The sequence below is a fragment of the Mirounga leonina genome, unplaced genomic scaffold (genome assembly GCF_011800145.1).
Source record: "Mirounga leonina isolate KUSES-001 unplaced genomic scaffold, KU_Mleo_1.0 Mir_151, whole genome shotgun sequence".
Classification (NCBI taxonomy): domain Eukaryota; kingdom Metazoa; phylum Chordata; class Mammalia; order Carnivora; family Phocidae; genus Mirounga; species Mirounga leonina.
This window is the reverse complement of record NW_023270377.1, coordinates 99,647,258-99,718,612: the sequence shown is the minus strand read 5'-3', so window position 1 is coordinate 99,718,612 and position 71,355 is coordinate 99,647,258. Positions and strand designations below refer to the sequence as shown.

General features: G+C 49.3%; 1 protein-coding gene across 3 annotated transcripts; it reads left to right on the top strand.

Moving 5' to 3' along the window:
* Positions 1-44,252: 44,252 nt before the first annotated feature.
* Positions 44,253-45,801, top strand: C1QL2 (complement C1q like 2). Of its 3 annotated transcripts, none has more exons than XM_035006658.1 (3): positions 44,253-44,608; positions 44,651-44,936; positions 45,578-45,801. In XM_035006658.1, the coding sequence occupies exons 1-3, from the start codon at positions 44,253-44,255 to the stop codon at positions 45,755-45,757; spliced, it is 822 nt and encodes a 273-aa protein (XP_034862549.1). In that variant the 3' UTR covers positions 45,758-45,801. The 3 variants fall into 3 exon arrangements, with proteins under 3 accessions (XP_034862549.1, XP_034862550.1, XP_034862548.1); XM_035006659.1 differs by having other exon boundaries at positions 44,253-44,634; positions 44,683-44,936; XM_035006657.1 differs by having other exon boundaries at positions 44,253-44,936.
* Positions 45,802-71,355: the final 25,554 nt, after the last annotated feature.

Here is a 71,355-nt window from a genome sequence, read left to right as displayed (position 1 = left end):
TAAAAAATAATACTTTTTCCTAAATTAATCTGTAAATTTAATATAATCCTAATGAGATTGCCAACAAAATTTTTAATGCAACCTGGCAAATTGATTTAAAATTAAGCCAGAAAGCTAAAAGGGCAAGAACTATTAAGATAATTCTGAAAAAGAATAACAGTAAGGAAAAATAACTCTCATGTAAGAGGACATGCTTTAAAGTTATGGTATTTCCCACAGGGAAGTACTGAACAGGTTTAGGTAGATAGAGAGATGGAAAGCCTATGTCTACATGGGTACTTGTTAGATGTTGGAACTTGGTGTCATAAATCAATGAGGTAAAGAGAGACTATTTAATAGATAGTATTGGGATAATTGGCTAGCTATCTGGAAAAATTAAATTAGATCTTTACTTCATATTGTAAACAAACAAAAATTCCAAGTAGATTAAAAACTTAATTGTGAAATAATAATACTAAAAAGTGTTAGAAGATAATAAGGGGAAATATTTTTGTGATTTGGGAGTAGGAAAGATTTTTAAACAAAACACATGAAGAAAAAATATACAGGAATAAATTGATAAATCTGACATCAAAAGAAACAACTTGGACATGACAAAAGAAAATGCAAAGTTAAAAGACATGTAATAGAATGAAAGAGCATGTTGGCCTTAAATATAACAGAGGTTTAATATACAGAGTATATGAAGGGCTCCCACAAATCAAAAAGAACGAGGCACGATCCAGCAGAAAAAATGGACATAGGATATGAACAAGCAATTCATAAAATAGAAGGTACAAATGGCCAGTAATCCTGTAAAAAGATGACCAGCCTCACTAGTAATCAGGGAAATCCAAAGACAAATAGTGGTCAGAGAATTCCACTGCGACTCTCACATTGGTTAAAATCAAAGTTGGCCAATATATAAAGTGTGTTGAGACAGGGTTTGAATAAATAAGTACTTTGTATCCTGTTACAGGAAATGTAAATTGTATAGGCAAATACAGAGCACAGTTTTACAACTAAAAATGCTTGTTCCTGCTGACCTAGCATTCCATTTCCAGTAATCGACCTTAGGAAGCGCCTGCACCCATGTACAAGGAGGAGCTCCAGGGATATTTATGCAGCATTCTTTGTGACAGAAGAAAATGAAATAGTCCAAATGTTCACCAAGAAAACAGATAAAATCAATAGGGCACATATACCGATAGAATGAATTTCATTGGACTTAGAAGTCAAAAGAATGAAACAGATCAGTGACTCTCAAACTTTTTGGTCTCAGGGCCTCTTTGCCATCTTAAAAATTATGGAGGACCTCAAAAACCGTTTTTAAAAAAATATGGGTTATATCTACTGATACTTACAGCATTAGAAATTACAAAGCTGAAGAATTTTAAAAGTATTTATTAATTCATTACAAAAAACCCCAACAGTGTAGGAGTTAAGGGCACTGGCCCCCTGCATATTTGAAAATCCCCAAATAGCTTGTGACTCCCGGAAACTTAACTACAAATAGTCTGCTGTTGATGGAAAACTTTATGGCTAAAATAAACAGCCAGTTAACACATATTTTGTATGCCATATATATTATATACTGTATTCCTACAGTAAAGTAAGCTAGAAAAGAAAAACATTATTAAGAAAATCATAAAGTGGGGCACATGGGTGGCTCAGTCGGTTAAGCATCTGACTCTTGATTTCAGTTCAGGTCATAATCTCGTGAGATCGAGCCCTTGATGGGGCTGGGTGCTGGGCATGGAGCCTGCTTAAGATTCTCTCTCTCTCATTCCCTCTGTCCCTCCCCACTGCTTGTGCGTGCACACACTCGCTCTCTCTCACTAAAAAAAGAAGAAAAAGAAAAAGAAAATCATAAAGAAGAGAAAATACATTTATAATACCCTATGGTATTTATTGGAAAAAAGTCTGCATGTAAGTGGATCTATGCAGTTCAACCCATGTTGTTCAAAGGTCAACTTTATTACCTATTAACATAATATTTAATATTAATACAAATAATATTTTAATGAAAAAATACCTCTATTTGCCAAAACAAAAATATTTTAGTGAAGAGAAAAGTATTTTGCATCTTTTTGCAAATCTCTTTAACTTCCGGCTTGCTAGAAGAGAGTTGGATTCTCACATCTGCCTCTGCATTCAGACTATTGCACTCCCACATAGAATGGAGTTTCTTGAAAACTCCACTGTAGACTCGTGAGAGAGTAGAGTGAAAAAGACAAATAACTTCACTGTGATTATGGAAATGGTTTGACCCCAGAAACAGTCTCAGGCACTAAGTCCCCAGATCACATTTTTAAGAAACACTTAAATAGATCAATATAGATTTTAACAATATTTTTTATTTAGTGTTTGATCTTGTGTTCCACCAAAGGCCTGAGACAAGGGACTGCATTTAGATAATGTGTTTTGGGAAGTGATTTCTGGGATCAGGCATTGGAGGACTGAGAAAAATAAAATGGGGAGGCAGGGATCGACAGATGAATGGATAAAGAAGATGTGGTATATATATACAATGGAATATTATGCAGCCATCAAAAGGAATGAGATCTTGCCATTTGCAACAACGTGGATGGAACTGGAGGGTATTATGTTGAGTGAAATAAGTCAAACAGAGAAAGACATGTATCATATGATCTCACTGATATGAGGAATTCTTAATCGCAGGAAACAAACTGAGTGTTGTTGGAGTGGGGGGTGGGGTGGGAGGGATGGGGTGACTGGGTGATGGACACTGGGGAGGGTGTGTGCTCTGGTAAGTGCTGTGAATTGTGCAAGACTCTTGAATCTCAGATCTGTGCCTCTGAAACAAATAATGCAATATATGTTAAGAAAAAAAAAAAGAAGAAGAAGAAGAAGAAGGTAGCGGGAGGGGAAGAATGAGGCGGGGGAAATCAGAGGGGTAGACGAACCATGAGAGACGATAGACTCTGAAAAACAAACTGAGGGTTCTAGAGGGGAGGGGGGTGGGAGGATGGGTTGGCCTGGTGATGGGTATTGAGGAGGGCACATTCTGCATGGAGCACTGGGTGTTGTGCACAAACAATGAATCATGGAACTCTTCATCTAAAACTAATGATGTAATGTATGGGGATTAACATAAGAATAAAATTTAAAAAAAGTTAAAAAAAACCAATAGGAATAAAAAAAAAAAATGGGGAGGCAGGGAAAGCCAGTTGGGGTGTGTGTTAGTAAGGCGATAACTGCTGTGGGCAACTGGGACTCAGTTTAATCGGGGACCCCCGAGAAACCATGTAGGATACGCTGTAGGATTGTGTGCCTGAGACCTGGAAGTGTGGAATATATTGATTCACCGGTTCCCATCTCCCATTGGTCAAGGATGGCCCCAAGGAGGGTGAACTCTTTGGCACTTCTGGGTTTGCCAATGACCAGAATGCCTAGGGTGGGAAGGAAGACAGGAGGTGCAGCTGAGGTGAGGCTGTCAGTGTCCACCTGGGACACTGTTGTGTTGGTTGCCACAGCAACTGTGCGCAAAAGACAGGCCAGGAGAATGTGAAATGGGGTCTAAAAGATGTCCAATGCATGATGCTGGGGGGCGACCAAGTTGCAGAATAATACATACAACAAGATGTCATCTATATAAGTAACAAAACCACCCAGGTAATAGTATATATATATATTTTTTAAGATTTTATTTATTTTTATTGGAGAGAGAGTGTGAAGAGAGCGCGTGCGCACAGAAGCGCAGGGGGAGGAGAGAAGCAGAGGGAGAGGGACAAGAAGGCTCCATGCTGAGCGTGGAGCCTGATGTCGGGCTCCATCCTAGGACTCTGAGATCATGACATGAGCCAAAATCAAGAGTCAGATGCTTAACCGACTGAGCCACCCAGGCACCCCTATATTTTCTAAGCACACACACATAAATCTATTAAAAGTGTTGGATTTATACACACCATTTTGCAAGGGAAGAAATCTGGGGTATGAGTGGGGGTCGTCGAAGGAAATGTTAGGTTTTTCTCTGATTCCCTAACTTTCCTTTCTTCCCCAAGCTTTAAAAACAAAGGATTAGAAACTCAAAAAGAGATTCACTGAAGTTAATTTATAGAGTTATAGAATCATGGAGTTTGTCTATTTGCTCCCTTTCTTCATGCAGGACAAAATTGCCCAAACCAAGAAAAGAGGATCCAAGAAAAAATCTCGCGGACAGTGGGGTTCCTACAAGAGGGAGAGAACGACATTTCTCCCTTAGCTGCGTGCTTGCCCCGCCCGGGGTGCCTGAGTGGCCAGCTGGTGAGGAAATTTTGGGTACTGCATGGCAAGGGTCCATGACAGTTTGGGACTGAAGATGAGCAGAGAAGGGCTTTTGCTTCCTCTCTGGAGAACTCTCAAGGTGGGAGACAGACCTGGAGCTGTGATGTCAGGTAAGGAGGGAGAGTCAGTTGCTGGGAAGATGTGCTTCCCCTCTTGGGCAAGGCAAAGATGCACACGTTTTCTAGGAACCAAAGGGATGCCCGCCCCCACCAGAAGTTGGGCTTAGGTTATCTTGAAAGTCTACTCAAGAGAACTGCCTGCTTGTGGGGGAGAAAGTCCCTGGGGAAAGGGCTGTGAAGGGTGAACCACTGGGAGCCGGAGAGGGTGTGTCACAAAAGATCAGCGCATCACTCACATGGAGGAACTTCTTGGGGAGGGAGGTAGAGAGGGCTCAAGGGAACAGGTCCACCCCTCCTTCTGTGCCAGGGTAGGTGGCAGCAGGAGGAAGGAAGCAGCTTATGGCAGACGGACTCTCCCTCAATGGAGACAAGACTAGGCTGGCTTTCATCGCTTGAAAATACCCCAAAGGTTAGGATAGCTCAAAGTGACTGAAAAACTACAGGACTGCCTGAGCTGTCATCTGGGACTAGGAGAGGAACACTGACAGAGTCAAACCAAAGAATAGCAAGACGATTAAAAACAGAGCCACTTCTCATTTATTCCCAATGAGTTCTGTCCATTCAATCAATGAGATATGCTTATTTGTATTTTAAAATATGTATACTGTAGGAAACTCTTGATGCAAATATGTCCAAACGTTACCTGTGATTAGCAGACTGCTGATTCTGTACTTAATCTCAGTTGCCTTGCATGTTTCCTATAAACACGCAGTTTTTTTCAGGTACCCCGCTCTGTGAAGTCACGTGGGTCAGGAGCACTGGTTGATCTAAGCCCACGGTTCTCAGAGGGGCTGGTGCCGTTCCCTAAGTGTGTTCTGGAAAGGTGGAGGCTTTGCGGGGAGGGCCCCTGCTACATGCACCAAATGAGAGGGGTCCAGGAATGCTAAATTTCCAGCAGTGTGGGACAGTCCTTCTTGAGAAAATGGTCCCATGTCCCATGAAACCTTTTTGATGTCCCATGATACCTTCATACAGGTTAAAACAAATAAACAAAAAACCAAATACCATTTCTAAGCCTAGGACTTCATTGTATTTGACATTAAACTCCAAGTATCTTTTTGCATGTTTTTGGTACACTCTGACTTCCCTAGGAACGTAACTGCCAAATAAATCAAGGGAAGATTGCACAGTGTTTCACTTGAAACTTTCTCAAGAGTTCTTCACCATTCTGGAAAATTGTGCTGTTCTGTGGCAATGGCCTTGTGCTGGTTGAATCTCCTGCATCCGTCTGCATCTGTGGCTGTCACAGCCTTGGCATTTCCATGTGTAGCTGCAAGCATCTCATGTCTCCATCCCATCCCCAGACTATGCTGCCTGGGCATTTGCTTATTCAAAAGTATATTCATTTATTATAAGTTACTTTTCATTTCTATTTTACGTTACAGTTAAGGCATACTTTGATGCTTTTTTGAAATGTGTATTTATAGGTCAATTATGTCATCTATGAATTTTGTTTCTGGACTGAAGGGGGGTTGTTTTAAGAATAACTGTTTCCAAGAGGGCTGGTTGGGTCTGATGGGTTGAGGCGCCCTGCTTGCTTTAAGGTGGTCAGACTGGTCCCTTCCCCTGCTAGTGCCTGGCTCAGGCATGGACATGTCACGTAATTCTGGCCAGGGGAGATATATGAGCTACATCTGTAGAAGGGCTTGGGGGAAAGGTTTCTTTACTCCTAAAAATAGACCCAAGGAAGAAATGGCCTCTTTTCCACCTCTGGGCACTGTCCTATTTTATCAGCTGCCTGACTCTTGTTGCCTGGAGGTTAGAAAGCTTGAGGACCAAGTCCAGACACTGAGACGACAGAGCAGAGGGATGGAGGGACCTGGTCCTTGGTCATATTGTTGAGCTGCTCAATAACCAGCCCTAGGGCTACCCCCCATTTACATTTAATCTGCGTGTAAATCAGTTGATATGAGGTGGCACTGTGACTGAATGTCATTGTCATTTTTTTAATGGATAGAATTTCTTTCCTCAGACAAAAAAAAAAAAAACAAACCAAAACCACTCTCCCTTCCAGAGGAAGAAAGTAATAATGCACATGATAGAAAACGAAAACACAACAAAAGTATTTATTTATCATGAAACGTCAGCCTCCTTCTGCCTCCACCAGCCTGCTTAGTTCTTTCCCGGGGGCAACACATTACCACTTCTTGCATATCCTTCCAGAAATATTCTGTGCATACACAAGCACACTTCATTTTCAAATGTATCATCCTATATTGTAGGTTCTTCCCTTCTTCTTCTTTTTCTTGTCAAATGATTATAGAATTAAGAAAGCAAGTATCTGGTATTTCCCTACAAGGAGGCTAATTAGGGAAGTGTTCTTCTTGGCATGGGAAAGTGGAAAACTCTGTGTAAATAATTCCTTGAACCCATTTTGACTTGTATGTATTTTCTTATGCTGTCATCTTACTTCCAAAATTTAAGTATGCAATGCCCTTTATAAAAATATAATTCAGGGCTTTTGAGAATATAAAGGTAAGCTTCTTGGCAGAGGGGGAAGGGGGTAATGCTGTGGTTGGGAGCACCAGGCAGCCTGGAACCAACGTCCTCCTATGGAGGCCTCTACCCTAACCTGAGGCACCCAGATTCTGCAGGGGGCGGGTGGTTGTGGGGAGAGCCCTGGGCAAGGAGCTGCTTCACCCTTCAGAGCCTCAACGTTACCCTCTGTGGATCTCTATAGCCTCCTCCCTCTCACTCTCTACCCTCCCATTTTAAATAAAATCAAGCAACACATTGTGCTTGGCTTACTGCCATTGCTCTCTGTCCTTCCTTAGCCCACCAAGTCTCCTGAAATATCTATCTCCGTTTTCTCTCTTGCCAACCATTTCAACCAGTTAGGAGCCTGCCCTGGCCTCCTCTCTGGGGCTCTGGGCAGATGGGGCCAGCCACATGGGCAGTGGTGGTGGGGGCGGGCTACAGCCTGGCTGCTCTATAGACCTGCTTAGAACCCAGGCAGCATTAGCCTGGGAGGGCCCGGGGCCCAGCTGGTGATGGGACAGCGACCCTGGTCTGAGCCAGCCCCCTCCCGTTCAAGTCCAGGGACTGGAGAAACTGGCAGAGTAGCAACCCATGGGGTGCAGTGACCGCCAGTGGCAGGATCCCAGGGAAAGGGTGAGGTCCCCAGAGAATTCATGGGGTGTTATGGTGCCAGAGAGTGTTCAGCTTTTGTGGTTGTGGTCATTGTTGTGGTGACACACATACACGTAACATAAAATTTACCATCTTAACTATTTTTTTGTTTTGTTTTGTAGTTGGTATTTCTTTTTTTAAATTTTTTTTAGCACACTGTTTTTTTTTATTATGTTCTGTTAATCGCCATACATTACATCATTAGTTTTAGATGTAGTGTTCCATGATTCATTGTTTGTGCATAACACCCAGTGCTCCATGCAGAACGTGCCCTCTTTAATACCCATCACCAGGCTAACCCATCCTCCCACCCCCCTCCCCTCTAGAACCCTCAGTTTGTTTCTCACAGCCCATAGTCTCTCATGGTTCCTCTCCCCCTCCGAAATCCCCCCCCTTCATTTTTCCCTTCCTGTTATCTTCTTCTTCTTCTTCTTTTTTAACATATAATGCATTATTTGTTTCAGAGGTACAGGTCTGTGATTCAACAGTCTTACACAATTCACAGCACTCACCATAGCACATACTCTCCCCAATGTCTATCACCCAGCCACCCCATCCCTCCCACCCCCCACCACTCCAACAACCCTCAGTTTGTTTCCTGAGATTAAGATTTCCTCATATCAGTGAGATCATATGATACACGTCTTTCTCTGATTGACTTATTTCACTCAGCATAATACCCTCCAGTTCCATCCACGTCATTGCAAAATGGCAAGATTTCATTCCTTTTGATGGCTGCATAATATTCCATTGTATATATATATACCACCTCTTCTTTATCCATTCATCTGTCGATGGACATCTTGGCTCTTTCCATAATTTGGCTATTGTGGACATTGCTGCTATAAACATTGGGGTGCACGTACCCCTTCGGATCCCTACATTTGTATCTTTGGGGTAAATACCCAGTAGTGCAATTGCTGGGCCATCTTGACTATTTTTAAGTGTACAATTCAGTGGTGTTAAGTACATTCACCTTGTTACGCAACAGATCTCCAGAATTCTTCATCTTGCAACAGTGAAACTCGGGACCCATTAACTAATAACTCACCATCCCGGACCCCCCAGCCGCTGGCAACAACCCTTCTATTTTCTGTTTCTAGGATTTTGACCACTCAAGGTGCCATAAGTAAGTGGAATCATATAGTATTTCTCTTCTTGTGTCTAGCTCATTTCGCTTAGCACAAATGTCTTCCCCCTTCCTCCATGTTGTCACAAATGGCGATCTCTTTCTTTTTTTCTTAAGGCAGAATAATATTCTTTTTAAAAAAAATTTTATTGTTATGTTAATCACCACACATTACATCATTAGTTTTTGATGTAGTGTTCCATGATTCATTGTTTGTGCATACCACCCAGTGCTCCATGCAGAACGTGCCCTCTTTAATACCCATCACCAGGCTAACCCATCCTCCCACCCCCTCTCCTCTAGAACCCTCAGTTTGTTTTTCAGAGTCCATCATCTGTCATGGTTCATCTCCCCCTCCGATTTCTCCCCCTTCATTCTTCCCCTCAAGGCAGAATAATATTCTATTATCTATCTATCTATCTATCTATCTATCTATCTATCTATCATCTATCTATCTATCTCACATTTTCTTTATCCATTTATTCATTGACAGACAGGTTGTTCCTAGATCTTGGCTATTGTAAATAATGCTGCAGTGAGCATGGGAGTGCAGATATCTCTTCAAGGGACTGATTTCATTTCCTTTAAATATATACACAGACAAGGCATTGCTGGATCACGTGGTAGTGTTATTTTTTCATTCTTTGAGGAAACTCCATACTGTTTTCCAGAGTGGCTGCACCAGTTTGCATTCCTACCAACAGTGCACAAGAGTTCCCTTTTCTCTACATCCTTGCCAATCCTTGTTATCTCTTGTCTTTTTGATAGTAGACATCCTAACAGGTGTGAGGTGATATCTCGTGGTTTGGATTTGCATGTCCCTGACGATTAATGACGTTGAGCATCTTTTCATGTACCTGTTGGCCACCTGTCTGTCTCCTTTGGAAAAATGCCTTTTCAGTCTTTGCCAATTTCTTAATCAGATTGTTTATATTTTTTATATTTAATTGTATGTGTCCTTTATATATTTTGGATATTAACACCTTATCAGATACATGCTTTACAAATATTTTCCCCTAAACTGTAGGTTATCTTTTCATTTTGTTGATTGTTTCTTTTGCTGTGCAGAAGCTTTTTTTTTAATTCTTTTTTTTTTAAGATTTTATTTATTTATTTGAGAAAGAGAGTGTGGGAGAGAGCACAAGCAGGGGGAGCTGCAGAAGAAGAGGGAGAAGCAGGCAAGGAGCCCAACTGAGCAAGGAGCCCAACTCGGGGCTCAATCCCAGGACCCCGGGATCATGACCTTAGCCGAAGGCAGATGCTTAACCGACTGAGCCACCCCGGCATCCCTGTGCAGAAACTTTTAAGTTTGATGCAGTTCTGCTTGTCTATTTTTGTTTTTGTTTGCCTCTGCTTTATTTATTTATTTTTTTAAGATTTTTATTTATTTGAAAGAGAAAGACACAGTGAGAGAGGGAACACAAGCAGGGGGAGTGGGAGAGGGAGAAGCAGGCTTCCCGCAGAGCAGGGAGCCCGATGTGGGGCTCGATCCCAGGACCCTGGGATCATGATCTGAGCTGAAGGCAGACGCTTAATGACTGAGCCACCCAGGCACCCCTATTTTTTTTTTAAATAGACTCCATGCCCAGTGTGGAACCCAATGTGGGGCTTGAACTCATGACCCTGAGATCAAAACCTGAGCTGAGATCAAGAGTCGGGCGCTTAACCGACTGAGCCACCCAGGTGCTCCTTTGCCTCTGCTTTTTGTGTCATAGCCAAGAAATCACTGCCAAACCCAGTCTCCTGGAACTTTTCTTCTGTGTTTTCTCCTACGAGTTTTATAGTTTTTGGTGTAATATTTAGGTCTTTAATCCAGTTTGAGTTAATTTTTGTATAGGTATGGGTAAAGGTCCAACTTCATTCTTTTGCCTGTGGATATCCAGTTTCCCCAGCACCTTTTGTTAAAGAGACTGTCCTTCATTGTCTGGTCTTGGCACCCTTGTTGAAGATGATCTGACCATATAGGGCAAGGGCTTATTTCTGGGCTTTCTATTCTGTTCCATCGGTACATACGTCTGTCTTGATGCCAGTACCACGTCACCTTGATTACTGTTGCTTTGCGGTAGGAAGTGTGAGGTCTCCAGGGCTGTTTTCACTATTTGGTGTCTCTTTAGATTCCATATGAATTCTAGGATTTTTAAAAATTTCTATAAAAAATGCCATTGGAATTTTGGTAGGGATCACACCGAATCTGTAGATCACTTTGGTTGTTTGAGCCTTTTATAATATTAATATTATAATCTAACATTAATATTCATGCTAATATTAATGCTAACACTAAGTAATATTAAGTCTTCTAATCCAGGAGAGGGTGTTCAGCTTTTCAATCTCGTCTCTCAAGGGTGGTGCGATGGGTGGTATTGTGGGTTGCTGCCCACCCTGCATGGGTGCCCGTGGTGCTGTGTCTTTGCTCTCAAGCAGTCTTGGAGGGAGTGGGCAACCCAGCTGGTGGGACCAGGGGGGTATCACTGTGCTGCCTGTGACCTCCAAATGGACCAAAAATGGGGCAGAGACTGGGTGTGGGATTCTATTTTAATTTAGATCTGTGGAGTACCAGTGAACTGCCCCAACAAAGGATGCCTATCTCCCTACAATAGTCTTACCTGTCCTGCTTCGAGGTGCTCCTATGATCCGGGAACTGGTGGGGAGTAAGAATAGGACCATCTGTATGGGTGCCCCCTCTCCACTGCCCAGCAGTGTCCCCAGCACAGAGCAGAGTGCCTGCTGCATGGGAGGAGCTCAGAATGTTTTTGCTGACTGGCTGGGGATGGGAGCCTACTGCGGGGAGTAGGAAGTTGGATGGTGTGCTGACCCACAGACCCCTCCTCACCCCCTGCCAAAGTGGGGAAGTCAGACGTTGGTCCCATCCTGGCAGGCAGAGCCACCTGATCCAACTTTTCTCAGGCCTGGAGAATGCTCATAAATCATGCGAGCAGGTTACCTGCTGCCTCAGCCCTCCTATCCTCCAGCACTTGCCCTGGCAGCCTCGAGGCGAGGAATGGCCTTGTTCAGTTTCCTCCCCAGAACAGTGGCTCAGCCTTTTCTGGGTGCATTCCTGCCCCAGCAGAGAGCTGGGCAGGCCAGTGGGTCCCTTGCAGAGGAGCAGAAAAAGAGAAAGAAAGATGAAAGTCAGGTGTGGTCAGGGTCTAAAGAGATCTATCTGGGTGATGGTGGCCGGAGACCGGACTTAAGGGGTGTCAAAGGCCAAGGTCAGAGATCATACCACTGAGCAAGCATAGTTCCTGGAGAGACAAGAGCTGGACCCAATAAATTAAGGGGTGATGAGACGGAGGGCCCAGAGGTTAGCAGACAGGGAGACCCCAGTGGGGGCAGCCACAGAGAGAGCAGAGTCCCCAAAGCAGGATCAAACGTGAGGGTCACTGCTGAGCAGCCCTCTCACTGGATGGGCCAGAAGGAATATCAGCAGCTTAGGGGACAGTGGAGCTGGCATTTGTGTGAAGGGTGGATGGGGGCTGATGGTGCCACAAAGAGATGAGGAGATGGGCAGCCCCATAGTGGCGGCAGGAATTTGGAAGAGGGAAGGGTGGAGATCCTGCCACTTGGCGTGTGGGGCCCAATAATCCAGTGGGCTTAGGAAATCTCTGTTCTAGGTGGGGCAGATGGAGGCATACTGTGGGTGTGCAGGTGGGGGCTGGGAGGCACGGAAGGGCGGTCTCTGCATCTGAGAAAGTCTGAGCAGTCCAGATCCCGATGCATGACTCTCCCTTATGCTCTGCTATGAGGTGAACAATCTCGATGCACCAGGTATTTAGATGTCCAGAGAGATAGGTGGGCGCCATCACTCATCTTTGTGTGTAGGGGTTACAAGAGACGGCTGGGGGCCTGGAACATCTTGTCATATCACAAAACAAGGACATTTTCAAACACTACTGGACCCTGTCCCAAGGGCTCAGGAGCCAGCTCTATCTTGGAGCTCCCCTGGCCAGAGATGGGATTAATTTGAACATAATCCTAATAACTACAATAAATTGAAAACCACCAGATATAGTTAAATCCACATCTTCAAGATGACACTTCACAGGTGCCTGGGTGAATCAGGCATTTGAGCCTCTACCTTCGGTTCAGGTCAAGACCCCAGGGTCCTGGGATCGAGTCTTATGTTGGGTTCCCTGCTCCGCGGGGAGTCTGCTTCTCCCTTTGCGCCTTCTCCCACTCGTTCTCTCAATCTCTCTCTCTCTCCCTGTCAAATAAATAAATAAAATCTTTAAAAAAAAAGAAATGAAAAAAACCAAAAACCAAACCAAAACAAAAAAAAAATGATATTTCACCAAACTCCCAAGAAACCCAGATCTATTTGATCACTGCAGAGGATGCTAGTAAATGAATACATTGTATTGGAAACTGGTAAATAAGGGGAGAAAATGAACCATCCTGCCTCTCCCACATAAATCATAGCCCCTGGTGACCAAATACTGGACTTGAGAAAGGGAGGAAGAAATGGCAGAATTGGAATATCACCATATTGCAACCTCTGGTGAATTAGGGATCTAAGCACTAAGCATCAACCACGGCTATCACCATAGTTAGGAACAATGTGCCTTCTTGCGGGAGAATACCACGCCACCTTTGAAGGAGTCTTGCCAAGGATTCCAACCCTAACCTGATTAAGATTCAACTGCCAATTTACAGAAATACAGAAGACAGAGGCATGAGTAATCTTCAGCAGGGGGTTGCCATCAACAAAAATCCAGACTGTGGGAAATTTAAGAGGAAAATCAATTCAGTTTTTTCAGCAGATAAATCACAGCACTGAGAAAGGGAGAGAGACAGAGAGACAGAATTGAGAGTTGGGGGAACCCATAGACTAAAAGAAGCTTAAAAAAATAGAGATCCAGCAGCCATGCATGGATCTAATTTCTCTTTTGATTCAAACACACTGAGATGATAATATGGCATTTGTGAGACAATTGGGAATTTGAACAGTGACTAAATATTTGATGACATTTAGTAATTATGGTTAATTTTTTAAGGCAAGATAATGGTATCCTGGCTATATATATATATTTTTAAAGAGTTCTTATCTTTTAGAAAATGCTCTTGAAGTATTCATGAATGAAATAATACAAAGTCTGTGATTTACTTCAAAATAATACAGGAGGAGTAAAGTGGGTGCCCGCGTATGTGAAACAAAATTGGCCATGAGCTGATCATCGTTGAAGCTGAGTGACAGGTACAGGAGGTTTTATTATATTGTTCCATTTTTATATATATTTGAATTTTTTCCTTTAGGAAAGTTAAGAAATTTAAAAAGGGTGAGCGTGGGAACCAAACTCATGCCCTGGTTCATCTCCTGCTTCTGCCATACTAATCATGTGACTTTGGGCAAGTTTCTTAACCCTTTCTGAACTTGCGTTTTCTCATCTATAAGATGGGGATGTGTTATTGGTGAAAATTCAGTAAGTTAATATTTAGAAAGCATGTGGACGTGCGTGGAACATAGCCGGCACTTGACCAATGTTAGCCGTATTGTTGTTATTTTGTTTCTCTGGGAGCTTTCAGTGGAGACTTATTTGAACACTCAATGCCCCAGCCTTACTTAATTGTGTCATGGGGTACGGGAAGATGACGGCATCCCGGCTTGGGTCACTGTGTCAGAGGAAAGCACCCCCTCCTTTCACCACGTGGTCTTGTCCGGAGGAATCATGGTGGGGGGCGGGGAAAGAAGAGTCAACTACAGCTTGGGGTGACCAGGCCCAGCTGCCCCTTCTCAGTGGGAGCCTCCCCTCTACCAATCAGCGGAATCCATTCCTCTTTCTTGCACCACAGTGAGCCTGTGTATGCTCTGTGTTTGCATCATCCCACTGTGTGTCTCCAACTGACCAGGAGCTCCTTGAGGCAGGCGCCAAATGTTCTCTGTGGTCCCGCACCTACTGCCGTGTGAAGAGTGCTTCCCTGCAGCTGTGCTCAAGTCTTCAGGGGAGCAGAGGAGGTGACCCTAGTGACTGATGGTTGCAAGGGGGGGGCAGCGTGGGGAAGACACCGAGGAGCGCTCTGCTCAGAAGGAACAGCGTGAGCCGGGCGGCTCCTGTGGCTGGAGGGCAGTGGGTGAGGAAGTGTCTCGCACAGAGGGGAGGAGAGGGGGAGCACGCTCTGGGAGATGGCACCGTGCTCTGAGCCACGGGCCCAGGCAAACCACAGTGCAGGGCGGGCAGCAGGCTCAAACTCACAGGCAGTTGGGCGGCCAGGACTGGGGGGCTCTCTGAACGCCCTGGGGAGATGCTTGCTCCACGAACTCCATGCAGCTGTACTCACAACAGGGCTGTGCTCCTGGAAGGGGACCCCAACCCCGTGGCTCCCCCTCTTTGTAGGGCGATTTGTATCGAGACCCAGGAGGTCAGTTGGAACCACACGCTGGGGTGGGGGCCCCTGAAGTCCTTGCTGGGTGACCCAAAGAGCCTTTAGGGTCATCGGTGGCTAACCCTGTCCTCTGCCCTCACATGGAGGCCCCTGAAGTCCATCCCTAGCAGTTGGCACTTAACCTGAGAGGCGCCATTTTAAGCACAAGTGTGGCAGGGTCGGATTCCCTTTTTGTAAAGTCATTCTGGCAGATGGGAGAGGAGAGTCAGTGAGTGAGGGTGTGGACAGAAGAGTTGACCCCTGCGTGTGGAGAGGGAAGAGTGCAAAGGCCCTGGGGACAGTGAAATCAAGTGGTCACAGGGCGAGAGCTTCCTCCCACTGATCCTTCATACCAGGACCTGGGGATAGGCAGACAGCATTAGGCAGAGGGACTTGCCCCATCACCCCAGAAGTGGGACTCCTGTAAATAGAAGCTGAGGACAGAGGGCTACCGAGTGCTCTGCTCTACTCTTCACAGAGCAGAAAACCATGGGGAAACCAGGGGCGCCTGGGTGGCTCAGTCAGTTAAGCATCCGACTCTTGATTTCAGCTCAGGTCATGATCTCAGGGTCATGACATCGAGCCCCGCATTGGGCTCTGCGCTTAGCAGCCTCTGCTTCTTTCCTTCACCCTCTGCCCTTCCCTGTGCTCTCTCTCTTAAATAAATAAATCTTAAAACAAAAACAAAACAAAACAATGGGGGAACCACAACCAGCCCAGGGTTTATTAACAAGGTGACAAACTAGTCCAACAGACTCTCCCAGAGTCTGCAAGCAGAGCTAGAGCTAGAGACAGGACAGGGGGTGAGTGGCTGGCCTGGGGACAAAGTATGGCAGCTGTCCCTGCTCTCCTCCTTCCACAGGGAAGTGGGTCCTGGCCTCTCTGAAGCCAAGGAGGGACCCAGGAGAAGGCCTCTCAGCCAGTGGGGTGCCTGCAAGCAGGGCAAGTTGGCACCTCATTCCTGGTGGGAGACAGGCTGGTGGAAAGGAGCTGGCTGAGGGGTAGCCTGACCAGGGTGCTGTGGAAAGGAGTAGGCTGGGGCCATGGAAGGGATCACCCATGTTAGAGGATGCTGCAGCCCTGCAGCTCTGAGAAAACCCGTCAAAGGATCTGCTCATGCCCCAGAGAGTGGCATTAGGGCATCAGCCACACAGATGGGCTCGCCCTATGGGCTGTACCTGGCCAGGAGGTGACAGTCATTCCTCTGCCTACCCCCTCCTCCCAGCCCACCCCCCTGAAGGAGAAAGGAACTTAGCAGAGGGGAGGTCAGGGAAGGGCAGGCAGATTCAATGTCCCCACCTTGCTGCAGGGCCCAGAGGCCCGGCCTGGCCAACAGTAGAGGAAACAAGTGATTGATTGGAGATGAGAGTAAAGTTACGAAGAGGACTGGGCTGGACACTGACCTCGAATGACCTTCAGGGACAGCGCCCAGGTGACAAGAGACAGGGAGGAGAAAATAGGGCCAGTTTATGCTTTAGTGCAGTGTAGTCTGTTCAATAAACTAGCTCCGGGTATCATCTCCTTCATTTTGTAGACAAGGCAACAGAGCAGAGAGCCACACAGACACCTCCCTGAGCTCACACAGCCAGTGAGTGCTGCTGTAGGCTCCAAGAGGGTCCCACTGACTCTCACCTCCCGTTCTCACTTATGCCTGGTCTCTTCCCAGAGCTGGCCTGTGTGGCTGACAGAGTATGGCAGAAATGACAGTGTGTGACCTCCCAGGCTAGGTCAGGACAGGTCTTGCTGCTTCCATCTTGTCCTCTTGCATCACCTTCTCTGGGGGAAGCCATCACCATGCCCTAAGTTCTCTCAAACAGCCCGTGGTGAGGAAACAAGACCCTTCCCCAAGACAACAGCCAGCACCCGCTTGCCAGCCATATCGTATAGATGTGCAATGTTTTTGACTTGAGTATAGTTGGCACACAATGTTACATTAGTTTCAGGTGCATAACATAGTGATTCAGCCTCTCTATACATTATCCTGTGCTCACCACGAGCGTAGCTACCATCTGTCACCATACAAGGCTATTATAATACCATTGATTATATTCCCTATGCTGGCCTTTTATTCCCATGACTTATTCATTTCATAACCAGACACAAAAGTAAACCCAAAATGGATTAAAGACCTAAATATGAGACCTGAAACCATAAAAATTCTAGAAGAGAGCATAGGCGGTAATTTCTCCGACATCGGCCAGAGCAACATTTTTCTAGATGTGTCTCCTGAGGCAAGGGAAACAAAAGCAAAAATAAACTATTGGGGCTACATCAAAATAAAAAGCTTTTGCACAGGGAAAGGAACCATCCACAAAACAAAAAGGTAACCTATGGAATGGGAGAAGATGTTTGCAAATGACATATCTGATAAAGGGTTGGTATCCAAAATACATACAACTCAACACCAAAAAACCCCAAACAATCTGATTAAAAAATGGGCAGAAGAACTGAATAGACATTTTCCCAAAGAAGATGTTCAGATGGCCAACAGGCACATGAAAAGATGCTCAACATCACTAATCATCAGAGTAATATAAATCAAAACCACAATGAGATATCATCTCACACCTGTCAGAATGGCTAAAATCAACAACCCAAGAAACATCAGGTGTTGGCGAGGGTGTGGAGAAAGGGGGATCTTCGTGCACTGTTGGTGGGAATGCAAACTGGTGCAGCCACTGTGGAAAGCAGTGTGGAGGATCCTCAAACAATTAAAAATAGAATTGCCATATGATCCAACAATTCCACTACTGGGTATTGACCCAAAGAAAACAAAAACACTAATTCAAAAAGATATACACACCCCTATGTTTATTGTGGTATTATTTACAATAGCCAAGATTTGGAAGCAGCCTGAGTGTCTATAGATAGATGAGTAGATAAGGAAGATGTGGTATTGTATACACAATGGAATATTATGCAGCCATAAAAAGGACGAGATCTTGCCATTTGAGACAACATAGATGGACCTAGAGGGTATTATGCTAAATGAAATAAGTCTATATGTTTTTTAACTGAAATAAGAAAAACCTTTCTAGCTTATTGGAATGCATGCAGTTTCACATGCTCAGGTGGGTCCATTCACCAAATAAACCTCCCAATGTAAGCACAAACTTAGAAAGATATCTGCAGAGTCACCAAGGATTGGCCAAGGTACTGATCAGGAAAGTGCACTTGAACAAAAAGAAGGTGGCAGAGCTGAGTACGATAATAGTACTTGTACTGAGTACTATTAATGAGTAAAATGAAAACATTTTCTTGAAAAGATTTATCAACATATCTTCCTCTTTAATGTATAATTTTGCATGTGCTTTATAATGTATCTATGTGTTTATTAATGATCTAGTTCCTATATAGGAAAATACTTAAGTATGCATATCTTGGGGGTGACTGGAAACGTGCATAATCATGAAAGGCGGGGGCTCATGACATCACTCTGCCTCCCTGGAAAAAGGCGGAAGCACAAGGCCACCACCATCCCAAAGAGAAGCACTTCAAGGGTGGAGGTGGGTACCTGGAATCCTGCAGAGCAGAGCTTCCCACCCGGTGCCCCAGTGGTGCTGATAGACCCTGAAGGGTGGGATGTCGGTCCCCCGTGACCTTGGAGGAGGAGCTGGGGCAGGTCACCTCCAGGAAAGAGCAGCCTCGTCATTTGATCCTGGTGTGCCATGACGAAGGACAGGTGAGTGTGCCGTCCGGAGAACTTGAGAGTTTGGATGTGTGCACTGGGCTTGCTTTACCAGCAAGTCTGATGACCTTGGTGGAAGCCACTGCCATGTGTCACTTGGTGGGCTGAGGCCAGAGCAGGAGGTGAAGAGGAGACCAGCTGCGACCCTCTGTGAGTCTGAGGTGAGCGTCAGGTTGGGGAGGCAGCAGGTAAGGGCTGGCCTGGGGTGGCAGAAGGCAGCCCACCAGGAGCCTCACAGAGGGCCCTTGTCCCCAGTCTAACAGGAGTAAAACATCAGTCACAGATTTAGATGTCCAACTTCCCCGAGATGGCTGGACACTTAGCGGGGTCAATTTCTCATAATTATGTACAAGGTTGCAAAGAACTGCTTTAACAAATGTGGCTTTAAAATGTTTTAACCTTTTTAAATATAATTATTTGCTGGCCTTCTTACTATGCAATCCTTTGCCCTCCCCTTTTTTTCTTTGCCTCTTTTCTTGAACCTTCCTCCCCTTCTCCCCTCTCTTCCGGGTGGGATTTGCCACGCCCTAGTTGTGTAGCTCTTAGGTGAGTCAATTGATCTTCCCAGATCTTGCTTTATTTCTATCTTTAAAAATAATAAAAATATAATCAGAGCTTGGAGGATTTTTTAGGGCAATGAAAATATTTTGTATGATACTATAACAATGGATACAGGTCATTAAACATCTGTGCAAACCCATAGAATGTATGACACCAACAGTAAACCCTAATCTAAACTCTAGACTTTGGGTGACAATGAAATGTGTCAATGCAGGTTCATCGACTGTAACAAATGTACCACTCTGGTGGGGGGCTGTTGATAACCGGGGAGGCTGTGCATGTGTGGAGACAGGGAACATATGAGAAATCTCTGTACCTTCCTCTCAATTTTGCTGTGAACTTAAAACTGCTCTATCAAATGAAGTCTTTAAAAATAAGCAAGAAAAATAATATCAGCCCTAAGTATCTCCACAGCTTTATTTACCAAAGTTGAATTTTAGAAGTAAGCCCCAAATCTATCAATAGAAGGTTACATAAATTAAGTGGTAAATATAAATAAAACAAGTATAAACCAATTTATATGCTGGAGTACTGTGCATCTGGCTAAAACAGTAAGGGCGGAAAGATGCGTACGTGATGGTGTGCATAACCGAGAGTGAGCACATAAGTTGCCAAACCACATGCACAGTACCATCCCCCTTTTAAAAATAATCATTGCCCTGAATATTAATGCACTGAAAAAGGATACACAATATGGGACTCTTGGGTGGCACAGTCAATTAAGCCTCTGACTCTTGGCTTCAGCTCAGGCTCAGGTGGTGAGCTCAGGGTCGTGAGATCGAGCCCTGCGCCAGGCTCTGTACTCAGTGGGGAGTCTGCTGGAGATTCTCTCTCCCTCTGCCCCTCCCCCTGCTGACACACACACGCCCTCTCTCTTTCTCTCAAATAAATAAATAAATCTTAAAAAAACAAAAGAATACACAATAAAAGGATAAATTATTAATGATATAATCCCCTGGGAACTGAGGGGGAGAAATATTTGTGGTTTTTTTTGTTTTTTGTTTTTACTCCATATTCTTACTTAAATGTTTTTAAACCAACCTGTGATATAAATAATTTTTGGAAGGAAAAAAACCCCTGTTTGTCCTTTTCCCAAAGTGCTGAAAATCTGGTGATAGGCTATACGTGAAAGCTCTTGGCATAGTATATACCATTTATATTATACATAAATATGGTAGAATAGTTTCCGTTTTCTCGTTTTCATTTTTCATAGTTTTTAGTTCTACCCCCTACCATTATTTCTGTCTGCCTCTGAGCCCCCTGTGACTTCTTGTCTCCTTCCCCTCCAGTTCCCATTACCCTTTCCAGCCTGTCTCTTCTTGTAAATAAGATGTGACAGAGACGACAGTTTGGAGGAGGACGAGTCTTAGACCCACTGCAGTTCTCGGCTCCCCGTCCCCCCACCTTCACTTCTGCCCAGAGGATGCAGCTGGAAGACACAGACTCAGATTCCTGGTGGATGCCCTGCGCACCCCTCGCCGCCCCCGGGGCCACATCGGCAGGTCTCTGGATGCTGCCAGCCTGTGGTGCACATACTCCAGAGCCTTCTGCTGGCCCGGACACCCAGGACCAGAGGCCCCTGGCTCCCTGCAGCTGCCACAGCGAGCCCGCTTTCCCAGAGCAGGGCAGGAGCGGTGCCTGGCATGGCCAATGTGGCCGAAGCCCTCCGGATTTGCTATGTGATGTTGCGCTCAGAGCTGACAGATGGAGTCATATGGGCAAACTAATTATATTTTTCAGTTTTTTTTTCCTGGGCATTTGTGAGTCTGCAGGAGCTTAATTTATGTATTAATTACACCTCAGAGCTAAATGAGGGGGCTGGAGTGCCTCCGACAGCCTTTGCATTCATTAGGAAACATTGCACACACGTTTGGCTTGGTTTGGAAACAGCTGCTACAGCTTCCTTCTGGGGGAGCTTGGGGGCTCTTGGGGGAGCAGAACTCTCTGGGCAGCGCAGGTAGGTGGCCCAGGTGGAGAAGTTTTAGGCCGAGCTTCCATTCAGCTTTGTGGAACCATCTGATTAACGTTGCTCGCCTCCCCACTGCACCTTCTCCACTGATGGGAGACAGCTCCTCGCTGTGCCCCGTGGCCCAGCTCCCTTGGCTGCTGCGTGGGTTCCTCTGATTGAGTTTGGGGTTCTTGTGTCACACTGAGACACTGTCTCTCTGTCGTAGCCCAGTAGTGAGGCTATCGACCTGTTGATAGAAGCTGGGGCTTCTGGAAGGGAGCTGTTCCCCATAGAGTTCCCCGCCAGTGAGCCATATATGTAAGGATGGGTCTCAGGTAGTGAGAGGAGAAGGGGCTGGCTTTCTCTTCTGGAGTCTGCACTTGGTGGTATCTGGTAGACTTGGTGTGGGGGCTCAGTCAGTGCTCAGGGGTGGTGCTGGGTGAGGGTCTTTGCAGTGGCCAAGAAGGTGGTAGGAAGCAAGCCACATTTTTGCAGCTGGATTATAAGGGCTCAGAGTTCCTTAACCCCCCTTTCTAGGCCCCCAGTTCTTTCTCAGATCTTGCTGCAAGCTCCCTGGGTTGCTGTCTCATGTTATGGGGGTGGAGATTTGGGGAAAATGTCCTGAACCCACTCTTTGGCCAGTTTCCATGGAGAAAGCAGCACTGAAGTCCTCATGGGGCAGGGTTGGGATTTGCTGATATCAAGGTAACCAACCAAGGAAAGGATGGAAGGCCTTGGGATGGGGGCACCCCCCACCTCTGAGCCGCTCACAGGGCCAACCTTGGAGGGTCTACATCTGGAGGAAGCATTTCTTTTTTTTTTAAGAAAAAATTTTTTTATTAACATACAATGTATTATTTTTTCAGAGGTACAGGCCTGTGATTCATCAGTCTTAACACAATTCACAGCGCTCACCATAGCACATACCCAATGTCCATCACCCAGCCACCCCATCCCTCCCACTCCCTCCACTCCAGCAACCCTCAGTTTGTTTCCTGAGATTAAGAGTCTCTTATGGTTTGTCTCCCTCTCTGGTTTCGTCTTGTTTCATTTTTCCCTCTCTTCCCCTATGATCCTCTGTCTTGTTTCTCAAATTCGTCATATCAGTGAGATCATCTGATACTTGTCTTTCTCTGATTGACTTATTTCACTTAGCATAATACCCTCTAATTCTATCCACATTGTTGCAAATGGTAAGATTTCATATTTTTGATGGCTGCATAATATTCCATTGTGTGTGTGTGTGTGTGTGTGTGTGTGTGTGTGTGTACCACATCTTCTTTATCCATTCAGATATTGATGGGCATCTTGGCTCTTTCCATAGTTTAGCTATTGTGGACATTGCTGCTATAAACATCGGGGTGCACATACCCCTTTGGATCCCTACATTTGTATCTTTGGGGTAAATACCCAGTAGTGCAATTGCTGGATCATATGGTAGCTCTACTTTCAACTTTTTGAGGAACCTCCATACTGTTTTCCAGAGTGGCTGCACCAGCTTGCATTCCCACCAACAGTGTAGGACGGTTCCCCTTTCTCCGAATCCTCGCCAACATCTGTCGTTTTGGAGGAAGCATTTCTTAAAAGAGCTCAAGAAAGGCCCCAAGCCTCTCTAGTGCCGACAGGCTCACGGGCCCTGAACACGCAGCTACGGGGTCTAACTGGAGTGTCCTGCCCCTGGCCTGAGGGTGGGCCTGCCATCTGCACCCACCTCCGGTCCCTTTCACACTGCCTGGCTCTTTCACGAGTCAGTACGGGGCCAGCCTGCTTTACGCAACATTCGTGCGCTTGCGGGAGAGGAAGACTTCTGATATTCGTGAGTGCCTTAAGAAGAGGAAGGCGAATGTTTATGACACATCCACTCCGACGTGACCTCTCTGAGGACAGGAACTTTTGTCTGCCTTGTTCGGTGTATTCCAAGAACCTAGAAAAACACCAGGCACAGGGCCGGTGGTCATTACATGAGCACCTAGGATGTGCTGTTAGGAAAGTTGGTGACAGCTGCTTCCCCATCATCTTTTGGGCAAAACAGACCAAATAGGAGGCAGAAGAGTCTTAGAGAGGCTCCAGCACCTGCCCAAAGTCACACAGCCAGTTAGGGGCAGGCCAGGAATCATGGCCAGGAATGATTCTAATGATAGCCTAATTTTCCTGCTCTAACCTGTTGTCCTAGCTCAGGCTAGAATAACAAAACAACACAAACTGGGTGTTGCTTATAAGCAACAAAATGTATTTCTCACAGCTTTAGAGATGGCAAGGTCAAGGTGCTGAGAGATCTGGTGTCTGGCAAGAGCTCTTCTGGGTTGTAAATGGCCAATTTCTCCTTGGATCCTCACGTGGCAGAGAGTGTGGAAGAAGCAAGCTCTCCTGGGACTCTTCTAAGGGTTTGCTCATCCCATTCCTGGGGATCCACCCTCATGACCTCACCCAATCCTAGTCACCTCCCAAAGGCCCCACCTCCTAATCCCATCACGCTGGGGTAGCGGACCGACACATGAATCTGGGGGGACACATTCAGTTCACAACACCTGCCCATGTTATTTAGACCCTGACGCCGTCATGTTCCTGGTGGCAGCCTCCAATGAGCTAAACTAATTGACAAGCAATCTGCTTTGCCCAATGCTGTGGGGTGATGCTCAGATTTTCTGTGCCCTTAAGATGACCCAACACATGGAAATTCCTGTTAGTGGGACTCCACCACCTCAGCGAAGGTTTTGGTTCTTGCATTTATCAGGAGAAGGCCATGGAAGGTTCGGGATAAGGGGGTAGCCATCCATGGGGCCACTGACAGGCCGAAGGCTCATGAGGGGCTCAGCCTTGTGGAATTGCCCCCTGCAAGCTTACCCTGAGGAGGGGCTCAGAGGCTTGTGAACTTCCTTCCTGCTTACCCCATCCAGCATGCTTGTTCCCCCTGCCACGCTGGTCTGGGCAAGAAGCATGTGGGGGCTCTGAGAGGGGGTGGGGAAGGTAGGAGTCTCCTCAGGAAGCGAGCTAGAGCCCTCTCACAGCGAGGCCTGTCGTGTTCACCCTGTCATCAATCCCCCCTTCATCCACCCAGTCAGAGGCAACATGTCGGGTGGGGCAAAAGCCCAGGAGAGGCTAGTGCTCTATAACCATATCCAGGAATCAGGCACCCATCAGCGTCCACCTGAGGCAGAGAGAAGAAGGTGCTGGCTTTTGGCCTCTCCACTGGGGTCTAGACACAGCCATCCTGACGCCTTGCCCGCAAGGATCCTCGGCTTGGACGCACCGGCTTCCTCCTGTCTCCTCCCTGGAACCTCAGGCCCTGACATCAGCCTTCTCAAGAGAGGATGGATGGGAGTCTGCCTGATCGTTCTGGGATGTGTGCTGCCTGCCAGAGAGGTGGCCATTGTGTTTGACAGATAGCACTCTGGATCCAGGCTGTCCAGATGCATTTGTCTCATCCCCCTGAATCCAGCCAGCCCGGGAGACAAGCCTAACCCTTCCTGACAGAATCAGTTCAGCCTTGTCCTCTGAACAGGGCCCAGGCTGGGCAGGGGGCTGGCTGGGGCTGGCTGGACTCTCTGACCCCTGGGGCCTGCGGGCCAAAGGAGGACACAGGGGAGCCCAGTGGGGCCAGCAGAACGGGATCCAGCCCGGGGGACAGAGCTAGAACTGGTAGAAGGAGGGAGGGGTCCCTTCCTCTGTGGCTTCTCCCAACCCCAAGGCAAAATCAGGGGGTGGTTAGGGAGAGGGGCCTGCTTTGTTTTCTTCCACCCTCATCCCTAGCCCTATTCCAGGGAAGAGCTCATGGTTTTTGGACTCAGACTAGCCTGAGTTTGAATCCGGGGAGTAATAGTCTGGAGGAGGGGGGTTGTCTGGAATTTGAGAGCATTCATGTGGACTCTCACTGCAAGTCCGACCTGCCCACCAATAGGCCTGCCTTCGGGCAGAATACTGTCCCTTCGGCATCTAAATGACACTCTGTGGTGTCCTGTTGCCCATGCTGGAAAGCCCACCTTTTGTGGCTCGCCCCCTTCGCTTAAGCCTTGCTGTCTCTCCGGCCTCGTTAAGAAATTGCAAATTCTCAATATTTGTGAAAGCTCATCTTTTCTGGGCAGGAAACACAGACTGTGGATGTCACTTGGGGGGTGGGGTGGGGTGAACGGGGGTCTGGGCTGAGGGTAGGGGCGGAGTCCTGCAGCTGCAGGCGAGGCTGTTGGGAAGGGAAGGCAGGCTTGTGCCCAGCATTGGGCCAGCCCATCTCGTTTCTAGACGGCTGAAAGGGGGACGAAGGGCCATGGAAGAACCACATGTCAGACTGCAGGGCCCGGCAGCTGAGATGTGAACAGAATCCCTGTCAGGAGCCAGGGCCAGCTATTTCTCCTGCCCCCAGCCTCACAGGGACCAGTGACAGACCGGATTGCTGGGCGAGGGCTGGGGTTCTGTCTGTCATTCAGCGGAGGGACGGACGCTCTGCTGGGGGTGCCCCAGAGCCTGAGACACTTCTGAGGGCTTCAAGAGAGGCAGGAAGAAGCCAGGGGCCTGCCATGTTCTTGGGGGTCAGAAGACAGAGGAGATATAGACTCTTGATCTTATATTCAATGTTCCCTTCACGCAGCAAGCAGCAGGCCGCGAGCGCGCATGCGCGATCTCGTGTTGCGCTCCTACCTGCAAGGGAGCAGAGCCTGAGACCAGAGCTCAAGTGCCGGGTTCAGTTGGGAGGTGAGGCCAGGAGACACCCGGGAGGGGGGAGTGGAGAAGCAGGTGGGGCTGAGCTGGGAGAGGTGGGTCACATGCGTCTCGGAGTTGTCCCTCTAGAAGGAGTGCTTATACACCAGCTCCCCCCGTCTGCTGGCTACGGGCTGCTGCGATTCCAGGCTTCTTCTCTCCTCCCAGGAAAAGGAGCAGAGCGGGTTTGGCAGTCACTCAGCAATTTCTGCACCCTGGGCACGGAGATGCAAGCGCTGGAAGTTGGAAGGGTGGTCCGCGTGCACAGAGGTGGCATACTCTTAGTCCCATGGTCCAGATGATGAAACTGAGGCTCACAGAGGTCTCTTGTCCCGGGTGTCCCGGCTGGTGACAGCTGTGCTGGGATCTGACTCTTTCTGAGGCCCCAGTCTTACCATGTGTCAAATGGAGCTCGTGATACCTAGGATCAGAGCCCTGAGGGCAGTGCTGTCCACCTGCCAGGGGGCTTGTGAGAGTGGACCGTGATGGCCTTTGCAAACCTGCTTCTAATGTTCAAAGCTTTGTGGAAGGCAGCAAAAAGGATGTGAAGGCTACACGTAGAACTGGCTTCAAATACCACTTGTGCTACCTAATTGCAGGGTGACTTTAGGGAAGTTGCTTAACCTCTCTGAGCTTCAGCTTCCTCATCTGTAAAATGGGGCTAATGACATTTCTGGAGGAGTTGGTATGAGGATTACATGAGAAAACAGGTGATCAGGGGCTGTATGCATGCCTTGCACCCTGCTCCCCTTCTCACCTTCAAATTTTGTCATAATTTTGTAGAAAGGTGTGGCATTTAAACTCTGGTTCTTCTCTAAGTGGTAAAGCTAGTGGGGAGGAGGCCTCCTCATCGCTGGGACTGGGCCTGTGCTTGATGTGGGTGGTGGTTCCTTGCCAGGTTCCCTTCTAGTCCCAGGAGCCCTCCTGTTACTGGTGAGCTGTTTGTTTCTGCCGGAAGGCCACTTTATGAGTCACATAAAAAGGGACTTGACAGGGGTTCTTTAGAACAAAAATTTCCACTATCTTTAGAGGATCTGACTCTCCAGTTTCCAAATTAATGAGGGTCCAGATTGACCCAGGATCTGGCAAAGGTTGGTTCCCGCTTTCAGGCTTGCCGACAGGCTCTCTCATGCCTCTCCTCTTTCCTGCTTTTTTTCTACCGACTGGAAGTAACCCCCTCCTCTCTTGACCTGCCCAAATTTTACCAGGCTGTGGGGTTCAAGATCCCCTCTTGTTAATGCCCCCTGTGTTTATATGTGGCCCCGAAAGCCCTTATTTTCTTATCCTCTGCTTTCTAAATCCCATATCAGCTGCCCCCTTTCTCTGAGAACCCTTCCCTGTCCTCCCCAGACAGAACAAACCCATCCTTCCTGCTTCAGCAGCCTAACCTAGATGAACCTGAGCTGGGGACTGGATGGTAATAACTACCCATTGCCACCAGGGGGCGCCCACACAGAAAGAGCCAAGGGGCTGAACACCTCTGGGTCTCTTTCCAGTTTGGACCCCCAGCAGGAAGTGACCCTTGCTTCAGTGTGCATAGGACACCAGACCACAGGGACAAGGATGTCTAGAGGCACCGTCCTCAGAAACAGGGACCTTGGCCCCACCTGCATCTGCCGCAGTTCAAGGAATAACTGATAAAAGACTCAGGGCTCCTCACTGCCCTTCCCTGAAGGAAGGTTGAGGCAGAAACGTGCCCAGTCAGGAGCTCATCTTCATCTACAATTCTCAGCAGAGAGGTTGGATCAGTGAGGCTTAAAATACATTTTGCTTCTTTATAAAGCCCCTGGCTATGGGGCCGAGAGTCAAGTCTCCCTGGCAGTTAGAATCAAGATTCCAGGCCAGAGTGGGTCACACCAGCCCAGGAGACCCCTTTCCCAGATTCCACCCTGAGGAGGTTCTTATCTCTTTGGGTGAAGGCTGCACGTGATGTGTACTTCTGAGGGGCTCTTGTCCCCTACCTGTCTGTTATCCCCTCCCAGCAGGGGCCCTCAAAACCATGTCTGGTCTATGCTGGTGTCTGGGGTGAGGCCTGGCCCAAGTTTGCATCCTGTAAATGCTTTGTGGGACCTCTCAGGGCCCCCCACATTTTCTGTGGGCACGCTGGAGGGTCCTGGATGTCCCCCACAAAAAAGGCGAGGGGAGCAGCGTCCAGATGAAAAGCCTCATGGAGCCCTGGTGAGTTAATGGAGTGGGTCCACCCTTACCCCCCACCCCCCGCCAAGTCCCCTTCCTCCACGTGAACCTCTCCAGGACCTCCCTGTCTTCTCCTTGGGTGGTGTGATGGTCAGTCTCGTGTGTCAACTTGGGGAGGCTAACGTTCCCAGTTCATCAGACACTAATCTAGGGTTGCTGTGAAAGTATTGGGTAATGTGATTAGTGTCTCTAATCAGTTGACTTGAAATAGAGATTACCTCCATAATCTGGGTGGGCCTGATTCAATCAGTTGAAAAGACTGCAAGAGCAGAGCTAAGGCTTCCCTGAGAAGAAATCCCACTGTGGGGGCACCTGGGTGGCTCAGTCGGTTAAGCGTCTGCCTTCGGCTCACGGTCCTGGGATTGAGTCCGTCATCGGGCTCCTTGTTCTTCGGGGAGCCAGCTCCTCCCTCTCCCTGCCGCTCCCCCTGCTTGTGCTTGCTCTCTCTCTCTGACAAATAAATAAGTAAAAATCTTAAAAAAAAGAAAGAAAGAAGTTCCACTGTGGACAGATAGCAGCTTCAGCCCCCATGCCAGAAAGTTCCAGCCTGCTCTTCCTGGTGGCCTACTCTATAAATTTTGGATTTGCCTAGCTGCCTCCACAGTCACTTAAGCCAATTCTTTGCAATAAATCCCTTAATATATATGTCCTGTTGGTTCTGTTTCCCTGGTGGAATCCTACCTGTTGCAGATGGACTGGGCAGGCTCCCTGTGCCCGGGAAGGAATGATGAATCAGGGTGATAGACTCTGTTGATATCAGGGCACCTCACTGTATAGCAGGTAGTATGCCAAGACTTTTTTTTTTAATTTTTTATTGTTATGTTAATCCCCATACATTACATCATTAGTTTTAGATGTAGTGTTCCATGATGCATTGTTTGTGCACAACACCCAGTGCTCCATGCAGAACGTGCCCTCTTTAATACCCATCACCAGGCTAACCCATCCTCCCACCCCCCTCCCCTCTAGAACCCTCAGTTTGTTTCTCACAGTCCATTGTCTCTCATGGTTCCTCTCCCCCTCCGAAATCCCCCCCTTCATTTTTCCCTTCCTGTTATCTTCTTCTTCTTCTTCCTTTTTTTAACATATAATGCATTATTTGTTTCAGAGGTACAGGTCTGTGATTCAACAGTCTCACACAATTCACAGTCCTCACCATAGCACATACCTTCCCCAGTGTCTATCACCCAGTCACCCCATCCCTCCCACCTCACCCCCCACTCCAGCAACCCTCAGTTTGTTTCCTGAGATTAAGAATTCCTCATATCAATCGGAGGGGTAGACGAAGCATGAGAGACGATGGACTCTGAAAAACAAACACGGTTCTAGAGGGGAGGGGGGTGGGAGGATAGGTTAGCCTGGTGATGGGTATTAAAGAGGGCACGTTCTGCATGGAGCACTGGGTGTTATGCACAAACAATGAATCATGGAACACTACATCAAAAACTAATGATGTAATGTATGGGGATTAACATAAGAATTAAAAAAATTAAAAAAATAAATTAATTAATTAAAAGAATTCCTCATATCAGTGAGGTCATATGATACATGTCTTTCTCTGTTTGCCTTATTTCGCTCAGCATAACACCCTCCAGTTCCATCCACGTCGTTGCAAATGGCAAGATCTCATTCCTTTTGATGGCTGCATAATAGTCCATTGTATATATACACCACCTCTTCTTTACCCATTCGTCTGTCGATGGACAGCTTGAGGTAGTAGCCAAGACTTTGATCACACTGAGCCCTCCAAGCACGATATGTCACCAGTACTAGTATTATCCCCATTTTATAGATAGGCACCTGGGGCACAGAGGAGTTAAGTTATGGGCTCAAGTGCACATAGCCCGGTGCAGGCCAACATCAGAAATTCCTGGCTCCTGAGGACAGGTTCCTATCCTTTTTTGTACTAACGACCCCTCTTGCAGCCTGGTGAGGCCATGGAGCCCTCTTCTGAAAGATTCTTTCCTGTGCATAAAACAAAATGCACAAGTTAAAAAGGAGATAATTTTTTTAAAATGATCAAACTATGTTAAAGCACAAATTTATGATGTGATGCTGGGTGTGCTTTTCTTTTTTTTTTTTTTTTAAGATTTTATTTATTTATTTGAGAGAGAGAGCATGAGAGGGGGGGAGGGTCAGAGGGAGAAGCAGACTCCCTGCCGAGCAGGGAGCCCGGTGCGGGACTCGATCCCGGGACTCCAGGATCATGACCTGAGCCGAAGGCAGTCGCTTAACCAACTGAGCCACCCAGGCGCCTGTGGGTGTGCTTTTCTATTAATGCATCCCATTAACTAGACTGGGGATGGTCTATGTGTCCTGCGAGCCCATGTCATCATATAGGTAATTTCTATTCCATGCCATGAGAATGTCTGTGATTCTTCTCGGTGACAAAGTCACAAGGCTGGGACGCCTGGGTGGCTCAGTTGGTTAAGCGACTGCCTTCGGCCCAGGTCATGATCCTGGAGTCCCTGGATCGAGTCCCGCATCAGGCTCCCTGCTCGGCAGGGGGTCTGCTTCTCCCTCTGACCCTCCCTGCTCATGCTCTCTATCATTCTCTCTCTCAAATAAATTAAAAAAAAAAAAGTCACAAGGCTGCTAACTCTACCTGTGGTTCCTTGTTTACCTTCCGAATGGAAGAAAACGCTACATTTCTAGTAGAGTGATAATAAGGATGTGTTCCTTCCCCGTCAAAATTCCCAGATCCCCTTAACAGTCTCAGATCGGAAGGCAGCCTTTACCACCCCCTGGGTGCCTGTTTGGCATGGATTTTAATGGAATAAGTTCATGGACACAAATGAAGCCCAGGCAGACAGCGGGCACACAGCAGAGACACCTTCCCCTTTCTCCACGCTGGGACTCAGAAAGGCATGAGGAGCGAGGGTCCCATCGGAGAACACAGTCAGCTGGAACTACTCTTGTGCTAAGCTCAGCCCCCGTAAGCCCTGAGGGCCGGCTCTCCCTTGCTCTGGTGCTGGTGGCCCCAGGCCTGGGCCTGCTTGCATTCCCCACACGTCTGTGGTGTCATGGGGACGCCTGGCCCTGAAGCTCGCTCACTGTTCCTCTTAGAGACAGAAGCCGTGGCCACCCATGTTTCCCGCAGACCCTTCCCGTGTTTGTGTCAACGTGGGCCACACTCAGCCAGCTGGCTTAGCCTCTTGCATGCAGAGTAACTTGGCCGACCGGTGGCTGAGAAGGGCCAGGCCGAGCGTTTCTAGCAAGGGACCAAGGGTGAGAGGTAGGTTAGCCCATCTTCCCTCCCCCTGCTGGAGAGGGAGTCTCATGGGCAGCAGGCACCCCACATCTACCTCCCTCCCGCCGAAACCACCAGGCCAGTGGGGATGAAAAAGAAATCTCCCAGCATGACGGCACATGGCCTCAGCCTGGCTCCCACCTCTACCCGGTCCCGAGCTTCGTGTCACTTCTCTCACTGGGAGAAGGGCAGGGGAAAGCGCACTAAATGCCCTGGTGCTCATTACGTGCCAGGCACTGTGAATACATGATTTCATCTGCTCCTCTTCACACCTGTGAAGTGCTGCTGTGACACAGAATTGACAGGGGAGGAAGTTCTGCTCTGAGAGGGCGTCACCCCGTGGTAAGAGGCCAGAATCTAAACCCAGCACTGGTGCCAGGATCCGTTCTCTTCCACCTCACATGCTGCTCTCCTCTGGCCCGCCTTTACCCATCCCTGATACCCAGCTCTCAGGCTGCATAGGTGTTTCCTCATTCAGGAATTCTCTATCATACTAATTCAGACTAAAGTGTGAGTGACACAATAGGTTACTCTCCTCTAGGGTATCAGCATTTTCAGGAAGCTATGCTCACTCTCAGAGAATGACTCTGTTGTATGGCCCAGAGGCTGAACAGGATTATTTGGGGTCTTGGAGGACAAGAAAGGTGTGAGGCCTGGGTTGGGGTGGGTTGGAGCTGAGAGCTTGGAGACCAGTGTTGGCAGCTGGGGTGGGGGAGACCACCATGCCCAACTCCACTTGAAACATTGTTTTCACTGAGCTGTCCTCACCAGTCCCCTCCTTCTGGCCACAGGGCCTTGTGAGTGAACTTCACTAGCCTCTGGGGGAACCCCCTTCTTCTGGGAGGGGCCAGTGAATGCCAGCCTAGAGCTATGATTCCATTTTTGCTCTCACCAAAGGAAGAGGAGGGAAGAGCAGGGGAGGCATCTCTACTCCGTGACTTGGGGACTGGCTGAGTGACTGGGGGACAGGAGCTATGGCCCAGAGAGAATGTCCCTGCTCCTGGTGTGCCTCCCAGGGCCTGTCCAGGGAGATACTAACTCCACTAGTCAGCTTCTCCCATCTCTGAGTTAAACAGGGCTTGAGTGATTGCACCATCTGACAGAGGGGGAATCTGATGCCAGGAGAGAGAGTGACTGTAGACTCTTAGTAGGAGGGAGGACAGTGGTAGGGAGTGGAGCTTCCTCTGGTGACATTAATTCCTTGCCCTCACCTTTTTTTAATTGAAGTATAATTGCCATACAATGTTATATTAGTTTTAGGTGCCCAGCATATTGATTTGACAGTTCTATACATTAGGCAGTGCTCGCCATGATAAGTGTAGTCACCATCTGTCACCACACAACATTATTACAGTATTATTGACTATATTCCCTATGCTGTACTTTTCATCCCTGTGACTTATTTGTTTTATAACTGGAAATTTGTATCTCTTAATCTTTTTCACCTATTTTGCCCATCCCCACCCCCCCACTGGCAACTACTAGTTAGTTCTCAGTATTTAAGAGTCTGTTCCTCATTTTGTTTGTTCGTTCGTTTTTGTTTTTTAGATTCCACACATAAGTGAAATCAGATGAAATTTGTCTTTGTCTGAAAGATTTCACTTAGCATAAGTGAAGGTCCAGCCCATGGCATTGTGAATTCTTGCCCTCATTTTTGTGAGGCACAAGCTTTTAGAAGGTTCCCTCCTCTCAATGCATGCTCCAGAATCTTGCATGAAGTCAGCAGACCAGTCAGGTTAGGTTTGCTTAGGGGGCAGCTATCAAGGCACTTGAAGTTGGACTGTTACCGTATCCTCCCCTCCCTACATCTCCTCATGCATATCCCTTGATCCTGCTTTCCTTTTCCTCTCTTTTCTTCACCCAGTAAAGCCCAACATATGTGTGCATATGTGTGTGTGGAGGAGAGGAGGGTGGACAAGGTTGACATTTACCTCTAATCCTCCCTCAAAACCCAAGAGGTAAGGAGCTTTGCTAACATTTTAAGATGAGGAATAGGTTCAGCAAAGAGAAGGGACTTGCTCCAGGTCACACAGCTGGTATGTGGAGGGAGGAGGCATGAGCCATTCATGCTTTGCATCTCATCATGTGAATGGTAGAGGACTTCATGAGTCACTCTTCCTGGCAACATGCTAGCATGCACAATGAATTAGTTCATTAATTATGCCCTTGATGAGCGCCATGGGTGTCCCAGGTGTTATGCTATGCACTGGGGTGCTAGGGATAAATAGACTCTGTTTTTGGGGGGTTTTTTTGGTTTTTTTTTACTCTAGTTCTTGCTCTCAAAGAGCTCATAGTATATTGGGGGAGAGAGGCATATATAAAGTAATGATTACAATTGACTGTGGCAAATTCCCTAATCAAAGATGACAATAAGCCAAGATGTTGCCCCAAGATTTTATTTTATTTTATTTTATTTATTTTTAAAGATTTTATTTATTTGACAGAGAGAGACACAGAGAGAGAGGGAACACAAGCAAGGGGAGTGGAAGGGGGAGAAGCAAGCTTCCCATCAAGCAGGGAGCCCGATGCAGGGCTTGATCCCAGGACCCTGGGATCATGACCTGAGCTGAAGGCAGACGCTTAACAACTGAGCCACCCAGGTGCCCCTGCCCCAAGATTTTAGAGCGACTACCTTCTGCTTCAGAGATTCACAGAAGTCTACTCCTAGGAGGAGACTGTTGAATTGGGTTTTGAAGGCTAAAAGGAATTCATCAGGAGTTTGAAGTAGTAAGAGGAACGTTCCACGTGGAGAAACTGAAACAGCTTGTGCAAAGGCTGCGTGGCATTTCTGTGGGAGCGTTCCGGAGACAATGCCATAATCCAGCATTTCCCAGATTGGGTTTCACAAACATTAGTGCCCCTGTGAATAATAATGTCAAGCAACAGTAGGGCCTACTCCATGCCAGGCACTATTCTAAGAGCTCTCAGTGTGTTAACTCATTGAATTTTCACAGCGACCCTCTGAGGTAGGCATTCCTATTATCCCCATTTCACAGAGGAGGAGACAGTAACACAGAGAGGCTAAGGACCTTGCTCAAGGCAAGACAGCTAGTCAACAGCAGAGCCAAATTGGAACTCAAGCAAAAATGTTCTAGAATCCATGCTCCAGTTAATACATAAAATCTGGCCAAATATTTCAGTGAAAAATAGAACAATGACTATTGGCCTCGTAAAGGTTCTGGAAAGTATATCAGCAAAACAAACACACACATGCAAATTTTTTTGGCCAAAAGTTCAGACCAATTTTATTTAGCAATACTTTTTTTTTTCTTTCCAGAATAAGCATGTGGAAAAACCTTTGGGAATTGCAGTCTTGTCCCTGAGAGTGACTCTGAGAGAGGCTGGACCCTTTGTTTGGGGGCTGGAGGACTTCTCTAGTTCCTGATGATCTCCAATCAGGCCTGCAGGGTGTCATCTTCTCCCAGAGCTGCAGCCCTCCCTAACAGAATCTCCCACGACCATGCGCTCCTTTGCACGCTTTATGATGCAGGGAAACAAAAAGCACTGGAGTCTGAAGGAAGCCCTTTTGGTGTCACAGCGGCACTTTTAGACTTGTGCTTGATTTCTCTCTCTCCTGACTGGGAGGAGGAGTGGCTGTTGGAGAGGGTTAGTGGTTGCCTCATTATAGCTCAGTATCATGGTGTGTGTGTGTGTGTGTGTGTGTGTGTGTGTGTGTGTGTGTGAGGGTGGGTACAACACAGAGTAAGAAGCCAAGAGGGAGGAAAGGTGAGAGGCAGAGAGGGAAGAAGTGTTCTTCTGAGCTATCCAACCTCTGGCCCAGCCAGCAGGGGAAATCTCTTGTGCAGGGGTGAGGCTGGGAGACGGAGGGCATATGTAGAGTGTCCAATGTTTCCACAAAGAGCTGTGGCCTCACATTAAAGCCTGAGAACATGAGTTAGTTCTTGGATTTCTGAAACCCGACTCCTTCCTGCCAAAGGAAGTCTGGCAGCCACAGCCATTAGTACCACGGACAGCGGCCCGCCTGCCAGGTGAGCCCTGGGAAGGCCTGGACTTTGTGCTCAAGAAGACAGACACTGGTAGGACTGGGTTTTGAGAGAATCACAGGATATTTTTGCACTGCCCAGGTGGGATCTTAGCTGGACTCACTGTATTCTTTTTTTTTTTTTTAATTTTATTTATTTATTTGACAGAGAGAGACACAGCGAGAGAGGGAACACAAGCAGGGGGAGTGGGAGCGGGGGAAGCAGGCTTCCTGGGATCATGACCTGAGCCGAACGCAGACGCTTAACGACTGAGCCGCCCAGGCGCCCCTGGACTCACTGTCTTCTATACCCCGCTGTGCTCATATCTCATCAAATGGACACAGGATCCCAAAGGGGAAAAAAATGCTGGCTAGGGATCCAGAAGACGGTACCAAAGGGAGCGTGATGCGACCAGAAGATATATTCAGGTGCTCCAAGGGTGCACAGAGATGGCTGAGGTCCCAGGAGCACCATGGTACTGTACTGGATTCCCTGCCTTGTCTGTATCTTCAGGGCCTAGCCTGGAGTAGCTGCCCATTAATGGTGCAGTGGTAATGGGCCCTGCTCCAGGGCTAAGTTCTACATCTGCCTGAAAAAGGGCTGAGTCTCCCTTTAGGGGAAATCCTTATGGTCTCAAAAGCCTGCTTCCCTCCGCAATCAATAGGTGTGTTTTCAGGACGTGGAAACTTTATTAACAGCACAAGAGAAGCACAAGCCTGCAAGGAAAAAACAAATAAGAAGCCCCTGGTGGCCTCTGGAGCGCCTAGCAGCTTGCTGTGCTGCCCAGGGGGAAAAAAACCACCCAGCGCTGGGCTCCCCTGTCTCATTCTGCTCCATCTCATAAATGCGTGTTGAGTGTTCTGTCCCAGGGCTAGCCCTGTGGCGATGAGGAGACCAAATGGCAGGGTCTTTGCTTGAAGAACATACAGCCCCCTAAAGGGGAAAAGTCACTCAGAGAAAGCAGGATAATGCAAGGGCCATCTGAGATTGTCACTTGTCACATGTGTCACCCCAGCCCTGGAGCATAAGTGGCTTGGGTGAGGCAGGTCCATGTTGGTGGATGTCATCAGGGAAGCAAAAGAGGAGGATGGAAAGGTAATCTGTAGAGGCTTACTCAACCAGCAAGGAGCAGAATGCTTCTGCTTTTGGCTGGATTTCCCCCTTATCTTGCGCACAGTAGGCACTCAATAAATACTTGCTTCACGGATGAATAATTCACCGGCACCACCTTGCGTGCTAGAAGACTGGTAGGAAGGAGGCTGGCTCAGTGGGGGAGCCCCAGCTTGACTCACGATCACCTGGCGTTTCTGGTTGAGAGAGCTGTCTTTGGCAGCTGGGGACCTTACGGGGTACGTGGGCTCTGGAGAAAGCAGACCAGGCACAGCTACAGATCCACAGCTCTGTAAAGACCCAGCCGGGGCGAGCTCCTCAGAGGAAAGGTAATTAAGGCCCCAGCCACAGTCTCTGAGAGGGCCGGGCCAGGGCTTTCGGGGGCTGGCTGACCCTCTTGACTCAAACGTGTTGCTGCTGCTTCTGGGCTAATGGGCCTGGCGGGCGCTTCCTCATTGGTCACTGAGTAGGACCGTCTGGATATCTTCAGACACTGAAGCTGGAAGGTTCTTCCCCCACCACTTCAGCTGTGAGCATCTCAGGAGCTAGAGCTGGAAATGAGAAGGCGCCCTCGGGTCACGGTGGCCCAGCCTCCAGAACAGCGGAAGCTTGTGTACTCAGCCTCACCCGCCCCCGGGCCCACGACTGCAGGGCACTTGTTCTTGCTTAAAAGGACTGGGATCCTTTCCCCACACCCCAAAGAATGCCTGCTCTAGTGCCCAGCATCTTCCTTTCAAAGTGATCACTCAGTAAACACACTGGAAGACTGAGGAGCTGGGGGCTGCATATACAGGGCAAGGCCTACTATAATATCTCCAGAAAGTCCAAAAGCGGTGCATAAAGAAAATGGAGGGGCGCCTGGGTGGCTCAGTTGATTAAGCATCTGACTTTAGCTCAGGTCATGATCTTGGGGTCCTGGGATCAAGCCCCACATTGGCTCCACACTGAGCAGGGAGCCTGCTTCTCCCTCTCCCTCTGCCCCTACCCTCCGCGCCCCCCACTCGTGTGCACTCTGTCTCTCTCTTAAATGAATGAATAAATAAATAAATAAAATCTTTTTAAAAAATGAAACTGAAGGGCATAGTGATCAATATTTGCGGGGACTGAAGCTTTCAAAGGAAAGGTGGTACATGCAGCTTACTGTCTACACCAGCCCTACACAGATCTCTTTGATCTATAGACCAGTCTCTTCACTGTGCCCCAGTCACCCCTGGGAGGGTTCCACCTCCATTCTCCACCCAGATCTCTTATCAGTTCAAATCTTACCTGTCCTTTAAGGTTATGCTTTGTCTCTTTATCTTTGGACAGGCTTCCTAAATGCTGTGGCCATGGTGACTTGATTTTGGCAGCCTCTTCTTGTCTATACTCCTTGTCTATACCACCTAAATAGATATCTTACATGGCTGCTTGGGTTCTTTCTATTTTTTAGTCTTGTCCCTCCAACTGGACTATAAGCTCTTTAGCAAGGTCATTCTTCTTTTTTTTTTTTTTAAGATTTTATTTACTTGTTTGAGAAATAGAGCGAGAGACAGAGAGATCACGAGCAGGGGGGAGGGTTAGAGGGAGAAGCAGACTCCCTCTGAACAAGGAGCCCGATGCAGGACTCGATCCCAGGACCCTGGGATCATGACCTGAGCTGAAGGCAGATGCTTAACCGACTGAGCCACCCAGGTGACCAGCAAGGTCATCATTCTTGAATCCTCACTCTCCTGTTGCTACCCACCTCACCCCATCCCACCCCTGCATAGCAGTGTTCTGTAGATGGTAGGTGCTCAATAAAATTCTTACTGAGAGAATGAATGAGCAAATAAATGAATGCATAAGGAAGGAAAGAACAATGAGAAGGGAGGGGAGAGGAGGGAGGGAGAGAACAAAAACCATTCTGGTTTTTGCAAAAAACCAGGCAGGAACTTGCATGGCTGGTAAATTTAGTGCCCCCTCCTTGCTCTCCTTTCTTACTCTCCCACCATAAAAAGTGTCTTTTTGAGCAAACCATGACATGAGATAAGGGAAATTTTCAAGCAATATACAATAGTCAAGAACTATAAATATTTATTAAACACCATATTCTTATTTTTTTTAAAGATTCATTTATTTATTTGAGAGAGACAGAGAACCCACGGGAGTGGGGAGAGGCAGAGGGAGAGACAGAATCCTTAAGGAGACTCCCCCCTGAGTTTAGAGCCCAACGTGGGGCTCAATCCCAGGACCCTGAGACCCTGAGACCATGACCTGAGCCTAAACCAAGAGTCTGACACTTAGCCAACTGAGCCACCCAAGAGCCCCTTACCATGTTCTTATGATAGTTCCTGCCCTTATGAGGCTTACATTTAGCTGGGAGATAAAAATATCACACACGAAAACTTCAGGCAGAATGGCCTAGTGGCTGGGATCCCAATGGGATATGGAGCAACTACTGGGAAGATTATATACAAAAATGATATTTGTAAATATATAGATTTATCTCCATTTCTTCATCTGTAAAGCAGGGCACACATCCCACAGAACAATAAAAGAATGAATGTATCTAAAACTCTTGGTGTAGTCCCCGGTGGTAGTCAGTGCTCAGTAAACATTACCTATTGTTATTATTACTAAAGATATCAAACTTCTATTGCATTTCTGTTCTGAGTTGGTTACAAAGAACTTCAGGCACTGAGTTATCCTGGCTCCCTCTTGATTGTTGATTTCCCCCTTCATATTATATCGTTTTCGCTAACAAATAAACATGCCCATCTTTCTCCCATCATTAACCTCACATCCCAGATCCCACAGCAGCATTTGGCTACCACCCCAGTTCTCTGTCCCCTTCCTTCTCAAGCTTCTCAAGAGTTGTCTGTGCACAGTTTCCCTTTTCTCATCTAACACGCATCTTCAGTTCACTGCAATCCAGTGTTTTCCCCTGCCTCCCGACTGGGAAGGATCTTATTAAAGTCCTGTATTAGTCAGGCAAGCCTGACTGCTGTAACAGATAACCCCCGAATTTTAGTAACCTAACACAATCCAGATTTATTTCTCACTCAGTTCATGGTTTGGTGTGGGTTGGCTGGGCAAGAGGGGAAAGGGGGCTCTGCTCCATGCACTCAGGTCATGATCTTGGGCTCAAGAGATTCAGGCTCCATTCATCAAGTGGCTCTGCACCCCCTGGGACCTCAGAAGCCTCTGGGTCTAGCTGCCAAATAAAGGAAAAAAGAGCTTGGAAGATTGCATAGGAAAATATAGCGGCCAGGCCTGAAAATGGCTTATATCACTTCTGCTCACATTCTCTTGGCCAGAGTTCAAGCATATGTCCTCACCCGTCTTCAGGGGAAGCTGGGAAATGCAGTTTGCCTGTGCCCAAGAGGAAAAGGAAATGTTTTTGTGAGCACATGCCATTATCCTTCCCACAGTCCCCAATAACTTCAGTGCTGCCACATCAACTGGATACTTTTTGTCTTCATCTTACTCTGTCTTTTAGCAGCTTTCCAAATAACTGATCATATCTTCCCTCTTGAAATGCTTTTCCCTGTAAACCATCCTCTTAGTTTTCTTCCCTGCTCTGGCCACTTCTTCTCAATCTCTGTTGAAGATTTCCCCTTCTCCTCTATCCAGCTTCAGAATGACTGGGGTGGAGAGCTTGTTCATCATGAGACTGGGCTCTCCCTCTCCCTCTCTCCATCCCCCATTCTCCATTCCTCACTCTCAAGGCTACAAATAATCTGTATCCTGAGGACTTTCTGGTGTATATCTCCATTTTTTACCTTACCTCTGAGTACTAGACTCATCTGCACTGCCCAGGTGATATCTTCATCAAATATTTCACTGATGTCTCAAACTTAACATTACCAAACTGAGCTCACAATTCCATCCATCTCTCACCTCCCATCTCCCACAATGGATTATCCTTCCCCAAATATCCCCCTTCTCATGTCCATTCACCCAGCTGCTGAAGCCATTTCTTAGGAGGTGACCTTGATTTCTCATCCTCTTCCTTCTCCTCTCTTAACTTCCATCTTGAATCCATCAGCAAGACCCATGAATTCCACGCTTAACTGACTGAGCCACTCAGAGGCCCCTATTCAAGGTGCTTTAAGGGTTCATGGGCAGGAATTGTCAACTCTGCTTGGAGAAGGTCAGGAAGACTTCGGACAGGGAAGTGACACTTAGACAGAACTTGAAGGATACTTAGGGATGAGTCCAGAGAGATGAGCAGGGACTGGCATCCCACATTGAAGACACTGGAGTACCGATGAAAGAAAAGTAGGGCTCATTCCTGGTGGGGTTCATTAGAGTATCAGATAAGACAGTGTGTGACCAACTGTCCAAATATATATCACAGACCACAAGGCCTTATTAAGAAGGTGGAGATGTTGGTGCAAGAAATGCAGGCTGGCTTACTAGGGCAATTTGAGGCAGATTTGAGTCACTACTGGGCCTTAAAATGTAAAACCATGGTCTAAATGGAAGGCAATATGCCAAGAAAGGTTGTAACTAATATTAATGAGAAGACGGTCACCGATAACGAGAATCACTCAGGGAGAGCAGAAGCCAGGCTGATGGGGAGGGGTGTCAAATGCTCCAGCAGGCCACTCCGTCTGGCTCTGCCATGGTGAGAGGGAGGGAGGGGGGCAGGGGAAGGATCTGATGACTCACGTGGCCTGGGGCAGGAGACCACCTGCTCTCCACCTGTTCTAGCTGCCTTGGGGAGAAGCCCTCCTCCCTTCAAGGCCATTGGTGCTCCCGGGAATGCTGATCCCTGGGAAAGGTTGCTTTGCCTGAGTCTGCGAGGGTGAAAGCCTGGGTCTCAAACATTTGCCCCTCCTTGCTTCTTCCCTGCCCAGATCCTGCAGGGGTGAAAACACGGGGATTTGGGGATGGTGGTCTACAGGGCTGGGGGTTTCAAATTGAGTGATGGTCTGCCTGGAAAACATTTTTCCTGGTGGAACTGGGGACCAGAAACACTCTGGAGAGTTTTGGTGGAGGGCAGGTAGTCAGAGCAGGGTGGCCTGAGGAGGGAGGGTGGTCCCGTCCCCCTTCTCTCCTTTGGGGAAGGATAGAGCATGTGGGTGGTCTTGGGCCTCTCTCCTTTTTAATTCACAAATCTACCCCCCACCCTGCTTACTACCTACATGTCTCATCTTAGTGGTCTTGATCATAGTGGTGGGGGTCTAAGGTATCAATAGGTAATAATAATAAAGCTAACCTTTACTGAGCCAGCTATTGTTCTTTTTTTTTTTTTTTTTAAAGATTTTATTTATTTAGTTTAGAGACAGAGCACAAGAGGGAGAAGCAGACTCCCTGCTGAGCAGGGAGCCCGATGCGGGACTCGATCCTGGGATTCCAGGATCATGACCTGAGCCGAAGGCAGTTGCTTACCCAACTGAGCCACCCAGGCGCCCCAAGCCAGCTATTGTTCTAAGGCCTTTATATTAATTAACTCATTTAGTCTCTTAACAACTCTGAGACAGGTACTTTTGGCATTCCCATTCTTCACACATGGAGACTGAGGCTCAGAGAGGTGAAGCAATTGCCCAAAGTCACACAGATACAAAGCTGCAGACCTGGGATTGGGACCAGACAGTGTGGCTCCTGGAATCACTGTGGCTCACGAGTTTTAGGGGTGGCCCTAGGGAAGGGAATGGAGCGCTCCCGAACCAATGAAGAATGTGCCCAGGAGCTAGCTGGCAACAGAGTTCACCGCCACGTTCTCAGAGCCCCTGGTCAGGGAATGAGGAGTTGAGCTCTGTCATGTGGATGGGGGATACTGGGCAGCACACTTACAAAACCTCTGTTTTCTCATCTGTATAATGGAAGAGTAATTGCTAATCCATAGGGATGTTGGGAGGAGAAAGTGAAGAGCAGGTGCAAAGCACCTGATACATCAAAGTGGGTGCCCAATAAATGAGTTTCTTCTCCCCCTTCTCCCTTGGGTAAAGTTTGCTTCAGGCTAGGTTCAGTCATCTTTTCCACAGATATGTACTGAGGGCCTATACATACTAGGTGACAGATCTTACGCTATGCCCTGGGAAATACACCCATGAATAAAAAGAGGCTGGAGCACTGTGGGGTGGGATGGGGAAATGACCCAGAGTGACCAGAGAAACAAAATGGATTTTTAAGTAATGCACAAGAACACAACACCTGATAAATGTATGTTCTTCTCAAAGCAATAGCCTCAGGAGGGTGCACGATTGTTCCAGAGATGCTGATGCATTGCCAAGCACTGATATCAGCACTTGGACTTTCTTCCCAGGCCCCCCCCCCCCCCGGGAGGGGGCATTCCTATGTCAGGGTGGGGGGCGTCTGGAGCTTTAGGAAGATAGTCTCAGAGAAGGGAATGTGAAGCCCAGGGCTTTTGATTTCTGGTCTTCGCAGTACACAGGAGCGTTTCCCATCCTTCCTTTATCCTCTCATGCTGCTTTGGAGTTGGATAATTCTCTAAATCTGGTGTCACAGCTTATTCAAAACTTTGGCTCCGAATGGTTTTGGACTACTTTTTAAAAAAATATATAACTAAACCGACCTCACTAGGAGGGAGAGCCGGTTATGTTCAAAGGAACCTGTCTGTGGATCTGCCTGGTAGTGGTGGGTGGGGAGTGGGAGCTGGGTGTCCCAAGGTTACCACCAAGTGCTGGGTGTCAAGGATTTGCATTCAAATGCTCTTTATACAGAGGGTAAAGGCCAATGATTTTCTCGGTGGAAGAAAGGGGCCGAGGCTAATAAACTCTTGTATCGGGGGCTTTGAGGTTTTCAAAGAGTTGATGGGGTGGTCTTCTGGATCCTATTTAACAGCTTGCCGTTCTCGGGCTAGGTGTGCGAAAGAGCTTCCAGACGCAAGATTTATTTCGTTCTGAAGAAGTAAGTCAGGAGGGCTTTCAGAGAGTCCTTCGTTCCAGGGCCTCGAGGGACTGAGCTCTCTTGACTTGGGTTGAAGTCTGGTCCCGCTTGCAGGCAGGGGGCATGGATTAGGTGACGCCCCCGAAGGACCTTGCTGGCACCGGGATTCCGGGAACCTTGGGGGCCGGGCGGCGGTGGCCTTCCGCCCGTGAGTGCGCGCGCGGGCGTGTGTGTGCGGTGGGTGGGAGGCGCGCGAGGGTGGCCGCCGGTGGGTGTGTCAGAGGCGCGGGGGCCGGGGCTGCGCCCGCTGCGCCCACTTGTGGCTCCCGGGCGCCGCAGGAGGAGCCGCGCCTTTGCCGCCTCGGCCGAGGACGCCGCGGGATAGGAGGACCGAAGGCTGATGACATGAGGGCGCCGTCTCCCGAGTGATGGCAGCGCGCGCTGCCTCGCCGCCTCCGCCGCTCAGCCCCGGACTCCTTACGTCAGGGTAGCTGGGTCCCCCCTCCGCGCGGGAGCCAGCGAGCAGCGGGAGAGCAGAGCAGAGCGCGCCGCGGAGCCGGGGCGCCCTCACTGCGCGCCGAGCCCCGCCGAGCCCCGCCGAGCCGGGCAGGAGGCAGCGCCGCCGAGCCCGCGCGGGACGCCGCAGCCGCACCCGGCGCTCCCGGCCGCCGCCGCCCGGACCCGTGGGGCGCCGGCCTCAGCCTGGGCTCCCCCGGCCATGCGCGCCGGACTCCGCGGCTTCCCCGAGCAGCCCCAGCGCGCTGGGCGCCGGCACCTGGGCCGAGGCGCCTCTCGCTAGAAGTGGTCGGGCGCCCGGAGCAGGGGGTCGCCACGTCGGGGGCGCGGCCGGGATCCGCGGAGTCGGCCCCCGAGCGCGCGGAGCGGGGCCGCCCGCGCCGCCCCACCATTACCTCGGCGGGCGGCAAGGAGGAGCTGGTGGCGGTCGCCTCCCGGCTGTGGCAGCGGCGGCGGCGGGCCTGCCTGGCGGCCGTCGGCGTGCTCCTGGCCATGGCGCTGGGGCTGCTCATCGCCGTGCCGTTGCTGCTGCAGGCGGCGCCCCCCGGCGCGGCGCACTACGAGATGATGGGCACCTGCCGCATGATCTGCGACCCGTACAGCGCCGCACCCGGCGGGGGGCCCGCGGGCGCCAAGGCGCCGCCGCCCGGACCCAGCACTGCCGCCCTGGAAGTCATGCAGGACCTGAGCGCCAACCCTCCGCCCCCCTTCATCCAGGGACCCAAGGGCGACCCGGGGCGACCCGGCAAGCCGGGGCCGCGGGGGCCCCCTGGAGAGCCGGGCCCGCCTGGACCCAGGGGTCCCCCGGGGGAGAAGGGCGACTCGGGGCGGCCGGGGCTGCCCGGCCTGCAGCTGACGGCGGGCGCGACAGGCGGTGTCGGGGTGGTAAGTGGCGGAACCGGGGGCGGCGGCGACTCCGAAGGCGAAGTGACCGGCGCGCTGAGCGCCGCCTTCAGCGGTCCCAAGATCGCCTTCTACGTGGGTCTTAAGAGCCCCCACGAAGGCTACGAGGTGCTCAAGTTCGACGACGTGGTCACCAATCTCGGCAATCACTACGACCCCACGACCGGCAAGTTCAGCTGCCAGGTGCGCGGCATCTACTTCTTCACCTACCACATCCTCATGCGCGGCGGCGACGGCACCAGCATGTGGGCGGACCTCTGCAAGAACGGGCAGGTCAGTCACCCTTCACCGCCGCCGGCCCCCGCAAATCCCCGCAGACTCTCCTCCCCACCCCGCGCCCCAAACCGCCTGGGAAGCCAGACTCCTTTCTCCCCACTCGCCAGCGCCCGGGCGAGCCCCGGGAGGGAGCGCGCCGCAGCATCCAGCTTCCCGGTGCGCCCTGGTCGCGTTTGTCCCAGTGTAGCGCGGCAGGCTGTGCCCCGAGCGCCCAGAGACCCCGCCACCCGCACTTGCCAGCTACTAGCGTACCCGCCAGCAGCCCCGCGGGCTCCTCGGAAACCTCATTCTTCTTTAGTTCTCCCTTTGCGCCCCCGTCTCCCTTTTGCCCCCCAGTCTTCTTTCTTCTCGGCCCTGCTTCCCTGGTTCTCCCCGTTCCCCGCTGGGTCAGAGTTTATGAAGCCCCCTCTCTCCTTCCTTCCGGGACTCGACTTGCCGGCTGCCGAGAGGAGGGGACCGGAAAGGAGCTGGCCAAGTTGGAGAGAGAGAGGAGACAGAGAGAGGAGCCTGGGTGGGAGTGTGGTCCCTGGAGCTGCGGGCAGAAGGCCGGCGGGGTTTCGGGGGGGAGTGCCATCTGGGGGTGGGGAAGGCGCAGGCAGGGGTGCCCTGGCCCACCTGCTCTGGCGGCTCGCCCCCAGGTCCGGGCCAGTGCCATCGCTCAGGACGCCGACCAGAACTACGACTACGCTAGTAACAGCGTGGTGCTGCACCTCGATTCAGGGGACGAGGTGTACGTGAAGCTGGACGGCGGGAAGGCGCACGGAGGCAACAACAACAAATACAGCACATTCTCGGGCTTTCTTCTGTACCCGGATTAGGAGCACAGGGAGCGCGGGGCGGAGTGGCCTCAGGCCACCCTGTGCCCCTGGCGGAGAGCTGTTCCCCGGCTGGAGAGGACCACTCTCGCTTCATGACACTTCCTGACATCTACGGAAAAGACACATCCCTGCCGTCCTCCCTGCCCCGCTCCGACCTCAGTGTGTCTGCGACTCCCACCACGCTCCACTCTGCGCTGTCCTCCTGGTCCCTGTCCCCTACCTGGGGAGGGAGAAGGGGATGCCTGAGTGGCAAGGTGAGCGTGAACCCAAACCCCGGAGGCGGAGGCAGCTCAGTTCAGACTTTGCAAACCTGATTGGACTGGACAGGCCTGGCGGGATGCCTGCCCTTCCAGTCCCCCTCCTTCTCCGAGTGCCCTGAGACAGAGGGCTTCCAGTCCTGGCCAGCGAGGTAGGCCAAAGTGAGCAGGAGCTCTCTGGGGCATCCTTCTTTGTGACCCAAAATACCTGTGCAAATTTCCCTGTCCGTCAGCCAGAAACCACCTGCAGCAGAATCCCAGCAAATGGAAAATTCATCTCGCCACTGCACTCCCGAGTCAGACCCACCTTGATGCATTAAATTATGTTTTTAGACCATGGGCTCCGACTCTCTCTCAGCGTGGCCCCAGGACCGGGGGGCCTTCAGACGTCCACCTTGGCGTAAAGACCTTAACTGGGCCCTGAGTAACCTCATATATACCCTGCTTGCTGACCACTGCCTCTGCCTTGCCACCTGGGGTGGGTGCAGAGATGTGGGGAGGAGGGGCAGCCTCCCTCCCTTTGGGGATGTGCTCCCCTGGGCTGCAGCCCCGAACAGGAAGAGCCCAGAGGAGGGTGGGGGGAAGTTAGAAGACCCTGGAGAGGATAGCCTTATGGGAGGAGGTCAAAGGGCAAGAGTTTCTGGAGAAGGGAGGGGGGAGGAGGCTAGCTGGGCTGCAAATGGGAAGCATGAATGAGGCACTCTGCAGCAGGTGATCTCTGAGATGTTTGCCCCTGAAAGGAAGTGCAGAAGTCCTCCGCAGAAATACACCCACTCTTACACATAGTATACTCAGCACAGGTCCATTTATTCATACACCAGCTAGATCCACATCTCTCAAAAGAGCTGGTAAACAGAGACAATTCTGTGGACCATCAGTTCCCCGAATTCACCCAGAACCGTGTGGTAAGATAGACACTATTGGGGGGGCATCCTTTTTCTGGGGTCTTGCCTTCCATTTGCACGGTGATGTGGGGCACTTGCTCTGAACCCCAATGTGCTCGTTTGGTGTCCCCTCTTTACTTCCCTTCATAATTCCACATTCACGAGTTAGGAAAACACCCCACATGGCTTTGATTTTTTTCTTTTTACTTTTCTGTTTCGTTTTTAAATCACTGAGTTCCAATAAACAGTAAGTTACCTACAAAATAACCAGCTAGCAACCTGTTAGTGCCTACTGAGCTCGTTTTGACCAGTTAGTTGTTTGAAAAGAAATGGGAGTGTGTGCGCAGAGGCGACCCTGGAGTGCATGTACCCGGGTAAAGCTGGAAATACGCGTGCGCACATGCACCCCTCATATAGATATATGTTATGGCTGTCATCACTAATCCAAGGGACACACGTGCACAAACACACACATTCGTAGGTCCATGTCCATGCGGTGTGTGACAGTGTTCAAGGCTGGATGTCTGCCCCCAAATCGCATTGTGCTGGACTTTAATTCTTGGAGGATGCTGAAAGCCGTGAGTCCGATCTGAGAGACAATTACACCCCATGCCTTGAGTCTTGTCACTGTCGCTATTCCTCTTTATGCTCTTATTTTATTTGAATAAGGTTTCATTGTCATTCACTTGAATATTAGCGATGATTGCATCTGCTTTGAGTCCAGGGATAAAGTGCTCAAAGAGAGCCGGGGGAAAACATACACACACACACACACACACACACAAACCACCATCTCTCCAGTTCCAGACCCAAACGGAAGCGCAGTTCCCCACCCCACCCCAGCCCACCCCCCTGATTGTGGAGCCCAAACCCAGCTGAGCCTGGGAATTGGGGAGGGCAGAGTCGGGCCCCATCTACAGTTGCATACGTATCAATTTCTGATGCCTTGTCGATTGTATCATCCAGAAATACGATTAAAACCAAATGTCTGAGACCCAAATGAAGTCTAATTGCTATGGATCTGCAATCCCCCATGGGCCCCTAATCCTTTTTGACTTATTCCTCCCCTTCCTCCGATGAGATGGAGCTTAGACACAAAGCCCTCGGTTTAAATTTCAAAAATTAAAATTGACATGCAGTGGTGGCTTCCCTGGGAGCGGGAGGAATTTCTAAGGAGGTGCCCGAGCCCAGCTTTATCCTCTGCATTAAGAAGCAATTTGTACTTCTAACAAAACCCCCGCCACTCCCCTTCGGTGGCAGGGCAGTAGAGATGCCTTGCCCCGGTCTGGCTGGTCACAATACTTAGACACATTTGAATCTGAGATTCCTCCATCTGTATTCCCTGACGCAACTGGGCTTCTTGCAATTCTAATGCCCAGGCAGCCGAGAGGAGCTTCAAGAGGTGTCACCTGCTAAGAGGATGATAGATTGATGAGATGGCAGGCTGGAGGCAGGAGCACACCCGCCCAGGACAACCTCTGCGTCTGCACACTCTCCATATCCCAGGCAGGCCCCTCCGGACTCAGTGAAGTCCACGATCCCATGATCTCTGGAGGATGCCCTGAGATGGAGGCAGGGAGGGATGGGGACACCAGGCCTCCCCCTGCTGCCAACTTGGTGGGCTATCCGTCTTGGGGTTCTTGTGGAATGCAAGAAACCATTTGCTCCAGACCCTCACCCTTCTCATCTCTAGCTGAGTAGAGAATTATTACCAATCATACTTAGAAAGTATTGTCTTAATTTCCTAATTGCTTTTGGGTCCATTTTCTGTGTTGTTAGGATGGGATTACTATACTGACATCTCTAGGAAGTCAAAAGTTCTTGTTCTGTTCATTGGGGAGGCAGGGAAATTAGGGCTCTAAGAGGTCCAGCGACATGCCCAGGTTCACAAAGCTAAAAGGCTGAACCAGGACTTGACCTCCAGGCCGAGCCTCTGCCCAGCTGCACAGACCAAGCACGTCCACCTCCCAGAGTTCACAGGCCTTTGAGAAGAGATCAAATGGGTGGGACACACTTCCTACTCTTTCTTACATCCTCTGATGTAGGGAGTCTCAGCACCCTCCAAAGGGTCAGGCAAGAAGAGACAGCCCTGCTTCTTGGGCCCAGGCTGCCGGCAGAGAGGACCCCAGACGGAAGCTCCCACTCCTTAGGATTGGTTGAAGGTCCTGGCCTTGGGGTCCTCGTTGATGGCCCAGTAGGATCTTAGGTCCCCAACTCCAAATGCTCCATTTGGACCTATCTGTCTCCATCAGCAACCTCCCATGCCCCTTCTCCTTAGGGTCTCTTGACCACCTTCTCTTATAATAGCTCTCCCTTCTCCCTTTTGGTGGTGGGGAGGGGGACACCTTGCAGATGCAGTGGGCATGACTGTCCCTAATTGGTGAGAGGCCCCTTTCTTTATTCCCAGAGTTTACGTCTCTGTGACTAATTATTTTCAGGACTGCCTGAGTGCATGAGATACACGCCTGGCCCTGGAAATTCGGATAGAAGTTATGCCTTCCACTACATTTTCCTCCTATCTGTGTGAGCAGATGACTCTGCTCGGCAGATGACAAAGCATCCAGGTCCCCCTCTGCATGGAGCGCTGATGACACGGTAGAGGGGCCATATTTTGGAGACCAGTTCCTCCAGACTTCACTGATCATGCAGTCCCATTGGACAAACATTTTTTGAGTGCTCACACCCAGTCTGTGTTTGACTTGTGAATAATTTACATAGATTACTCTCAATCCATACTTTAAAAAAATTTTTCTATCTTTTTGTATTCATATTCATCAACGAATCTCCATAGTCAAGTCAGTAACTTTCTTCCAGCTGGCTAACCAAGTTTGGGGAAAGTTCTCCTCTCACTGGAATCAAAAGAAATAAGGGTTAATCCATGTGTTTCCCTTCGAGTTGCCATTTTTCCAGACTCTTAGGCAAGAAAACATGTTCTTTTATGTGTAACAAGTAAGGCTGCACACTTTACTTCTTTGCGAGCATAGCTTCAATCCGTATTTTAGCATTAGGAATGCTTGATTTTTCTCTCTTTTTAAATTTTTTAAATTTATTTTATTTTATTTTTTTAAAGATTTTATTTATTTATCTGAGAGAGAGAGAATGAGAGAGAGAACACGAGAGGAGAGAGGGTCAGAGGGAGAAGCAGACTCCCCGTTGAGGGGGGAGCCTGATGCGGGACTCGATCCTGGGACTCCAGGATCATGACCTGAGCTGAAGGCAGTCGCTTAACCAACTGAGCCACCGAGGCGCCCCTCTCTCTTTTTTTAGATGAAAAATAAATAAACCTTGAATTTCAGTATTTCCATTTTACACCTGATTTTGAAGCTTTGATGTTGGCATTGGAAACAAGCCATGGGATCAGGATGGGCCAGGGGGTGCAGGCTCTCTCTCAAGCCCCTCTGAATACTGGGGAGAATGAACTTGGCAGGTGAAAGTGAAGAATTTTGGAGGGAGGTTCTGGTCTCTTGTAATTGTCATACTCTGATTCCCTTTAATGAACAGGAACACTCCCCAGAGGAGCATGGATCAGAGCAGTACTCGCAGAAATAATATGAGACATAGTTTTTAAACATATATTTTACCATAATAATTTCAAAAATACTCAGAAGAAAACAGAATAGTCCATTGAGCTCTCATGTGCCTATCATTGAGCTTTGATACTCACCAAGTCATGGTCAATCCAGGCAGAACGACAGTTTTCCTTTATGAACACCTTATGATGTGCCAGGGATTGGTGCTAGGGCTCAGTTTGCTTCCTCACAACACCCCTGTGAAGTAAGTATTGCTATTAGCCCGATGTTACAGATGGGGAAACTGAGGCTCACAAAGTTTTTGTTTGTTTGTTTGTTTGTTTGTTTGTTTGTTTGTTTGTTTGAGATTTGCCCAAAGTGAAGCCCAGGACTGTCACTAAGTTCTGTTTGACCCCAGAGCCCAAACTCTTTGGGGAATATGGGCAGGGCAGGGAGGTGAGATCTTACAAACCACACTCCGGGCGCATTGCTACAAACAAGCCTCCCCATCAAACACTCTGAGGGGGATGCTGCATCAGAGCATTTCTGGGGAGGCTCCCGACATATCCACTCTCCCCTGATATTGCCATCAGCTTATTTTCAGAACTTCTCATTCTCTCCCTTCTCACTGTTTCGTGCACCACTCATGCTGTTCCCCCTGGGCTGGCTTCCATCCTTCCTTCAGGGTTCAGTCGGCAGGTCACGTCCACTAGCCCCCAGCCTCACCCTGTGCCCTAGGGCTTCTCTACTCCCCTTCCCTGAAGGTCCACGGAGCCGTGACCTTCCCCACCATGGTGCTGGCCACACTGCTGTAATCACATTATAGTTTGGTTGTCTGTCTTCTCCATGGACTATAGGCTTTGCAAAGGTAAAGCGTCATCTGTGTGGATCACCAGTGAGCCTTCCCCCCTCTCCCCAGTTCTTAGAATGGTGCTCGGTACACAGCAGATACTCAATAAAATTTTGCACGATGGATGGGTGGATGGATGGATGGATGGATGGATGGGGGAATCCTGGGGGATCCTGAGAGGGTAGATTTTGGAAAGACTTCTACTGGGGTGTCTGACTTTATAGTGGGATCGAGGGGATTTTTCCAGCCAGCTGAATACTGCTCTTGACCAACTGGTCCCCATCTGCCTCCACTCACTGGGCTCTGGGTTTGTAGGGTTTGGATGAATGGGAAAGACTGTGCAAAGGAACACTGACTGCAATGTTCAAGGCTACGGTTACACCTCTGGAAATGAGCAGAACCTTCCAGTTGACATGAATTTATGACCACTGCCACACTGTGGCTTCTGGGCTGATTTAAGTTCCTTCCCCAGAGCCTCCAGGATGTCTGTTAGCCTTCTGGGGCTGCTTGGGAAGCAGCCTCACTTCCAGTGGGGTGCCTCGGTGGGTGCTTTTCTGTCTGGATTCTTCTATTTTCTCCCAATGAAAAACACCATTTGAAAAACTGTTTACGTAAGACGTGCTTGCAAAGAATGTAAACAGTATAGAGAAAAGGAGACAGAAAGTAAAAACTCCCCCTCTCCTGAGGCAATCTCTTTCCCCAGTGGTAATTTCTGCTAACAGCTTGGTTTGTATTCTTCCCGACTTAGCAAATGCACATTTGTGTGGTTTTGTTCACGAAGAATATAAAACTCTGAACACTGTTCTGCACCTGCTCTTTCCCTTAATGATCACTCTGGAGCAGCTCTCGGGGGGCAGTTGGTGCGCTTTGTCTCTTTTGACCAAGGTGCGCGCCATTGTTCCACGGACAAGGAACTCAGGTTGCTAAAACAGATCAGCCTCCGCTAGACCTGTCAGCCGTTTCTGGCATTCCTACTCCTGCAGAGGAACAGCATCTGCTAACCGGATTGCTCTTCCACTTCGAGACAGGTTCTACCCTCAAGTGGGAAAATCCCGCCTCACGTCTGAAGCAATATAAATGATATCTTTACCCAGTTTGTAGATTATTCAAGTGCTGCCCCTCCTGTTCTTGCTGGTTACCTCCTGGCCTATGATCTCCATCCAGAGGCCCTCCCCTGGGACTGGGTGAATGGAGGAAAGAGATGAACTCCAGCCAGCCCTGGTTGGCCCCTGCTGGCCCTGGAGGAGGTGTGTGTGTGAGCAGGGGCGGGGGGGTGGGGGGATGCCCAGCTCTGGGCATCCTGGTCTCCGGTTAAGATGGTCCTTGGCTGCCACCTGTGTTGCTTCCAACTTTGGAACCTTGCTGGAGATGTGATGTAGGGGAGGGAGGTAGAAGGTTCGTGGAGGCAAGGTTGTTGGAGTCCGGGGCCCGGATGGTGCTGGAGGATTTCTTAGAGAGAATACCGCTTTTGATTTTGACTCTTGGGCAGCTGATTGGCAGAGCGGTAATTTTTTTTTAAGATTTTATTTATTTATTTATTTATTTGTCAGAGAGAGAGAGCACAAGCAGGGGGAGCAGAGGGAGAGGGAGAAGCAGACTCCTCACTGAGCAGGGAGCCTGACTTGGGGCTCAATCCCAGGACCCTGGGATCATGACCTGAGCCGAAGGCAGACAGATGCTTAACCGACTGAGCCCCAGAGCTGTGATTTTTTAATGGCGTGTGTCTGCTTGCCCACATGGGCCTTTGGGGGAATTAGTAAATGACATCTCTTATTCCAGGTAGACGCAGCTTTTTTGCAGTTTCTGAGTGAGGTTTTGTGAGTGAGAAGCAGGCAGGTACTCGGCACCCATTTGGCTGCTCAGCTTTGTACCCAGGTCCCCAGGTCCAAGAGGTTTGGAGAATGGCCCCCTTCTCTTTTCCCTTCCTCCCTTGCAGTTCCTGTGCCCAGGGCTGGGTGCTGGTGCCTCTCCCCTGGTCCCTGCATCTTGGGGTGGCAGAAGGAGGCAGGGCAGGTGGGGCATTGTCCTCTGATGCATGGTGACTCCAGGCCAGCCGAAGAGACTGACCCTGACAGAAGGATGCCAGGCCACACTGGGCATCTGACGTGTGCTCTGGAACCAGACTGAGCAGTGGGCAGCAACTGTGAGCACTAAAATAGCTCAACCCTTTAAAAGCAACCAGGTCATGGACACAGAGTCTATGGAAAGAAAAAAAAAAGTGGTTTTAACTTTTTTTTTTTTTATTGAGCTAAGCGCTTTATCTGTGTAATCTTGCTTAATCTAGACAAGGAAGAAGGTGAAATAGCTCAAAAGTTCTCACAGCAACTCTGGGAGAGGGCCGAAACCAAGGCATGGAGAGGGCTGATGATTTGCTCAAGATCACACAGCAAGACGGTGCCTCAAATTTTAAGCTCAGGTCTGTCTGATTCAAAGGCTCTACAATTTATAATCCAATGCCCTGTCTCTCATACTGGCCCATTGGTAATCTGAGGTTTGCGTATAACCTCTCTGAGCTACTGTTCCCTCTTCCATAAAATGCCACTGATTTCATAAGGCTGATGGGGGAATGAATGAGCTAATGGATATCAACTATGTTAATGGGAAATGCTCCATAAAAGTTAGTTATTATCTGCATTCAAACATTTGTTTTGAAAAAAGTCACTTTCTACCTGTACCACTGGCCACTTTTCTAAGCTACTGATATTCAGTGGAACCCAGAATAGTCTTTGAACTTGGATTCAAATTCACCTTTACCATAAAGTGGCTCTGTTACACTTTGACAGATATTTAACTGGCTAAGCCTCACTTTCCCCATCTGTAAAATGGATGGTTGGGAGGAATTAACGAGATGTTATAACAGAGTATGAGGTACAGAGTAAGTGCTTGTGACCTAGGAATGGTAGGTGTTGTTAGGGACTGTTCTCTTTTGTCCTGAGCTGACACATTTCGGGAAGCACCAAACCAAGGCTGCTTGGAATGAGAAGGGGCAGGATTTCAGTGTCAACAGCTAGTATTTATGAGTGTGTCAATGTCTTAGGGGCCACCAAGGGCATTTCCCAAACATGTCTGCAATCCGTTCAGTAAGCCTGTGAGGTAAAGATAATTTCATCCATTTCACAGATGAGGAGGTGAGAGGCCATTTTCAACAGTTGTAATGTCAAAGTCAGAATTCAAACCAGTGCCTTTTCCACTGTTCATGGCTTGGCCTCCCAGAGAGGAGGAACCACGTGGTAAATGGTGCCTGGCCTGGTCCCTATGCGTTGGTTATGTATGCAATGATCCTGTGCAGATCCTGGTGGGGCTCCCTTGTTGAATCCCAGGCTAATAAGCCCCTGCATAATTGGGCCTGGAGCCATGACTAAATCTCAAGGCTCTGCTGCATGAATATGCAAACCCCCATTGACGGCCCAGCTCTATCACAGCCTGATTTCAAATTGACGAGCACAGCCCAGTGGTTCAGGGCCTCTTGCCATGCATAGTAAGAACACCCACTAATCCTCCGCTGAAGCTCCCAGGGCTGGGTGGGGGGAGGTTCATCACAGCCCCTTCGAGAGGGTACGTTGAGGGCATGCAGCCCAGGCCTTGGACTCCTTCAAGGCTTGCACTGCCTCCATGGGATGGATATGGACCTTACAAGTCTTTGGGAAGCTGGTTTCTTCTTTCTTTCCCCAGCTCCAGGATACACGCCCCAGAGACCCAGACCCTGCTGGAAGGCACAGAGTCCATTGGGAGAAGTCCGATGGGAGAAGTCCACTGGCCTCCAGACTTTGAAAACCAGCTTGCCACCTGTTCCATTCAAAATCTGCCCAATCGATATCCACTGTGTGCCCAACACTGTGGCAGGGGGCCTGGGTGCTACCCTCTTTCAGTCTGGCTGGTGACAGGAATAATAATTGTCAATGATGATAGCACACCTTCTGGGAGGTGCCAGGGACTAGTGTTGACCTCATTTAAAACTCTGCGGCCCTGTAGGATGGATGCTATTCTTTTCATCTCACAGCTGAGGGTACTAAGACTAGAAAACTTAACTGACCTGTAACACAGACCCACAGCTAAGAAGTCATGGAGCCTGATTTGGAACCCAGATCTCTCCAGCAACAGAGCCCCTCCTCTGCCCCAGAGAGATGCTGAGGTGTGTAGTGAGACCATGCCCATGGGGAGAAGGGCTGCTCAGATGGCTGCTCTAGGTACAGGGGATTTCTATCTGGAACTGAGAGGACCTGGGAAGGACTGGAGTGATCAGGAGGGCTTCCTGGAGGTGGTGACCTCTGAGTTGGGGTTTGCCATCTAAATAACAGTCATCATCCTTATGAGGCTGCAATGGGTTTGAGCACAAAAGACTCACACTGAAGATTTGCTGGTTATGTATTCATTCTCCAAAGACTTATTGATTTATCTACATTGAGCTGTGTGTTGGGCCCTGGGGTCCAAAATGTCCTGAGACTTGACTCAGTCCTGCAGAAACTCTCAGGGGAGGAGAGGAACCAGAGCAGGGCCCAGGACAGGGAACCTGGATCAAGGAGGAGACTGCAACAAGGAGGGAGTCACTGAGTCCAGGGTGGGGCCAGGAGAGGAGAAACAAGGCCATATTGGCCTCTTGGAAGGCTGTATTGAGGTGGGGGACTGGCAAGAGCTTGAGGTGCTATTCTGGTGGGGAGGGACCAGCATGGGCAAAGACATGGGAGTGGGGCTTGCTTCTGGGAAGGTTCTCATGGAGTCTTTCCATCCCTGTGTGTGTGTGTGTGTGTGCGCGCTTGCACGTGTGTGTGTGTGTGCATATGGAATGTGTGTGTGTTGGGGGATAGTGTGTTGCAGGCTTATTGTGGCCAGGATGCTTGTGTGTGGGATGGGGTGTGTGTATATGTGGGTGCTTGTGTATAAGGAGGGGGACAACAGCATCAATTGCAATGGTACTGTATCTGGCCCAGGACACCTCATTTACTGGGCCCTTCTTACCCCACATTGGAAAGATGGGAGAGTTGTATGCCATTGGTTCATTCCCCTTGCCCCCAACACACAGAGTAAACTTTGTGGCTGCCTCTCTTGGAAATGTGTTTGGAGTTTGTGTTTGGGGTGGGCTGGAGGGTGGGGTGGGGTCTAAGCCTAAGGACTGCATGATGGAGGAGGTTAGGAGAAGCAATAACTCAGAGCAGGGGTTGGAGGTACCTAAGGGACTCAAAATCATGATGTCCTGGAAACACCATTGCAGATACCTGGGCATAACCCAGCAGCAACTTAACACTTGTATTTTACTTGACACTCTCCAAAGCACACTGCAACTGTTTCATCTATTGTTTCTTACCCAGCATGCAAAGATTACAGAAAGCTCCTTCCCATTTTATCTCTGTAATGACCCTGGGCGCTGGGTGGGCCAGCTCTTACACTTGTACTGACCAGTAAAAGGTAAGATGTGGTAATGAAGATAGGGTAAGATAAAAGAGGGGATCTCTCCAAAGCCACACAGCTGGTAAACAGTTGTACTAGAAATGGCCACCTAGTCAGTTCTGTTGGATTCTAAGAGCTTTTGTTGGCTCAAAGTGAGAGGTCCGGATGTGGTAATCATGAAGGGGGAGGGAGTAAAAAGGCAGATTCCCACCCCCTATTCCAGGCTTTTTAGAGCAGATCACTTTCATTTACCCCAACCCTCACATAACCTTCTGGGTATAGCTACTAGGTTATCCATCCATCCATCCATCCATCCATCCATCCATCCATCCATCCATCCATCTATCCATTCATTCATCCATCTATTCACCTGTCTATCCACCCCATCCATCCATCCATCCATCCATCCATCCATCCATCCATCCATCATTAATCATCCATCATCCATCCATTTATCATTCATGTATTCAATGCATACCTGTGTGCCAGGCCCTATGTATGTGAGATGATCTTTATCCAAAAGAACTCCCAATCAGTGGCAGACTTCCAGAAGCCTCCATCCACTCTTTCCTCACTTCCTTAAATGGCTCCTTACTGAGAGAGATGGGGGTAGAGCCCTTGCCCAGCTCACCCATCAGTGAGCCAGCCCAGCAGGAAGCATGACAGCCTCTGATGGGTCTACTCCCAAGCAACAGGCATCGAAGAACAAGCAGTTAACCATCAGTGAGGCTAGAATTGTAACGCAAGATCAGCCTCCTGCAAATTTGTGAGTAGCCGAGGATTTGGCTCCTCCCTTGAGGCAAAACCCAAGGTGCTTCCTGCCACTTCTGCAAGATGGTGAGAGTCCGGGGCATGGCATGCCTCTTGCCTTGAGTTTGGTTGCATCATGTGCCATGTGAGCCCTTGCTTGGCCCATGGCTGCAGGCTGCCCCCTTGGCTTAGCTGGCCACCTTTACCGAGTGGGATATGGCTGACCGTGGCTTGCATGCACCGCCCCCATTTCTGCAGGAGCATGTCACAAGTCCTACACTGTGGTCAGCATTGTGTTGGGAGGTCTGGCTGCTGAAGGAGAAACTTAGGGCTGTGTCTTAGTCTACTTCTGCTGTTAAGTTACTAATTGAAGAGAGGAGCTTCTTGAGGCAATAAGCAAAGCCCCTCACCTAGCCTGGTGCACATGAGGCTGGGGCCCACGAGGAGGCACTTGCACAGCTGAGCTCCAGGACTGAGGAACATGAGAGGCTGTCTCTAACATGTGTGTTTTTGGCAGCTCACAAAGTCCCCCTGCCTGCTGCCCGCTGCCTCCTTTCTATCACTGGAATAATGGGGCTGCCATGTTAGGGACCCTATTATAGCCCCAGCCCTTAAACAGCAAAGAATTGTTTTCACTGTGTGAGCTGACACCAGATCATGACTGCTTGCTGGAGGCTGCTGGGGGCTGGGGGCCCAGCGGGTTTTCCTAGTTAATTCTCCATTATTCCCACTCCAGGAGTTGGGGCAAAGGGAGTCCAAGCATGATCATATGGCAGTCAATCACACTCAGCTCCTTGTTGGGTAAACCTCCCATGTCTCCTGGCATTTACAGGGTAATCCCCGAGTCCCAAAGCTGGTGGGCTGGAGCAGCATGATCCGGCCCTGCCACCTTGCGGCCCACCTCTCCTCATGCACGGCAGCCAGATGGAGCTTCTGGGTCCCCCACAGGGAGGCTCTTTCTTGCCTCTCTGCAGGTCCCAGGACTAGGGTGAGGCACAAATGTAAGAGGGCGCCGAGAAACCTCAGTAATTAAGATAAATACTTTTAATGCAATATTTAAAATCTCAAAGTCATTGTGATCCACGGTAAACAAACTATCAAAATTTTAAATAAATTTTAAATAAAGGTGTCATCGGTTCAAGACATTGAGCCTATCTTTTTCCTTCAAGGTGGATTCTTGATTCTCATTTTATTTCAGATGAGTACCAGGTTTTGGAAGGGGAGGGCAAGAAGAGGGAAAATGGAGCCCTGAGAATTCAGGAATGGAATGGTTGACTGCATTAATCTTAATAAGAATAACCCTCCTGTTACTAACCATCCATTGTTTACTGAGCACTTCCTCAGTGCCAGGTACCATGTTGTATACATTATATATATTTTAATTTCTTTTTTTTTAAAGATTTTATTTATTTATTTGAGAGAGAGAATGAGAGAGAGAGAGCACATGAGAGGGGGGAGGGTCAGAGGGAGAAGCAGACTCCCTGCTGAGCAGGGAGCCTAATGCGGGACTCGATCCTGGAACTCCAGGATCATGACCCAAGCCGAAGGCAGTCACTTAACCAACTGAGCCACCCAGGAGCCCTGTATACGTTATATTTCTGAGGTGGCATGATGGTGCTCATTTCATGGGTTTGGAATCTGAGGAACAGAAAAGGCAAGCAGCTTACCCAGGGTGACACAGCTGGGTGGGGAGCTGAACACAGCTGAAAATCGGAATCCAGATCTGACTCCAAGGCCTCCTCTAGGACATGATATGACTCCCTCTTGAGGGATGCTTCTGTCTCCGCTTTTCTCCCTGTCCCAACAGTGATGGTGACTGTACCAATAAATGCAATTTCCTGGGCTCTTGCTACGCCCCAGGTACTCTTCTCAGCGCTGTGTACCTGGGACTTGATTTAATCTCCTCAACCACCCAATAAGGAGGTGGGAATCATCCCCATGTTATGCACGAGGAAACGGAGGCAGAGAAAGGCGAAGTAACTTGCGCAAGGTTCCAGATATAGTAAGTGGCAGAGCCACCACGGGCTGGTCTCAGAACCCCAGCTTGCATCCTTCCTGGCTAGCGGGGGGATGATGCTCCAGGCGCTGAGCTGGACGGGGACTGCTCCTGCCCCGCGGCCCGGGGTGAGAGGCCATGGCCAGCCCCCCAGCCCTGGCCAAGGCCCTGAGGCTCACAGAGCTCACAGGTCCCAGGCCGGTGCCTCTCCCAACCACTATCCCACCAGACCAGCACCTCCCATGATGGCCCCTTCGGTCCTCCCTGCGGAGCGCCCGTCATCCTGGTGGAAACCTGCCAGGGGGACAATGAAGGCATTCAAGGGCCGTTATTTATTTATTTCTCAATAAAGAAACTTCATGAATAGATGGATATTTATTCACCTAATTCACTTTTGCAAATGCACTGTCCTTCAAAGGATGATTTGTTTGCTGAACGGGGCTGAGGCGAGAGGTTAAAAATAGCTCCCGGCAGTACCGTATTTCTCAGTAAATCAGTGTTGATAATTTAATAATAAAATTAATCTTACATCAGGTACCAGATAACGCTCCTCTGACATGCAAATCGAATTCAGCTTCCTACTCAATGTGGGTCATTTGTGAGGCTACAAATTCACCAGCCTCCGTGTTTGGGGCACTAAATTTAGAGCCTTTCTTACCTGGGTCAATACTAGTGCCTCTAAAATGCCTGTCTCGCTAATGCGGTCATTTGTAATAGTCACCAAATTCAGAATGTAGATGACTGGCCTTCCCTCACTCTGGAACTGCCACATACAGCAGGGAGGAAAAGACCACCCAACGCACACCTGTGCCATGTGGGGAGATCACTCTAAATCGCTTTGAGTTTCAAGACAGAGGGGCTATCTCCCCCAAATGCACCCCCGAGGTGCATTTCATTTCCTCTCAATAAAAGTTTCATGACCATCTACTATGGGCCAAGTCCTATCATAGGTGCTGGGGCAGCAGGGATGCCCCGGATGCTGTCTCCACGGAGTCATGCATCGTCTAGTGCAGGGACAAGACAGACATGTGGTATAAGGACAATGAAGGAAGCGTGGACAAGGTCTAGAGGAGCACAGCAGAAGGAAGAGCTGACATCTGTGAAGGAAAGAGCAGAGGTTCCAGGAGGCTTGCCTTCAAAGAGACATCTCTAGTTTTGCAGGATGCATAGGAGTTCTCCAGGCATTTGGGTAAGAGTTGGTGGCACAGGAGAGGACATTCCAGGCAAAGAAAATGATATATACTGTCTAGAGAAATTAAAACTGGTTCCGTATAGCCAAAGACTAGCAAGAGGCCTGTGTGACATGAGATGGAGCTTAGATATTTGAGGGCCTAGGGAACCAGGGAAGGCTTGGAAGCAGGGGATAGGTGGGGTCTGATGTCCATGTTGAAAGATCTTTCAGGACACAGTGTGGATGGAGGAGAGCAAGACGGTTCCCTTTTCCCCTAAGGACAGAGCACCCATTTTCTATAGGGCAAGTGGTATACTCTGTGCAGGACACAGAGGATGAAGAAAAACAGGAGCGAGAGAACGCGAGGGTGAGGATGGAAGAGGAAGAGCTGTCCCAGGAAGAGCCTTGGGGGGGAGTGAAAGGTCCACCTAGGCCCTCGGGGTGAGAACGTCAGGTTTCCCCCACCCACAGGTGTTCGGCAAGCCCCTCTATTTGCATGACCTGTGCGGCGTACAAACCATTCCGACGTGGGCCAAGACGTTTGACTACAGACTACAACCCTCTGAGTTGGCAGGGCAGGCACCATGATTCCCATTTTACTGATGAGGAGACTGAGGCTCAGAGAGGTGAAATGATCTGTCCAAGGTCACTCGGCTAGAAAATGGCAGCACTGTGACCCTGGACCACGTCCTCTTAATCCCTAGTCCTGGCTCTTTCGGGAGTTTAATTCTCATTGCAATGAGTTGGGCTCAAATGATGATTTTTTTTTCTTATATGTGGGGGATGGGAGATAGAGGGTTAAAGTGACTTGCTCCTGATCATGTAGGTGACCCACGGCCTGAATTTAGATTCCCTTCTCCTGAGTCTTCCTTCCTTCCTTCCTTCATGGGGTTATCACTGCTATCTGGCGCTGCCCCCCTGTGGCCTCCCATCCTCACTCACCTGGGGCATTTTGGCCTCACTGATGCTCTGTAGCTGGCCAAGCACCCTCCTGCTCATGGCCTTTGCCCTGCTGCTCCTCTATCTAGAATACTGTTCCCCCCGGGTATTATCAGAGCTCCTTCCCTTACTTCGTCCAGGTGTCCACTGAGACATCGTCTCCTCAGAGAGGCCTTCCCGGACCTCCCCACACATCCTCCCTCTGGCTGTAGCTTTCTTAAAGCACTTGCCCGTACACCTGCCACTTCTTTACTTGGTCCATGCTTGTCGCCCCCACTAGAAAGTAAGTTCCAGAAGGGCAGTCACTTTGTTTGCTTCTGCATTTTATCTCCTGTCTTATGACGAAGAGGCGCTTGATAAATGTTTGTTGAGTGAATATATACGGAGTGTCGCCTGGATGCAGGGCCCTGTCCCAGGATCCAAGAGGAGCTCTCTCCATAGGAGCTGGTTCACCAAGCTGGTGACACAGGCTTGCAGGCCCTCACCCTGTGCCAAGTTCAACAAAGTACCCAGGAGCTCTACTCACAGATCATCAACAGGAGCCGGAAGTAAAGGAAGGGACAAGGGACATGTGTGAGTTGGGGCTCTGGCGGGCAGGCTGACTCGCACAAACCCAGATGTATTTTAGAATGAATGCAAGGCACAAACAAATGTGGAGAGGACATCCAGGTTGTACCTCAAATGGTCCAGAAGATCACCCTTCCTTGTAAACATTGTAGTATTTGGTCATGTCCACAGCTTTTGGTCTCAGTTTACGGAGCAACAAAGTGGGTGGAAACTTCCAGAATGGGTGGTTTTGCTTAGCTCATGAAGCCTGATATATCTGTCATCCTTTCCAAGAGAATTCAGTCTGGAATTCCCATCCCTGTCTTTTGCCCGCATCTTTATCACCTACTGAGTGTTCAGCTCTATGCTGAATGGAAGATACTAGAAACCTCTCCTGCCTCCCTCCCCCCAGAGTGTCTGGGCACCGGGGCTTGAGGCCCCCTTCCAGCCCCCTTCGTCCCACAGTGGAGGGACAAAGGGCTGGTTCAGGAACAGGCAGATTTGCAGTCCTGAGAGCTGGCTCCAGCAAAATGCTGTTAGATGACAGGTACATTTTATTCTATAATAAAAGAGCTTTTAAGAAAAATACAGAGTGCTTAGGGGAAAGTTAAGGGGGGGAAAGGAAGGCAATGGAATTGTTCACACTCCATCAATGCCTGAGAAGAACCAGTTTCAATGACGCACTCTTCCAGGTATTAGGAGGGCTACGGGGTGGGGGCCGGGTGTGGGATGCCAGGCTCTCTGCTGTGCACACCACCCCCCACCCCAGTGCTAGAAACCTCTGGTCCCAGCCTCCTGCCCAGCTCCACTCAGCTGCTCAACCACCACCTCGGTTCCAACAAGTGTGAAGCAAACTTCTGAATCCCCCAGAGCTGAGAGCCATGTTGGTGAGTTAAGATAGTTACATTTTTACTTAGATACTTAATTATGTAGATACTTTCATACTGGTTGGTGGATAACCACCGCCCTGAGCCACCCCACCTGCCCCAGAACCCCTAAGCCTCCCCACACTGTGGTAACTAGAGGGTTAACCCCTGGCACAGTTGGGTCCATCTCCAAGTCTCTTCTGGCTGGTCAGTGTCTATGCCCTCCTACTCCCAGTCCCTCACTCACACCCACAAGCTACTCAGGGGAACAGCACGCCACCGACCCAGGTGCCCAAGGAAACATCTAGAGGAGTGCGTCATGGACATACCCCACTCCTACACACAAGGCCCAGCTAGGGCCCTGCCTCAGCTCCGGGACTGTTCTTCCTGTTCACTGCTGAATCCCCCGCCGAAGCCTGGCACTCGATCGGTCCCTGATAAATGGCACACTATGGTTGGCTGAATAACGCACCAGAGCTGTCCACATCCGAATCTTTGGAGAGCCCGACCCTGTGAAAGTGACTTTAAAAGGGGACTTTGCAGATGGCATTAAGTTAAGGACTGTGAGATGGGGGGATGATCCCGGACTATCTGGGTGGGTCCAGTGTAATGACAAGTGTTCTTAAAAGAGGGAGCCAGAGGGAGACGTGACTTGGCAGAGGAGAAGGCCAGGGGATCATGGAGGCGGAGACTGGAGGGAGGCAGCCACAAGCCCAGGAGCGCAGGCGGCCACCAGAAGCTGGGAGAGCCAGGCAGCAGACTCCCTGAGGCAGCCAGAGGAAACCAGCCCTGCCAACACCTTGATGTAAGCACCGCCATTCCCCCTCCTTGGGTAAGACACCTGGCCTCCAAAACTGGGTGAGAATGAGTATCTGTTGTTCTAAGTCACTGATTGTATGGTGAGTTCTTACAGCAGCAATAAGAAACTAACGCAACACCCTATTCATCTTTTTTTTGTTGTTGTTTTTTTGAGAGATAGAGAATGTGTGTGAGCAGGGGGAGGGGCAGAGGGAGAGAGAGAATCTTAAGCAGGCTCCACACTCAGCACAGAGCCTGACATGGGGCTCGATCTCACGACCCCGAGATCATGACCTGAACTGAAATCTGGAGTCGGACGCTTAACCGACTGAGCCACCCAAGCGCCCCTTGCACCCAACCTATCTTGACCATCTGGTAGGTCATGGCACGAAGAATGAGAAAACTGCTCAGGACCATGGCCCATGACCTCTTGGAAATACAAAACCATTCATGGTATTCCTACCCCCTCACTGTCCTGTAAACTTCTCCAAAGGCTTCCCGTGACCTGGGTAGCCTGAGGTCTTCAGCCCAAAGACAGGTCCTTCCCTTGCCCCCGTTGGCTCCCGGTCTCCACACACCGCACATGGCAGTCAAGTCAAATCACTGATATTTGCATTTGCCCGAATCTCATGCCACACCCTCTCGCTCCTCAGCCCCCTTGTCCCCATCCAGTCACTGTGGCCTGGAACCCCCCCTTCATTCAGTCACCTTCTACTTGACCCTCAAGCCAGCCTGGGAGTCCTCTCTTCCAGGAAGCCTTCTCTGCTAGCTCCAGGGCTGGGTTCCACCCCTGCTTTCACAGCCCTGGTGTGGCCCCGGGACATGGTCCATGGCTCCCGCTCTCCAGGATGGGTAGCCCCGATGTTGGAGCAGCATGAAGCCATGACTCCACCCGTGTCTCTGGCCACTTTGGTGGGACTCATGACTCATGCTCTGTGAGCACAGCTCGGTGGCTTCCATCCAGGGCAGCAGAGCAGGTGTGGACACCCGAGGTCTGCTGACCCTACTGGGGGACCCACCATGGGGAAGAGAGAGCTTCCCCAGTTCTGCTTTCCATTCCTATAGGTGCTTACAAATTAGATAGAACACATTTTCATCTTGCCTTTTTCTTCCCTAAGCCCGTAGGAACTTTTTATTTTTGGTAAGTTTTAGACATTCTGTAGATAATATATATAAGCAAATAAGGGTCAAGGATGTTCCTTTTCTTTTTCTTTACTAGAAAATGGCTTTTGTTATTTTTTCTGGCTCATAAAAGTCTACATGTTCCCAGGAAAAAACTTGGACACTATGGAAATATGTTGCTTTGGGAGAAGTATGGGAACCCAGCACTACCTACTTCTTCCTCCCTGCAAACCAGCTCCTGCCCCACCTCTGGGGCCTCCACTTCTCCAGCCCCATCCCACCACCCCGCCTCTGCTTCAGCTGGGGATCAGTAGCTGGGCCACTGCTACTGACCACCTTCACCTCCCGTGTCCTCAGGTCTGTGGTCCTTCTTGCAGACTTCCTCACACCTATCTCTCTCCATCCCCACAGACATCGCCGTCTGCCAGGCCTCCAGTCTTCTCTCACTCAGATGTCTACAGTGGCTCCCGTGTTCCTTTTCCTCTGGTTTCTCCCCCTTCACATGTATGGCTCACCGCACAGAGAGGCCCCTGACACTTCCCCTGTCTGTCCTCCCTTGGCGCCCCCCATCACCTACCTCGTGAAGGCACATCCTTGGGGCCCATCTGGACACCAGCTCAGACCTCACTGTCTCCAACCACACTGGCTTTCCCTGGTCACTGTCATGGGCATTCATGGGCTCTGCTGCTTCTTCAAAGATTTCATTCATTTATTGTAGAGAGTGGGTGGGAAGAGCAGAGGGAGAGAGACAAGCAGACTCCATGCCGAGCATGGAGCCTAGCATGGGACTCGATCCCATGACCCTGAGATCATGACTGGAGCTGAAATCAAGAGCTGGTGATCCCGGGCTCTGCTGCTTCTGAACTGTACTTCCTTGAGATGGCTTTTAGATTTAGAAATAATATTCACCCTACTTCCGGCCACAGAGCTAGAGGGAGGTTGGCCCTTTGGGAGGCAGGGAAAGGATGGAGTTAAGAGGTTACAGAAGCACTGGGGAGGGATGAGGGTCCAGGATGTGGGGCAGGCCTGCCCTGGAGAAGAGCAAAGGTCCTGTGGTCTCCTGATGATGTGTAAAGCTGAGGGAGCACGGTCAGGGACAGAGCTGAGCCCAGAAAACTGATGGGGCATGGGAGAGGAGAATGCAGGTACCACCAGGCTGCCAGAGGCCCAGGGAGGAGGTGATGCTCTCCTGTCTGCCCCAGGGCCTCCGGTGGGCAGGAAGTGCCCCAGGGAGCAGGCCAAGGAGGGCTTGGGAAGCATCTGTCAGAAGCCTGTTGAGTGCTCCTCCACCAGCCAGCTTGGCTTATGCAGTCCTGTCCTAGCTGGGCTGGGCCACTCAGTCACCAGCACGGAGTATCTGCTGTATGCGAGGCCTGTGGGCTATGCATGGGGTGGGCAGAGAAAAGAACCCACATGATCTGAGCACTTGGCATGTACCAGGCCTGGTGCTGAGTGCTTTACGTGAATTATGTTATTTAATGCCCAACACAACCTGGTAAGGTAACTGTTACCTCATTCTACAGTGCATAAAGCTAATAAGGGCAGAGTGGGAGTTCAAATGTGTGTCTTTCTCCTACTCCACAGAGAGGCTGGAGTCCCAGGGTCTGATGGAGCTGACAGTAGACCAAGGAGGCAGGTCCTGGGTACTCCTGTTAGGAAATCCCTCCAGGGCTGTATCTGCCACCCTTGAGTCAGCCAGTTCGGGTTCCCAGCACAGGGACTTAGAGAAACTTAAACCTGGATGCGTGGGAGATGTTGACAGTTTTCACCAGGGCCACAGCGAAACTGCTTTGGGTTGGGGTGGGGATAGGGATGGGGGGGTCCCCCTGAGATAAAGGGAAAGGCCCAAGGTTAGTTATCAGGGGGCCTGGTGCTGTCATTAACTCTGTGGGGTGGAAGGGGGAGGGATTAGAGGGTTCTGGTCCAAGTCTTGGGTGGGGGTCCCTAGCCATGGAACTAGGGGGTGGGGATGGGGGGCAGCCTTGCCCCCATAGCCTCTGTAAAATGACAGTTGAACCAGGTCAGCTGGAAGGGCCCACCTGGCTCTGGTCGCCATGGTCCTGGGATTCTTTCTGAGGTCCTGGCCCGTATGGTCACAGGGCAGAGCCAGGAGCTCCTCAATGGCAGAGGTCATGCCTGTCCTGTTCACCACTGCTTCCTCGGGGCTTGGCATCTCGCAGGAGGGAGTGAATGAATGAGTGCACCCTACAGGCTGGAGCTTCCAGGATCTGAACAGGAAGTGGGATGGTTGAGAGAAACCGGGGGTCACACGTGGGACCTTTGTGCCACTGTGCAGAGGACCAAGGCCAATGCCGACACTTGGCAGGAACAGAAAGGGAGGAGGAATGGTTTTACCTCTAAGTCTTAATCCTGTAAGTCTAGGCAGAGAGGTTTTAGTTATTTAGCTTTGAGTGGTTTTATTTTTCAATTAAAGTCATCAAATAAACATTCAGAAATTAGGGCCCTTGTTAGAAATTAGCAGCACAAGTGGACCCTCCTCAAGATGCTGAACTAGAGCTACCCAGGAAGGGAAGAACTTCACCCAGTCCATCACCTCCACCCATGGGCTCAGGTGGGATGAGACCTGGGGTAGGTGTGCCCTAAAACATTTGCCTCTTCTCATCTGCTTTCCCAGCAATAGTCACTCCAGGCTCAGATGGGGAGGGCATCAGCTCAAACCACGGCCAGGGACCAGGAGTCATGGAACCTGTGCCAGGCCTGTGTATACAGCAGGTAATCAGCTGTCATTTGGTGTTTGGAGTGCAAAGGGAGGCACAACCCAGGACCCGAGGAAAGGGTTGTGGTCTGGGTGCCAACCCAGGCAAGAGTGCTTGGTGAGGGACTCTGGCTTGTCTCATGTTGCCCTGCCCAGGGACTAAGCTGGAAGGGAGGGTGGTGGGCAGAAGGGAACCAGCAGTGCCAGTCTGGGCCACCATGGGTGATCTTTGGCCATGAAGCAACCACTTCTGGGCAAATCCCAACTGGAGAACTAAAAGCTCTATCTGGCCCCGTCAAGAAGAATTCGGGAGGCCACTGGCTGCCTCTGGAGAAAGATGCTGGTCCTCCCAGAGACTGAGGTGTCAGAAAAGTCCCCAGGATTCTTTCATCAGTGCTATGGACTGAATTGTGACCCCTTGAAACCCATAAGTTGAAATCCCTAGTGACTATTTTGGAGTAGGGCCTATATGAAGGCATTTAAGATTAAATGAGGCCATGAGGGTGGGGACCTGATCCTATAGGATTAGTGTCCTTATAAGAAGAGACACAAAAGAGCTTGCTCTCTTGCTCTTTACCAGGTGAGCACTCAGCAAGGAGGCAGGCTTCTGCAAGCCAGGAAAGAGGGCCTCATCAGAAACAAGATCAGCTGGCACCTTCCTCTGGGACCTCCAGCTTCCGACACTATGAGAGATGAATTTCTGTTGTTTAAGCCACCGTGTCTGTGGTATCCTGTTCTGGCAATCTGAGATGACTAATAAAATCAGTGACATGTCTTATGGTGCTATGAGCTGCCAACAGCTCTGGGAGGAGGCTGAGGGGTAACAGGAGATGGTCATGACATAGCTAGGAAGTGGTGGTCGGGGCCAGAGCCAGGCAGGTCTAGCAGCTCCTAAAGGCCAGCATCTTTAAAGACCATGCTGCTGCTGAAGATGCTGATGATGGCAATGATGGTGGCAGAATTCTCACGGAATATCACAGAACAAAAGAAATGGAGCTGCTGACTTCCAATTAAGGAGGTAGCCAAAGGTCAAAACCAAAACAGGCTCAAAAGGCTCAGAAGCATTTGTTGTGGTTACATCTCAGAGGTTCTAAGGGGGACAGTCCACCCTTTCCAGCCAGGACTCACTTGGGGATCCACCTTATTTCCTTATACTCTCTCCTGGGCCTGATTCCAGGGTTTAGAATCAATGCTTGTGATTGGATCTGGAGGGAGAGGACCAGACCCAAAGTGGAGACCCAGGATACTATTCATTCTGGACTCTGCTTCAGCTGGGGATCAGAGGTGGCCTGGGACCTTCTATCCAACCAATCCACAAACACCCACACCAAGTGGGCTCAAAATGTTTTCCCAGGCTGGCTGCCTTCCTGTGCACAGAGGGGCCACAGGGATTCATTTCCAGTATCCCACAGACACCTAGTTGGGACCACAGGGTTCCATCCCTGTCCCAAAGATGGGCATCTCACCTGACTGAGGGAGGGGCTGTGAGGAGGTCAAAGTGAATAGAAACATGTCCAAATGGTTCTGGGTTTCATGCCAGCATATAAATAGCATAGCACCAGGATAATTCTTTTTTTTAAAAGAGATTATCTGAAAAAGTGTACATTAATTCAACATGTCAGCTTTTCTAGGAGCCATTTTCGAGATCAGAAGCCTTGGCTGGGCACCCGCTCCATACCACAAAAGTGATTAAGCAAAATGTCAAGAAATGAGATGATGTTATTAGGCAAGTGGGGACTCCCAACTTGGGCTAATGTGGGGAGATCTGGGTGAGGGAGAGGGGGCCCCCGATCACTCTGAGGCAGTCTAGCAGGGTGCAAGGATTCTCCGAGTAGTCTGGAGGCCTGGCTCCAGTGCTGGGTCAGCAACTCTCTTGCTGTGTGGTTTGGACTAAACAATTGCCCTCTTTGAGCGCAAAGAGGGGATGTCTCTTAGGTGGATGGAGGTGGATGTCCCTTAGGTGGCTTCATGGTCTGTGTTTCTCTGGATAACTAATATTTAATGTGATTATGCTGTATGGCGCTTTGCAGTGTGCTTTTTCTTAAATTATATTTTTTGAAGTATGTATCTCTACTTTCCACACATGCTCATGACCAATTATTTGCTGGTCTTTGGGGAGGATCTGGGACTTTGTTCTTGTTCCTTTAATTATCCCATTGACATCTGTGTTCCATCCACCGAGGGAGGGGGCAGCCCTGGTCTTCTAGGCTGTGTGCTGACCAGCTACTAGTTAAGGGTCACAGAATAATCTTTGCAAAGAGAATGGGCTCTGTCTGGCCTCCCACAGAGCTGGTTGGAATCCAGGTCCCTGTTCTTGATGGCAGTGAGACCAGGATGCTAGTATCCTGTGCGGGCAGGACACTAAACCCTACTGAACCCCGATTTCTTCATGTATAAAACAGAATTAAGAGTTGGGGTGCCTGGGTGGCTCAGTTGGGTAAGTGTCTGCCTTCGGCTCAGGTCATGATCTCAGGATCCTGGGATCGAGCCCCGCAGCAGGTTCCCTGCTCACTGGGGAGTCTGCTTCTCCCTCTCCCTTGCCTCTGTGTGTTCTCTCCCTCTCTCAAATAAATAAATCTTAAAAAAAAAACCCCAGAATACCAGTTACCTTGTGGGATCGTTAGAGGGGTACACGAAGTGGTACGAGAGATGCACCTGTCTCAGGAGGGACTCTCAGTAAATGGTAACCAGGCGACTGGAGTGCACCTGCCATGCTTGGGCTTCTCTGTCTTCTTTATTAATGGGATTCCTTCCCTCATCGTGTCCTCCCAAATAGTCTCAGGTCCTTGCAGGCAGGAACTGTGCGTGACCCCCTGTAGCCTCCTACAGAGCTAGTGCACAGCTTTCGGGTAGCGTTGATTGGCTCTTTGTCTGTGAAATGGCACAAAAGGACCCTCTTGGGAAACTGGCCTACCCCGGGGGCCATTACTCCCATCATTACCCATCCACGGGGCCCCTTCTCAGCAGCCACTTTTGTACTGACAAATACAATAGATCTTGAGTTCTAAGACATCCGTTTTTAAAACATTAAACAATTGATGAGTGCCGACTTGTGCTTTTCCTTCCTTGTTTGTTTGTTTATTAAAAGTAATGCCTGGCCAGTATCAAAAAACTCAAATACAGATGTACATAGAATAAAAGATGAAAGACCTTCTTTACTCTTGGCCATTCCTAGCCCCAAGAGGTAACCGCAGTCAATAAATACGGCTTTAATTTTTCCTGACCTTTTCTCTTTATATTACAAATGATCTACACACCATATGCAAACTTACACCACATAGAAGTTTTCTAAAAACATAATTGGGTCATTTCCTCAGACTTACTTTGTTTTTTACCTAATGAAATCTTCCTCATGTCAGACATAGTGCTCTTTTTAAAATTAACTATATTTTTAAAAGTTATCATACAGTAACATTGACTTTTGGGTGGACAGTCTGTGAATTTTAGCACAGGTCTCCATGTGCGTAACCATCACAATCAGGATACAGAACAGCTCCATCACCCCCTAAAATTCCCTTGCACTTTCCATTCCTCATTATGCTCTACCCCCATCCCAAACCTCTGTGGCCACTGATCTGTTTCTCCATCGGCAGGCTCTTGTTTCATAAATGGACTCCTACTGCTTGTCATCTTTTGATACTTGTTTCTTTCACGTCTCGTTACGCCTCTGAGATCCATCCAAGTTGTTGTCTCAGTTTTAGCTTTGAGTAGGATCTCACTGTATGGATCGATCACATTTTATTTATCCATTCATCAGTTGATGGCTTGACGGACATGGGTTGTTTCCAGTCATTGGTGATTATGAACAA

Coding starts and splice junctions, on each gene's coding strand:
- C1QL2 (XM_035006657.1), top strand. CDS start 44,253: ATGGCGCTGGGGCTGCTCATCGCCGTGCCGTTGCTGCTGCAGGCGGCG. Junction 44,937..45,577: donor ACCTCTGCAAGAACGGGCAG/GTCAGTCACCCT, acceptor GCTCGCCCCCAG/GTCCGGGCCAGTGCCATCGC.